The sequence below is a fragment of the Vitis riparia genome, chromosome 19, assembly GCF_004353265.1.
Source record: "Vitis riparia cultivar Riparia Gloire de Montpellier isolate 1030 chromosome 19, EGFV_Vit.rip_1.0, whole genome shotgun sequence".
Taxonomy (NCBI): domain Eukaryota; kingdom Viridiplantae; phylum Streptophyta; class Magnoliopsida; order Vitales; family Vitaceae; genus Vitis; species Vitis riparia.
Window position 1 is genome coordinate 24065596 of NC_048449.1, and position 72089 is coordinate 24137684.

Genomic DNA, 72089 nt, shown 5'->3' on the forward strand with positions numbered 1-72089 from the left:
GACTCAAGTGGCCAAGTCTACATGATGATGAGGGAGGATTTTACCAAATCGGAAAACTCAAACCATTAGGACATGTTTGGCAACATGTTTTGAAATTAAGTTTTTAAAAATTAATTTTTTGATATATGTTGTTAAAAATAATTTGTAATTATTTTCAAAAATAAATTTTTGTTAGGGAAGAATAACATATAGTGTTTTTGGATTTATTCTCTATGAACTATTGTAATCAAAATATTCTAAAAATAATAATTGATAAATATCAAATTTATTCTTAAAAATGGTTTTTTGTTTTTTTTGTTTTTGTCGAAGCTTGTTAAAAATCAATCATTTTCTCCCAAGAAAGTTTCCAAACAAGCCCTAGGATTTCCTATGATAGAAAAAACACGTTAAAAGGCAAATAAAACCAAACCAAACATGCCCCTAAGACCTCTGCCTTGTCTACTAGTTTAATATTTGCAGCATGACTCCATGGTGTTTGAGAATCTGTAGATAATTCGAAGAGCCTCTCACTCCTTTCTACATGGTCTCTGAGCAATGGCAGCAGCCCTTTTCGCCAGAACCCTTTTGGAAATCGCTTGATTCGTTCCTCACTTGCCCTCTATCAGAAGCCTCAAATCTTCACCTCTTTCTTCAATGTGAGTGTCCCCATGCAACCTCATCTTCTTTTCGGGATTTTGCTATGGGTTTGGGCCTTTCCCAGGAATTGCTTCGTGGGTGTTGATTAATTTTGTTTGATTTTTTTTTGCTTGTTTCGACTGTTGTGTTGTTGCAGTGATTGGTTTTTCTGTGTGGGGTTTTGGTATTTGTGGTCTTTTTTTTTGTGTGAATTATCACCTAGTTGTTTTTGTTTCGATTCAATTTTCGCTCTCTCTATTGCAATCCTCACATCTTCACTTCTTTCTTCAATGAAACTCCTCCTCCAGTCAATCGTTCCCGGAATTTTATTCTGAGTAGGTTTCATATCCTGGAAATGATTCATGGGTATTGATCATATTAGTTTGATCTTTTATCTTTTTTCTTGTTTTGATTGTTGGCTGTTCCCATAACTAGTTTGTCGATGTGAATTTTTGGTTTTGTTGGTTGTAGGTGTGAAAAATTACTCCTTTTTTGGTAAGGGGTTGTAATTGAGTGGTTGTTTTGGTTTGAGGAGTAGGGTTTTAGTCTGTTGCTTGTGTTTTTTATGAGGGTTTTTCAGGAATGGTTTGATTTATGGGATGGTGTTTGTGATTCTTGTTGTTAAGAAATTTAAGTCACTCTTGTCATGTTGTACTAACATTAGTTTGTGGATTATTGCAACGTTCTTCATTCCTTTTTTGTATAGATTTATCAATCAAGTATTGTTAGTGCTGTTTATAAATTGGATTGTTTTTTTTCTTCTTTTGTGTTTTATGAAATAAATGTGAGGTTTTGTTTGATCAGTAATTATTGATTGTTTTGAATGAATACAAGGGAGTAAACATATTTACTTGGTTCTTGCTGTGTTTATATTAGTAAAAAATAAAATTTTTTTTGCAGGTGGCTGCAATGGATCTCCTTTGGAGGAAAATTAATGGTACAAAAAAAATGTCTGGTGTATTAACAAGCCCCTAACAAAAGGGGATGCATCTGCATTTGCAAATGTACTGATTTTATTGAACAAATACAAGGGAATAAACATATTTACTTGGTTTGTGTTGTGTTCATATTAGTAAATAAAATAAACTTATGCAGATTGGCTGCAATGGACCTCCTTCTGGAGGAAAATTAACGGTACAAAAATTATTTGCTTTATTGACAAGCCCGAACAAAAGAGGATGCACCCACATTTGCAAATTTAATGATTTTATTGAACAAATACAAGGGAATAAACACATTTACTCGGTTATTGTCGTGTTTATATTAGTAAATAAAGTAAAGTTATACAGATTGGCTGCAATGGAACTCCTTCTGGAGGAAAATTAATGGTTCAAAAACTGTTTGTTTTATTGACAAGCCCCTAACAAAAGGGATGTGCCCGCATTTGCAAATATGCTAACACATCCACACATCCAACATATATCCTATCCAGAGTTTTTTACATTTTCCTTTTCCTCATGCCTTTCCTATATGATTCCACACCAATGAAAAATCCTATCCTGAAAGTTCTCATCCGGAAAGTGACCTTTCTTTTGTCGACTACTTTGTCCAATAATGCCACTGTGGCTTCTCGTGACACCAAAATCCCCTTGGTTTTTCTTCATATTTGGCTTCTTACTTTCTCTAAGCAATGGCATCAGCCCTTTTGCAAGAGCACTCCCTAGCCACTGCTTGATTCGCTTCTCACCTTATGTCTATCATAACCTTGAAATCTTCACCTCTTTTTTCTATGTAAGTCTCTCCATTATGTCAAAATCTCGTTTTTGATAATCTGATAATCCTGTTTGTTTTCTTGGATTATCATTTTGGGCTTGGGTTTCTTTTTTGTTTAATAATGGTTGTAAATTTAGTGGTAATTTTTTTGTTTGAGAAGTGGAATTTGGTGAGTTGTTTAATGATGTTTTTTCATCAACTGAGTGATTTCATTGGTGATGTTTGTGATACTTGTTATATGCTGTACTTATATTATTTGTCAATTATATTTAATTTCTTCATTCTTGAATGGTTTCATCAACCAATAATAGTGGTTATAAATTGTTCTCTTTCCTTGTTGAATGATGAAATTAAAGTGGGGCTTCACAAATGGAAAGGGATAATGATATATAGTTGAGTATCATCATATTTGTATCAGTAAAATAAAGTTGTGCTCCTGCTGTTCTGGTAAATGTATAAAGACTGCCCTTTTTTAAAAAAAAACGACAATTTTTTTTAATAATTTGTTTTTGTATTTCAGTTTAGTTCATTATATTTGTAGCTTATTAGGGAAAGAAATTAGCTTGAGAGTTGAAATCATATTACTCATCTTAGGTACATCTTGGTTACGTCTTGGTTATGTCAAGTCATCTTGCTATTTCTTTTACGTGTTATTATTTCTTGCCCAAAATCTTATGTTCTGTTTTTTTTTAAAAATTTTTTTTGCAGAAGAGACCATTTTACTCACGGCCCAACGCTGTCTATTTGGTGTATAGAAGTTCTGGTTTTTCCACTTGTGCTATGGCTTCTTCAACTTCTGGGACAAGGTCTTCTTTTTCAACACAGTCTGTGTCTCCAAATGAACCTGTTGTTTCCGTTGATTGGCTCCATGCCAACATTAGGGAACCTGACTTGAAGGTACCTGCATCATGCTACTTCTATACTGCTGTGGGCTTGAAATGATCTGGATATGCTTATCATCAAGTGCTTAAATTACTACATTACATCTTCTCCAAAGCACAGAAGTTTCTAATAGTCCAATATTATATTTAAGAAAGAAATTATATCCACATTGCTTGCAGTGGAATCAAGAAACTGGTTTGGTCATCTTGCATGTTACCCAAGTTGGTGCAAATCTTTATCCACAGGCATATACTTTTGATCTGAGAAACATATTATTAGGGCCTTAAGGTTGACTCAATTTTCTCTGAGCTGGTTGCATTTTGACTTAGTTGAGTTGTCATGGTTTGTGGTTGAATTAGTTTGACAAAGTCGTGTAGGCTTATATAGCTTCTACTTGATTTATACCATTTCATGAGTTAGTTATCGACAGTTGACATGGTGTATGGAATTTTTAAGTGACATTTAATTAAAACATCATGGCATTAATGCTTGAGGATGCAAATGGGCTCAATCAATTTGATTTCTTCTCATTTAAGATTAAGTTGAGTTTAGAGTGGGTTCAAGCTAAGCCCAATCTTTGACCAAACTCAATTGGCCTTATTTAGGCTCTGGTATTTTCAGGTAAAAAAGATGAAACAGAAAAAATATTGAAGTCTGTCAAGAAGCAGATTCAGTACAAATCCCAATTACTGGGATCTGTCAGATAATAGTTTCAGAGGGGGTTTTTATTAATTATTTAGTAGATCATTCTTGGATGTGCTTCATTGCATTCTGAATTTTATCTTACAGTTTAGTTTAAACTAATAGGCTGAAACTTCTTCTATTCCTAAAAGCAACAAATAATTCGTTGATTCCTGAAAGAAGATGGAAAAACAGCAACAAGATAAAAACAAAGACAACACATCCTAATGGTTGTATGACAGAACCAAAGTGGCCTAGAGTTACAAAGGTCAAGGAAGCATCTACTCTCCTACAAAAACTTCTAGAATCTTGCTGGGCAATATATCTGTTGATTGGCTAGCCAGATGAGACATCCAAGTAGAGGAGCATCTTAACTTTGTTGATAAGTTGATGATCTTATTCAGCCAGTTGTCCCATCTCCAAGGTCCTTGTTTTTTTTTTTTGTGAGATCAGAATAAAGTTGTGGATGAATGATCTTCCACAAATAAATTGCTGAAGCCCAGAGGTAGCTCGATCTAAAGATTCTAGCAATGCTAGCAAACCTGCCGAGAATTTATGAAGTTTACATGATTGATTTCATATGGCATCTATTCCAATAGTAATAATAAAAAAATCATATGGTACCTATTTTTTCCTTCAATGATAGCTTAAGCCTACTTGCAAGTTTATTGAACTAAAGTACATCATGCTTATATTCTTTTAGATGCTTTATGCTGGTTATCATCACTTAATTTTATTTGTTTATTGTTCTTTTAGGTGTTGGATGCGTCCTGGTACATGCCAGATGAGCAGAGAAATCCACTTCAGGAGTATCAGGTGTACATTTTGATTTTACTTTGAACCAGTAGACCTCTGACACTGTCACTATTTTATAGTTTATTATATTAATTAGTTGGAATTTGGTCATTGTTATTATTTGATAAGGTCTTTAGATTAGTGATTCTTATAAGACATTCGTATTACTTCAATGTCTCAGCTCTAACTTCATTCTATTTGTTTAGTTGGGTTTTTTTTTTTAATCATTCTTTCTCATGGGGGTTGGGGGTTTTCAACAGGTTGCCCACATTCCAGGTGCCCTTTTCTTTGATGTGGATGGCATATCAGATCAAACCACAAATGTGAGATGCTTTTTCCTAATTTTTATATGTGTCTGTTCATTAGCACACTGGATTTCACATTTCTGGATTTTGCATTCCCTTGCATATTAACAGAAGTCTCTACAAGAGAGTTTGTGTTTCCCTTTTAAAGTGAAAAGGAAGGATGTATTTTATTTAAAGTGTTATTAAACTTCAGCATCTGTATCTATCAAAAAAAAAGCTTCAGTGTCTGTGGTTTATATCTTCAAAATATTGTAGAGTTTAAGCAAATCAATTTTATGCTTAAAGATAACTAGTTTTCCTATTGTGGCATATTAGTATGCAAATTTTAACAATGGATTTTTCAGGCAGGCTATAATCCTATACAGCAAGTTATGCTAGACTTTCTCTTTGAAGAAAATTACATTTACCTTCCCTGAAGTTTTGAATTGAAGACACATTCCCAAGCATTTTTCAGAGTAGTACTGATCTTTCCTATAGTTTGCTAACATTATGAAGAACCTTCTTAAATTTAGTTGAAATATTTTTATACCCTCACTTTGAAACACAAGTATTTAATAGTAAACTAGCAAAGGGATGTCCTTGATGATATTAGCAAACCATAAGGGAGTCTATATCTATTTTAGACATGTCCAGGCTCAAATTACAAGAAATCTTCAGGAAGGCTAGTTTAGCTTCCCCTTTTCTTTATTTATAACATTTGAAATCTTACATCCTTAACTGACTTGCATCAGTTGCCACACATGTTGCCATCGGAGGAAGCTTTTGCCGCTGCTGTTTCTGCCCTTGGTATTGAAAATAAAGATGGAGTTGTTGTTTATGACGGAAAGGGAATTTTCAGTGCAGCTCGGGTTTGGTGGTGAGTTGTGGAATTCATGTTAAGTGTTTTAGCATCATATCATGTTCCTTAATTATATTGTATTATTAGCTGATGCCTTTATTTTTGTTACTTGAATGAAAAGGATGTTCCGGGTATTTGGGCATGAGAGAATCTGGGTGTTGGATGGGGGCCTGCCAACATGGCGTGCATCAGGATTTGATGTAGAATCTAGTGCTTCTGGTGATGCTATTTTAAAAGCTAGTGCTGCCAGTGAGGCCATAGAGAAAGTATATCGCAGACAGGCAGTAAGTTCATGCTCTATTTCCTAGATCCTTGTATGAACTTTATTTAAATAAGCAATATTATCATCTTAATGTTCCATGTAGTTTATTTAATACTATGGTATATACCATCTAAAGTAATTTAGTGAGCATTGATAAGAGAATTAAAATTTCCTGTATTCTATATGATGTTAATCTTGCATTTGTAGCCTTGAATATTCATCCTTTGTTACTAATAAAAGAGAACTGATGTTACATTTAATTGAAGAGATATTAAAATTGTATAGGAAGATAGATATGAGCTTGTCTAGTACAAAGATAATGTTGTGGGGGTGCAAGGAAATTGATCTGAGGTTTGCTTGTGCGTGGACAATCCTAATAAGAAATTATTTCAATAACAGAAGCAATTTTGTGGACTTGTTTTCACTGTAAGCCTGCGTTTGCTTGTGTTGGACCAACTTCTGCATTTGGCCAGCTCCCTTTGGATTTCTTTGGTTGACTTCAATATGTAGCAGAAATTTTCTAGTGTTGCACCTTCTACTGGATACGACATATTCTTCTTGGAATTTTCTTACTGATTTCAACTGGTACGGAATATGTCACCAGTTAAGCCTTTTGAAGTTGCTTAAGACATTGTTAGGTTTCATGACTTCTAATGGATGTAGAGAACATTCTTTTCAGTTTGAAAAATGAAAGGGATCAAGGTCTTCAGTAGGATTTCCTAGAGGTCATATAGGTTCTTCTATGAAGGAGGCAAAGGTCTAATTTTCTTTACTCTCCTAATTTGGTGTGAAGGGGGATTACAAGGTTCGGGGCATATTGGGATTGAATTTACTTTGCGGAGACCACAATTATAATTCTTTAGAAATGAAACTCCAAAGCACATAACTTTCAAACTTCGAAAATTTTCAGGGGCATCATTACCCCCCTCAGCTTGCATGTAGCTCTGCTTTGCATTGATATCTGATTGATATCAAACGGTTGTTTTTCTTGTTTACGTTGAAAGTTATTTACCACCAACTACCTATTTAGTCACCAACCTTTTCTACATGAACCAATCTGTTACTCTTTTAAACAATAAAGTGTTTTTTTTCAACTGGTTCCCTTGAATTTTGGAATGACTGATCGTCCAATTGATAATTGATGAACAAGAATGCTTGATTAACATTGTTGGGGACTATACTTAAAATGTGCTTGTTGGACTGCTTCACTTGGATTATGTAAAACCTTTTCTTGTTTTTCACTATTCTTTTGGTGATTCTCTTTTAGTTCTTGGAAAGATTTGTATATGCTGTGTGATGTTTTCCTTATTCTGATGCAATTGACTTAAACCATTAAGAGGCAAAATGTTATTTTAATTAAGATATAGTTAATTCAATTGGAAGTTTGAACCTTGATTATTAAAATAGTCTAAAATGTTATCTTTTGCTGGGGTTAAAACTTCCAAGCCCTATTCAGTTGGATTTTCTTCTCTTTTCTTTTCTTTTTTCTTTTTTCTTTTTTCTTTTTTCTTTTTATATCCATGTTATTTTAGACTATTTTTCTGTTCATATTCTTATGGATTTTCTTTTTTTCCTTTTCCTTTTTCCTTTTTTGTTGTTTGTGTATGCAGGTTGGGCCAATCACATTTCAGACAAGATTCCAGCCACATCTTGTCTGGACTCTTGAACAGGTTAGATTTCTTCAACTTAATTAATCTTGTTTCTTTTGTAAAACCATAAAATTCATATTATTTTCATTCTTGAAAACAGTGCATCAGTTATGATTAAGATTTGTTGGTGGACCTATACATTGATCTTATATATCATTGTTGGTGGTAACATGAGCAATGATTGATAACCTAGGACTAGTTGATCACACTAATTTTTTTTTTCCCCTGACCTTTACAAACTCACACAACAAGATGCATGACCAGACGGATACGGCCAGTGTGCATGAGGATGAGTTTTTGTATCCATTGGAAATCCATGCCTTGATTTGAACTTATTTCTTTTTGGATTCCTTATGTTTTAAGTTTCTATTTTATTTTCATGTTTAAATTTGGTGATGGAGCCAATTGTGGCCAGAACTGCTCTTTTATCATGTTTAGGACTATGAATAAGCATCCGTTTGGTAGTGATTTTAGGAAGTATTTTTAACATTTTTAATACTTAAAGTTTTTTATCATTCAAGTGTTTGAAATGTTAGAAACGTTTTCTAGAATCACTACCTAACGCACTCTAAATCAGGTTTGGTCAGAAAAAGATGCATATACTTTGACATAGTTATGTTTGGAGATTATTGTTGTTATTATATTCTATTTTGGAAAGGAGTAACCAGTGTTATCAAAGGCGATCGCTTAGGTCGCCTAGGCCATTAGGCCAAGCAAGGTAGATAAAAGTCGCCTTTTGAAGACCTAGGCAAGGTGACTTCAAAGAGGCAACGTATAGGCAACGCTTAGGCAATCGCCTTGGGATAAGGCAATAAGGCATAGAGGCAGTTGCCTTTGACCATGAATTAAGATTAAACATACTTAGATTATAATTTCATTTGATATAACATTGGATTAAACAAAGTATAAGATAAAATATTATATTATCATAGAGATAATAGGATGGAGGGTTATCAATCTAGTCTTGATGAAATTAATGACAATTTTAATTTCAATAATGACTATGATGATGATTGCCTAAAGCTTCTCTATAATGTTCAATCTCTTATTTTTTTATTTTATTTGCTTTTTAGATGTTTGAAAAATTAGAATATACATTTAGATAGGATGAATATCTTTAAACAATATGATTTTTTTTATAATATGGGGTATAATATTTAACACTTTCAATAATTATTACTATTTTGTTAATTTTATAAGACATCGTGAGTGATGAAAAATTAATAGTGTTGATTGTTGAAGACAACACTTATATTGGTTGAATATCGAATAGGTAAATATATGTATATTTTTTTATCGCCTTACTATAGTTAGGCTATTGCCTTGTTTTTCGCCTTTCGCCTTAGGCTAAAAGGAGTCTTATTGCCTTGATATTGCCTTTTGCTTTTGACAACATTGGGAGTAATAGTTTTCTATTTCTTATTACCCATTATTTTAGGTATTCTTTGGACTCAATTAGACCTTAGCTGCCCTAATATTATAATAGACTCCATTGAGTTTTCCTTAGATTGACATTACTTCATCTATGGTCGTTGATTTGTGTTGGCATATGACAATAACATGCCCATCAAGTAGGAAGTACTCGTATCAACTACACTGAGAGCCCATTTGGGAGTAATTCTAGTTAAAGCGGTCTTAGTTTGTAGCATTTTTGTTAGTAGTGCTTCCATTAGAAACAAATTTAAGGAGAACCACTAAATGTTTGGATATAAATTTTAAAAAAATGTTTTGATAGTGTTTTTGGTACTATGTTTTATTTTTTTTAAAAAGTGATTTTTTGAGGAATTACCTCAAATGATTCTCCAGAATCACTTCAAACAATTCTGCAAATTTTTAGAAGTTTGTCAAACACTTAGAACACGTTTGGTAGTGATTCTAGGAAGTGTTTTTAATATTTTTAATACTTGAAAATTTTTATCATTCATGTGTTAAAAATGTTAGAAACGCTTTCTAGAATCACTCTCAAACGCACTATTAGAATGCATTTGGTAGTGATTCTAGAAAGTATATTTAGTATTTCTAACACATGAAATTTTTTATCTTTTAGAGTATTAAAAAAGTTAGAAATGTTTCCTAAAATCACTGCCAAACAGTCTTTTAATTTATGTAAAGAAGTACTTCCAATCATTAGGAAGCACTTCTAGCTCTTTCAAAATTACTCCTAAATACGAACCTAAAAAAAAAGACTCCTAATCACGCTTTGAAATTGGCTGTACTTTTGTCAGCATGTCTCATGGATTATTCTTATGAGCAGAATATCAAATTATAGGGTTCCCTTAGTCAAATAAATGGCCCTAAGATTCTTATTTCTTCGAACTCATTCTAATGCTCAAAATGAATCAACCTGGTTTTTTTGTGAGTCATTTTGAAAGTTCTGCTGAAGCTCCGGTTTTAAAATGGAAATGTCTAAATATTATATACTTTGGAGGAGAGAGAATTTGAAAGTGGTTTGTAATGCAACAAAAATGGAGCCATTCTGAGTAAATTTTCAGACATATTTACATATATTGAGGTCATGAATGGGTTTTATGGGATGCACACCCACAGGTGCTTGAGTTAGTGCATATTTGAGAAACCATAGAATTGCCAAATTGTGTTTGATGGTCAATTTCAAATAATTAGCCATGTTGTAAATATTGCCCTGATATCAGTGAATTCTGAAATATTAAATAATAATAATAAAGGAATGATTCAATATTTAAATTCATTACAAAATGGTATAATACATGTCCTCCTACACCCTTTTAAAGTAAATAAAGGTGAACCTGTTTGTGTTTGCCCATGTTGATCTCAGAGAATGCAAGGATTCTTTCTCAGTAGTTGTATGACATTCAGATTATCAATTTGGATAAGTTTCCTACTATAAAGATTCTGCTTTGAATACCACTTGTCAATTCTCTGTTATTAAGTTTACTTCCTCTGCTACATTTTTCAGGTTAATCAAAACATTGAGAACAAAACACACCAACACATAGATGCCAGATCAAAGGCCAGGTATTCTGTATTCCTATTTAATGTTTTGTTGTCTTAAGTGCTGATGTATTTGTTAATGGATGTGATCTTTATGTTGTTGTGAAATACAACTGGAACTTAAATACAAAATGGTATCAATTCTCAAACTTCAGTTTTTTTATTTCTTTGTTTGGTCTACAATATGCCTTTTGTAGTGCTAATCGAGACATGTCAATCTTCAAGGGGAAATTAAGAATATGGGTGTGTTTGGACATGTATGGGAATATATATTTTTTTTAATTAGCATCAGGAGTTAATCATTGCAAAAACTTCAGCATGTCTCAAGAAACGATGATTAAAAGAATATAATTGATTTTTTTTTTCCTTTTTTTCCTTCTTATTTGCCTTTTGAAATTCTAAAAATGATCTTATGCATGATAAGAAGAAACTCATTTCCAGGGCTAGGGTGAGCCGTGTGGTGTGTAAAACAAAATGGGATGATTTTATTCCCACTAGATGTCCAATCTCCAAGTAATAAGTGAAATGTGCTTGTCAATCTTGACTAACAAGGTATATGTGCATACAAGTGTTTTACTAATCTATAGATTATCAAGAGGTCTAATTTATTGGGTGTTTGCTATAGGCTTTGGATCCTGCTCATATCTGACTTCCTAGTACTGTATAAAGTTGATTGTTTGGCTAATTGTTTTGAGGTGAATTATAACTAACTTATTAACTGCTACATGAAAAGGAAAATAATCCCAGACCTATGAATTTTAGAAACAAAACCAAATCCAAGTCCAACTGTTTATGTTTCATCCATAGCATTGTTCCGACTGCCAATATAAGAAACTTATTTGGTGAGATCTGATTTCCAATTATCCTTGGAGACATGCTATAAAATTTGAATGACACATGGCCCTTGTGCAAGGATGACATGCACAAACATAAGATATTATCCCAACTATAGAAAAAAATCTGATGCCTATTTTGTGGTCAATTTTCATGATTAAGGTTGTTTCCATCTATAAGGTTTTCCCTTTCACCAAATTGGTGTTGTTAAGATTCTACTTTACAGCTTTGAACCATTCATCCATAAAATGTTCTTTAGTAGCTGGAAATGGAAATCTGGATTCCTAATGAGGAAATTTTTTATAAAATAAGAATCCTGAAAGAAGATAGATCCATTTATTTTATCAAACTCATCTCCAATTTGAAGGTGGTTTTATCTTCTTGAAGGTTTGATGGGATTGCACCAGAGCCTCGAAAGGGAATAAGAAGTGGACATGTCCCCAGCAGCAAGTGCATTCCCTTTTCCCAGGTAAAAAGATCAACTTCTCATTCAACACCTATTTTACTGTGGAATCTTGAAGTGTTCATATTACTTCCAACTCTTTGGTTGTTGCCCCTTTTATCAAACACTAACTTTTAAACTCAAGGATGCAGTTGAACTCCCATGTGAATTATACTAGTTCCTTTTTGATTTCACATGAAATTTCATTTGAGACAAATTCCTGAGCTCCTTGGTTCTTTTTCCTTTGAATTGTTCTGGGGTTTTCTTCTCACTTCCATTGGTGGATCAATATCCATTTTCTTTAGGACTCACCATCAAATTTAAAGGTTTTTAATTATTAAACTCACCTATTTGTTAGTTTTCAAACACCCAGAAAGTTTTGTACAAGCAGGATGGATACAGATGGATTCCCTCTCTTTATCCATCTTTCCAGAGTTTGAGAATGTATTCAGTGAACAGATACAGAATAAATGGAATTATGTCAGCTGTTACAATCTGTTAAATGATTGAAGGAAAATGTAGGCTAGGGCATGAATGAGGTTTGAACATCTTTAAAGTTGGGACGAAATGTTGCTTGATTTCATTGTGTGGCTCAAAGTCGGATGTTGAGTCATTTGAAATGTTAGTCTGTTTTGCAGTGTTGTGGGAAGTGGAAACTTACCCACTACCGACTGAAAAGAAGCAGAAAGGGAAAAAAAGAAAAAGAAAAATGAAGGCACTTACCAATTACCATTATGGATTTCAAACCTGTGAAAAATGGGTTTGAATTAGGTTGCAGTATGTATACGCATGTGTGTGTGTTTTTGTGTTTTCTAATTACACTGTTCTAAATATATAACACAGTAATTGTTGAATTGCAGATGTTGGATTCTTCACAAAAACTCTTACCTGCAGATGAGCTTAAGAAACGATTTGATCAAGAAGGCAAGAATTCCTCTCTCTCTCTCTCTCATTTGCTACCTTATGGAGTAACCAAAAAGTCTGTCCTTTTGGGCACTGACTCAGCTGCAGTGGCCCTATATGGACTTGGGGATATGGCATGGAAATTCTCAAACATATGACAATGGGAACACACCTTTACGTGCTTGCTAGTGAACGTTTTATTTGGACGCATAGTTATCTTTGTGGTTGAGTTTGTGCATGTAAAGGAGAAACTATGTAAAGCAACATTCCAAGACATCTTCCTTGTTCCAACTTATTAAATATTTAAAAAACCTCACCATCCATAGTGATCATGAAAAGATTAGGGAACCACGAACCCATCCACCCCTCCCGAAACACCCCAGGTTCAGCTTCTTTTTTCAGACTTTGAATGGTACTTATCTGTTCATAATCGCCTTCTAGAGATCCAAACCAGAGCTTTCATTAACCTTGGGGATCCATTCACCACCTCTTTTTGCATATCTCAGTAGTAAATCTTCATAACTATTTGTACATTAGGGTTATATTATTTTTCAAAGGAAATCTTATACCCAAACCGTCTGTGGTTTTGGGTATAGGCACCTTACTCCAGTCCTATGAACTCTTGGCTTGTACCCACCCAAAGAAAATCCCTTAAAAATTTTCCAACCTTGAACAAACTGAGAGGACACTAAAATGAGAAATCAGCTGACTGGCGACTTTCTAGCATGATGGATTGAAGTTGTCTCACTTCATTTGAGAGTCAGGTGCTTTTCCACCAGGGTCTCCTCTCTGTGTTCTTATTTGCTTCTCCTAAATCACTGTTGTGTTATAGGCCCCAAAGTGAAACCAAGAGAAGTAGAAGCTTACCTACCAACACCAAATATTTGACACGAGGTTATCCACTTGTTTCCTTCCTCCCAAGGGGATCAATTTGTTCTTGCACATACTATTTATCTTTAAATCCAAAACAACTTCAAAACCAAACAAAATGCCTATAAGATTCGAAATTTGCATTTTACATCACCATGGATTATAGATAGGACTAAGGACTACTCCCTGCTTTCTTCATTTTCACACCACCATCAATGGCCATTTGATAATCCCATTCAAATTTTCCATAACCAAATAAAAGGTATAGCAGGTAGATAAGCCATCTAGAATGTTCTGAAACCTGTAACATGTCCCATTAACCAACAACGAAAATGATGCTGCAAAGAATTCAAAACTGCGACTACCTTCTCTGCTACTCCTCTAAGCTCACCTTCTAACTGAAGCACAAGTGCTGAATAAGCACATTCATGGTCCTTTTACACAGCCAATTAACAAAGCGAACCTGGTACTCCGCTTTGCAGCCTAGAATCAAAATGCTAGTTGGCTGTAAGCCTGAATCCCAACATTTGCATCTCTTCCCTTAAGCCGAACAACCTCGACTACCTTCATCAGCCTTCCAACTCCTCTTTCAAAATGGAATTCAACTTGCATTTGCAATAGTGGAAAGAGCATTTTATCCCATTTTACTGCCTTCCCTTTGCACCACCATCATTCTTACTGGATCAGGTTGGTGCTAAAAAAGGACATCTTTGGTTTATGATCCAAGAATGCTCTTGTTCTTTACCTATCAAAAAAAAAAAAAAAAAAAAGATCCAAGAATGCTCTTGAATGCATCTAGATTTTTTATTCATTTAGTATTTACTTGACAGAAATACAAAAAACCTAACCATATATTCTTCTGCAGGCATCTCTTTGGACAGCCCCGTTGTGACTTCTTGTGGCACTGGTGTAACTGCTTGTATTCTCGCATTGGTAATGCTCTCTTCTTTCTTTTTCTGACATTTACACCAGTTCATTTTCTCCGAGAAGTTGATTCCAACCAACAGTTTTTACATTTGTTGCTCCCTGTGTTCTAACATTACACCGCAATAGATTTCTGAAAAACGATGGCATAATTTGTCAAAAATTTCTGTATCTATATGTACACTCACATTGCTGTATCTAAACTATATCTATGAGTAAGAAATCTTTGGTGGCTAATGGTTCGCCTGGAACAGACTGACCTTGGGAAAAAATGAGTCTCATGCTGATTCTTCTTTCAGGGTCTGCATCGTCTTGGGAAATCTGATGTTACTGTCTATGATGGCTCATGGACTGAATGGGGAGCTCACCCTGACACACCCGTCTTAACTTCTTCAGCTTCATCTTAAATATTAATGCAATACCATCAAGAAGCTTGCTGGGTAGCTGCTCAGCATGAGGTTTGGCTTGTCAGTACTCCCAGATTGTGATGAAAAAGGATGTATTTAAGACTGTTGAACCATTTCTCTCAGTTATTTTTGGTTTTCTAATTACAGTTGCTGGAAATTGTGATTGAAAGAATAATAATTTTGAATTTGGAGCATAGAAGCTATTTATCTGGGTTTTTTTCTTCTCACTATTTTACCTGGGCATTAGTACTGAATGTTGTGATGATAGTGATGAAAATGGGTGAAACTCTTAATTGGTTTTCCCTCAAGAAAATTACAGAAGAAAAGAAGAGAAAATTTGGTGCTGTTTGGATTTTTTCTTGGTATTTGGACTGAATGTTGTGATGATTGTGATAAAAAAATGGGTGAAACTCGTAATTGGTTTTCCCCCAAGAAAATTACAGGAGAAAAGAGGAGGAAATTTGGTGCTGTTTGGATTCTCTGTTTGGATTTGGATGAGTGGAAAGGAAAGAAAATGTGAGAGAGAAATAAAAAGGTAAATTTAAATTCAATAAATTCGTTCTTTTATAAAACTTGTTTCAAAAACTTAAATTTTAAGAAAATATCATATCTTCTTTTATGTAAAATTAAGAAAACATAAATAATGAAATTGTAAGTGTGATTCTTCTTTGAGCTTTTGGGGTTTTTATTTACCAATATAGCAAAGTTTCAAACAAAATTTTAAAAATAATAATTTTTAAAACTATTTCTAGTTGATGTCACTTGGAAGTCTTTATTTACTTGGGTTTAATTTAATTGAAATAAATTCGTATCTTAAAACCATGATTTTAAGCTTACAATTTTGTCTACGAGACATGATTTTCATATATCTATATAATAATTTTATATTTATGATGAATTATAAAAAAAATCAATATATTTATATATGATAGTACAGTCGACTTTATTTGGGGATCTAACTACTATGCAAACTATTATTTTTTAGTTTTATTATTTATAAAAAAAAAATGCAAAATGGTCATAATTATTTTTTTAGATTTTTCTTTATATTTTTAATGTTGGTACATGACCAATAACGTCTTTTTCAATTAACTTCCTCTAAACAAACGATGAGTATACTTGCAAGTTACAATAAAGTGTGTCTAGATGGTTTTTTCGAACACACCCCTCTGAATCTTCAATTAATTTCTAGAAGAGACGGGTAATAGTTTTTTTAGGGAGTTTTTAAAATATCTAAATTTGATATCGGATGACTTTTTATTTTGACAGCGTTGTATCGTTTTATATGTTTCTTTAATTTCTTAAATGTTAATAATTGGTCTTGTAAATAATGACTTTTGGACTTAAAGTGAGATGTTTATGTTCATAATTATTTTTGACATAATAGTTTGGTACATTTATCACTTGCATAATGAATATGTAACACTTTACCTATCTAATACTTGAACGAGAGAGAAGCTCACATATAGCCGGAGAGACTCTAATATTTTGTAAAAGGGTAAAAGAGTTATTTGATTAAAAGGATTTTTGAAAACCCAATTTTTGAAATTTGACCTTCCATACTTTATTAGTCTTATTTGGACAAAAATATTCTCATTATTTTATTATAAAAATAGTCATCACTTTTAAAATTTATATGTAAATATTTGACATAATAAATAATATTTATGTCAAAAATAGGTTATTTAACAAGAAAAAAAAATGAGAATGGTTAAATTCATAATTTGAGAATTTTTTAATCCCTTTTAATCAAATATTTTTTTGTAAAATCTAATTTTCATAATTTTCTTCGATATTTTGGTAAAATCAAATCATCTATTACATGAATTTTCGATCTTTACATCCAAATTATCCTATCAGTTTGGATGAGTGATTACTCAATGAACAGGAAAACGGTGCGTTTTGGGGAGGCTCAAAAGAGAACGACGTCGTTTCAGGAAATCGTGTTGTTTATACCAGTCTCAGCCCCTTTGACCGCAGGGTCAGCATAGTGGAGGAACCAAATCGAAGGAAGAGCCCTAGGGTTTTACAGACGTACGCTCACAACCCTTTCCTTCTTCGATTTACCCCTATTTGGTTGCTGAGAATGTCGGAAAATGAGAAGAATATCGAAAAGTCAAAAATTTTTATTTCAGATTTTTTCTCTGCTTGCCAGAATGGCATAAATATGCGATTTTCAATTCTATTTCATTTTTTTTTTCTTTTGCTTCAGTTTTCTCGGCATCCAAACAAAGCTCTAGAGCTTTGATTTAGCTGATTCACTAAAGCATAAAATAGGAGCGTAGTTATGTACGATCACTGGAACATTGCAATTAGGTTTTTTTTTTTTTTTTTTTTTTTTTTCTTCCTTTTGGTTTTTCTTGTGATTGGAAGATTATCTAACGGTTTGGCTCTATGGTTGTTTTTGCAAATTGAAGGCAATGGCGGGATCAGGGAGTTCAATGTTGTATTCCTTTCTTCTATTTGTTGTGATTCTTTCGCTTCAAGAGATGTACAGAGGAAAATTGGCGTCGTCCGAGTTGTTTACCATACTCGGAGGCTTCATCAGCTCTCTCATATTTCTTGTTTTGCTAACTGTGAGTTCCAGAAAGCTCTACATGGATATCATATTTCTCTTATGATGTGTTAGAAGAACAATTTCATTTACTTACGATAAAAGTTAATTCGTGTTTATTTCATATGTCTTTAAGCTTTCATAATGTACTCATGGAAGTTCGGAAGATCGGGTTATAGAGCAAAATGTGCATGTTTTCTACATAATAATTATTTTCCGTTGTAATCATTTGTTGTTTTCAAAAGTCTTGCTCAAAATTTGTAGCATCTTCAAATTATTCTGTTCTTTGTGAGAAAGTCGTCGGAATGAATTTTGTATAAAATTACATGTAGCAGTGGCATTTGAATCCCTTTTCAAGTGATGGGCATGAGTGTTATTTTTTTATCTCTGTTTCGATACTATATGTAAAGCAATGTGTTAGAGTGTTAAGGATTTAAAAACACGTGTGACTCTTTATCATGGTGGTTGTGATACATAAATATAGGTCGCAAATATAGATCGTGTGTACTTTGGTGCACCCTATTTCAAGCACTTATATATTCTCTCTTTATGCCTACTACATACTACATACATACATGCATACATAAGAATTTTCAGAACATGTTGCAATCTTGCTTTCTGCAAGCAGAATTTCCGTTTCTTTGCTTTCTTCGTTTTGTTGCTCAAGTGGTTATCTTATCAGTTTGCATTGGTGAACAATAGTTCTTGATGCTTGGCACTTATTGTTTTGTTTTTGGATGTTACATGATCATAAGTTATAACTCCTTTGTTGCACTTTGTAACATTTTTTAGTTGTCTGCCAAGACCTACTAATTCATCTTTTTTTAGTGTATGATTAGCAATGATTAGATTAAGCATGATAATTTGCTTTCATTTGGTTTCTCCCTTGCAGTTTATTGGGAATATCCAGGAAACTTGTGGCATGAGGACAGGGTGGGGTGCTGGTAAGTACACCTTGGTTTTACATATTTTGCTTGTTTATTTTGTTTATTGTTATCTAAGGATATGGCATTATTTAAGTCCAGTACAACAGATAAAGAAGGGGAAAGCAATGCCCAAATTGAATATGCAAGTTCTGCTTTGATTTGTTTTGTAGTGCTCTTATAAGCCTTATGATTATTGAGGGTGGACCTTTTCCCCTTTCTTTTGGGTCACATGTGCAAACTTGTAGTATGAGATTTGACTGTTGTGGGGAGCATATCTTAGGCTTCTAACTAATTTTTGTGTTTTTTAAGTTTAAAGATGTCAGGATCAACTCCTGTTAATTCGATTCTCTTGTTTACTTGAATATTAGGTCCGCTTTGCATATGGTCTATTTGAACTCTTTTCTATGCCTCCATCTTTTGTGCACTCCATCTGTTCCTCAACTTGATCTTCCAGGAGAGTTGGAATGAGTAGCTTCTATCCATGATTGGGAAGAATTCAATTTCGTTTATTAAGTTGTGAAGATCATTGATCATTGATTCATAGCCATAGCCTCCTAGTGGATTTGGAGATTTTTTCAAAGCTATGGCACATTGCTCTGTTGCAATGTTGGTGATCATTGATTCATAGCTGTAGCCTCCTAGTGGATTTGGAGATTCATTCAAAGCTATGGCACATTGCCCTGTTGCAATGTTGGTTGTTACTGGTTGCAATACCAGGTTTCAGGACTGGGGAATCATTTGGTGAGCATGTGTAACATAATAAGCGAAATAAATGTTGGCCAGTAGATTCAAGAAGCGTCCATATAATGTTCTCATTCACTGTCTTGATGTTCGTTTTATGAAAGATCTTTGTAGCTATTCTATTTATTGCATATTGGCATTTGTTATTTGATTGGAGTGCCTGGTCAAAACGGTTCTTTAAATGATTTTATACACATGCATTATCTTCCATGCCTGAATTACTTCTTCACATTCTTTTTTGCTACCGGGACCCGATAAACTAATGATTGTTTGAAGATCTAATGCATATAGGAACTCTAGATCTATTAATTAGTGCCCCACCAGGTCAGCAGCTTTATGGCACACAGATTATTACTGCTTTGCAGTATAAAGCAAATTGATCTAATTTTTCCTCTTTGCAGTTATATTAGCGGAAGCAGTTGCTCTCATTGCTGCCAGCACTGTCCACCGAGTTTGTATTACGACATGGTAACACTAATGCTTGGTCATGATTTCAGTTTTTCTTGTATATAAATTCATGCTTCATAGAATTCTATGAATTTATTACTGGTAACAAGTAGTTTTGTTGGTTGGTTAATGGGTCACATTTTATTCATGAAATAGGTTGGATTGATACCTTTATAAAATCTGTTCCTGTTTAGGTTGAGAAACATTGGTGGGCAAGTGCTCGATAATGATTATTAAATAGCTTGAACTGAAAGAAGCAGCATGGGTATCCAACTTTTAGGAGTGGTAATCTGAACATATTCACCCGCAATGGTGCCTGACAAGCAACTCAGGCAGTGAGCTGCTTTCTTTTGAACTGGACTTGTTACCTTGGGATTTGGTAAAATGATTGCCTTTTAGTTCAATCCAGTTAAGCATCCAGTTACCATTGAACTGGCAAAGGGTTAGTTAATGTTAATTCATACAATCAAAGATAAAAGGAAATTTGAGGAGCTCAGACTAGGGAGTTTGGACATTGGGCGAAAGTAAATTCATTTTATCTTGTTTTTTAAGATTCAAGAGACTCAATTGCATCCCTTTATTGTATCACTCTGGGGGAAACTTTGTCAAGGAAGTGTCATTCTAGTTAATGTATCTAAAAAAAGGGCTGGGGAAAGAAGCTGGTTTCAATATCTAATGCTGGATAGGGAAATGCATCAGGTTTTTTTTTTGCTCTTGCATTTCTTGGGCATCTCATAGGCTCATGTATATATATATATATATACACACACACACATGAGCTTTTTAGAAAAATTGGTGTCTAACATGTTATCAGAGACTCGTTTGATAGGAGATCATGTGTTCGAGCCTCACCACATGATATTTGTTTCCCCGATTTACTAAGTCCATTTGTAAGCTCAAAAGAGAATGATTATAGTTGTTTGCCTATGGCTTGTGCGTCTCTCCATGTGTGGGTGTGGAGTCGCACGTGAGGGAGGATGTTAAAAGAGCTGTTTCCTGTGCTAAAACGCATTAGGAATGTTAGAGCATACTTCAACAATCTTAATCTTAAATTTTTCATGGCTCTCCTTCCCCTTTAAGCTCTTTCTTCTCTCTTCTTTCCCTCTCACCATGTAAGCCTTCAAACCAAAGCTTTCTTCAAAGCTTTTCTTCTCTTCATTGTAAGATATTTCGTTTCCCTGTTTCTCCTTATTATAAGTATGTTTTTCAAGTTGTGTGATTTTCAAGTTATGTAATATAAAGTTTGATGTTCCTTTCCTTTAAATTTCTTTATTAAATATCTTTGTGTATTTTCCGATTTCTCTTATTTGATTTTGAGTTTGACATAATTTATGTTTTCATTGCATATTATTTTGTCCTGGGTGTCTATGGTATCAGAGCCACGAGAAGGGAAGTCGGGGTTTATTTTGAGTTTTTAATCTATCCTAAGATAAGTAGCAGTCTGCCTAAGTGCGATCCTTGCCGGGTTGAGCCCGTGTTAGGTGTTTTTAGGGTTGTAAAAGGGTTAGGGTGATTACTCACTAGGTTTTTCAATCTGCTATTAGGCTCTAGATTAAGACCTTAAAATGAGTTCGATTTTTAGAACTATGTCTAAGAAATCCACAGATTCTCAAGATGCTGTAGTAAACAGTGAAAAAATCAATTATCCTAAAACCCAAAATGATTTAGATGATTAGAAGTTACCCAAGGCGTCTAATCAAGAAATTTATAAGAAAGGAACCTTTACGTTCTTTACAGACTACACCATTAATTTGAGCGTGACTACAACTGAGGAGCTTGCCTCAATAAATAGCTGAAAAAAGGAATCTTAAACAGTACAAAGCAGTGGATAGAGTACTGTTTGCTTTTTGACTTTTGTTGTGAATAGTGAATTAATAGTGAACAGTAAAACAAACTTTTTACTATAGCATTATAGACTTTTTGACAAACGAATCTCACGTTCGGCGGAGTATTGATGGCTAACAGACTGCTTTTGAACTGTGGAATCACATGCTGGAGACAATTATGCTTTTGGTGCTGAAACTGCTTAAAGCTTGTCGGTGGAGTCATGAGAAGGCTTGAATGAGTGCTTAATGTCCATATGACTAAAAGAGCTTTATTTTGCTTTCCTTACCGGAGGGAGAACACTCTCGCAATCGTCACCATTATCCTGGAGGTAGTTTGTAGTAGAATCATCTGATTCAACATAAGAGTCATCTTGGGAAAATCTTGAGCTGCTTTTGTCAAGAATTCTCTGAAATTCTTGAGGTGTTTTTGCTACTGCGGGCATGGCTTGGAGTTGTTGCTTCTTAAGAAGAAACTAAGACATATCATCAAAGGTTGAAGCTTGTGTAGGGTGCTTAAGAAAATATTGGTTTACTGCTTGCAATGAGGCATCATTTTTTAGAGCGTCCCACTATTTAGTCTAGAAAGTCCTTCCAAGGGCTGGAAAGGCTGTAGATTCATCCACAATAATTATATAGTCCCATTAGACTATCCAAGCAAGGCCAAATTCACTGAAAAAGAACAGTAAAGGGGGAAAAGCTGAAAGTTCTTTGAAGGTAACAAAAGAATTTTGAGTTTGTTTTGAGTTTTGGGAGAATCAATAAGTCCACCAATTGTGGAACCAAAATGGAAAAGAAGGGAGCTGATGCTTGGATGGAAAATAGCAGTCGGGGTTTGTTTTGAGTTTTTAATCTATCCTAGTGATTATATATATATATATATATATTGTTGACCCGAATCCTATGAGTTAAAACTTTTAGGAAAATTGGTTGTCTTTTTCTCTCTCTGTTTATAATCAAGTCAAATAAAATGAAGTATTTTTTTATGTTCATTGTTAGAAATGATTCAGTCGTCTTGTTTATTGTGGCAACTACATTCACATAAGAAATGTACACATGTCAATAACATACTGATGTTCTTGTCTTCTTATGCAGTTTCCTGTTCTCAGCTGGACTACTGTACGAGCTTAACAAGCTTTCAGGAATGATGCTTTCCAAAAGCGAATCCAAATCGAGAAGGTATTGACTGGAATACAATGCTTTTACATAATAGGATGAGAATCCTTTCAGAGTTTGTCATTTATACTCTTCAAGTACCATTTCATGATGACATAGATATTGTCTATGAGCGGGAAAGTTAGCGAATTTTTTGATATGGATGTTTACGATTTAATATTATTCGACAGAAGTTTCTTTCATTTTCTTGTTGAGGTAAGAAGATTCTCTTGAAGATGGATATGAATTTATGTTTTCATGTGTTTCGATTTTGATCTACTTAATGAGTATCATCTGCAGACTTGAGTCCATGAAATGAGAAGTGACTTACAAGAAAGTAATCAACCATTGATTTCAATATCTTTCTTGTTATAAGCTATCTACCAAGTCTATAACACTCAAAAGTTTGATGGAGGCTATAGCGAAATCAAAGCTTGATAGGCTTTGTTTTTAATTAAAATTAAAATTATGTTATTATGTTCATTGGTATAAGTTACCAAGCGGCCTAGGCTGCAACTTGGGCTGGATGAACGAATTGGGTTTGGAGCTGGGGTGAGCAAGATTTGAATATCGATTAAAAAAGTATTTGGGGTTAGTGCGTTGAATGTGATCCTGGCCTCCCGGGTCGTTTGCTTTTCCCGGTCATTTGTTGAATGTTAGGCCTGAATGATGAGCACATTTATTGCCTCTCGAAAATACACGATTCCTAGGAATGTGAAAATGATACAACAACTTAAAAAAAATATTTATTAAATAAAATATGACACTTTTTAAAACTATTTCCTTATCTATCACTTTTTTAACAAGTAATTTAGTTGAATTTTGAAGTTATCATTTAAAAAGATAATTTTTATATTTAACTGAAGTTAGAACTTTTAGAAAATTAAAAGTTGTTTTTCAAGAGATAATTTAGTTGAATTTTGAAGTTATAAAAAGTTTTAATAATTGAATGTTAGATTTTAATAACTGTTTTTTAAAACTATTATTTTTTTTAAAAAAAAACTAAATCCCACAATTCCCTTTTATTTCCTTTTAAGTTTAAGTTTTCAACAACACATGAGGTATAAATAATTAATTTTTTATTTAAAATTTTTTTACACTTTTATTTAGAATATAAAATTTTACAATTTTATTTAGAAGCTTTTATATTTTATTATCATATAAAAATTTAAAAAGAGTTATCGAGATATAATGAATTTTATATATTTAATAATAAATTAAATTGAATTTGAAAATAAAATAATTGAATTAAATTTATTAATTAAAGTTTCATTATTTTTACTTTTAAAAATAAATAATAAATAATAATTTTTTATTCGGTATATTGATGGTTACAGAAAAAAAATCAATATTCTTTATGTATATCTATCCGTAAAGAACAGAAGATAAATATTTTTTATACATATTTATATAAACATGCCGAATTTTGATTTTTAAACTGAGAAATTATCTCTATTTTGTATCAATCAGAAAAATGCTAATCTAGTAGACTTTCCCTGGCTTTTTCACCTTTTAAAATTTTGCTAAAATTTTAAAAATAATTTATTCATATACTCATAAACTACATTGAAAATTTGAAATTTTCTAATCCATAACTATGTAGAAATCCCTAAAAATCAATAAAAAATTTCCTTTCATCAGTAAATTTTAATAATCAATATTTTATGAATATGAAGAAGGGTGTTATCCAAGTTACCGATAAAAGTTTAAAACACAGTCTTTCGTTATGGTTTTCTCCAATATCCCAAGCTTTCTTAACCTTTTCTCTCGTATCTTAAATATATTTGATATTTTTATCATTTTTTTTCTAGGTGGATTTATATTCAAAAATTTAATTACAAAGAAGACAAGAATGAAAATTGAATGATTTATATATCATAAAATTTTTACTTATTTCCGCCTTAGAAGGTAGAAATGAGAATGAAATGATTTATTTATTTATTTATTTATTTTATCTATCACAAATTTTTTTAGTTATATGGAAATTCTCGGTACTCATTTTGAGGATTTATTTAAAAAACAAAAACTAAAAATTGAATTAGATTCTTCTAATATACATTTAAAAATTAAATCACCAAGCTACTCTTCAATTCAATTATTTATTTATTATTTACAATTTAATTTTACTAAATAAAAACCCTCAAATCTCAATATTTTTTTTATCGCTTATTACTTAATTTAACTGAATAAAAACCCTCACAGCTCACTTTATCCATCCCCCACCTAATCTCTTCACTACCAATGATCATTGGGTTGTTTTCTCCCCATTTTCCATAATCTTTTATCTTTTTCAATAAATCAATCAATAAGAAGTAAATATTAATAAACTGATAGTAATTCTAGAATTTTTGTATAAAAAAATTGATTTATCTTATTATGGTCCCCGCATTTCGACTCAATGCGTTTCCACTCGAATGACAAGCTCGATTTTTGATTTGAAAAAATTGATTTTATTTATAAAATAAAAAATGACTTGGAGTCGCCACTTATTTTTGTTTTATTTTTAAAGGGTAAACAAAATAAGAAAAAAAAAACCTTAAGTGTGACTCCTTGTTTTAGAAAAGACGGTCTGCGAAAAACCGGGTTGGGTTCAGGGATCAGGTTACTCATCGAGAAGGTACGGTAGAGACCGTAGCACCCCTCTAAGCCCCTAAAATGAGTCTCTACTAATAAAATGAAGCAATCATGACAATTAATTAGGAAATCAATGAATGCCCGGAACTATCATGCACATATGAGAATCAGAATATGCATAGACAACAACCAAAGTAGAAGTGGAGGCGTACCTGATCAGCAAACGGCAGCGCGCTATCACAAAATAGGGTTAGTGCACAAACACGGGTTGATTACATGCATATCATGGAACATAGCAAATCAATCAATTAGTCATGAATTCTCATATGTAGGGCCCTCACCAAAGCCCATTTTATCTTGCTTGAATCAATTCCGATAACTCCATTGTTCGGAATTACGGAAATTGATTCATTGCTTACTTCAAAACATTTTAAAAAACAGAGGAAGTATGAAAGTGGCTTGCCAAAAATAGAAGTGGTAGCAAAGCTTTGTTGAAAATGTGATTTTGGAACTTAAAGAAACTCTAAGGAAGAAGCGTGAGACAATTGGGACTATTTGAATACCAGGATTTAAAAGAACTTTACAAAACGGGATTCCGGATGTGAGGTATCCGGGGAAGGCGGAACGTCGGTCAGGTAGAATTTCGGATGCGATATGTCCGGGTATAATGGCGGCGGAGGGAGTTTTCCGGATGCAATATGTTCGGGTGGAATGTAGGTGGGAGGAAATCCGGATGTGAGATGTCCGGGTAGAATGTTGGCGGAAGAGATTTTTCGGATGGGGGGGATGTCCGGATGGAATGGCGGTGGAGGAATTCCGGACGTGATGGGCGTCCGGGGGAAAATGGCGGCGGAAGGAATTCCGGGTACAATGGGCGTCCGGAGGAAGTGGCGGCGGGGAGATTTCCGGATACGATATGTCCGGGTGGAATGTAGGTGGGAGGAAATTCGGATGTGAGATGTCCGAATGGAGTGTTGGCGGAGAGTATGAGATACGTAGGGGTTCACACAGGATGAGGATAAATGGGAATAGGAGTGGAATGATGGATGGGGACATAGGCACGTTGGATGAAACGATGAATAATAAGCGGAAATGGGTATGGGGATGCTGATGAGGTGAGCTTTGCCGCCATGACATCTACCTCAGATTTTCTAGGATCTCCTTCAAGCAAGGATGAGAGAAATGGATGCGCGCCTCGGAAGGATATCGAGAAACGGGGGAAGTAGAGAAATAGAGCGTAAAAGAAAATAAGCGAACGAAGGAAAATCTCAGAAAATCCATTCCATGAATTATCCACGAATCTTCTGAGCAGGTGGGCAAACCATATCAGAAGCAACCATTCCTCATGGTTCTATTTCACAACCACAACAGGAGCATATCAAATTAAGAGATGGACAAATCTACACAAATGCAGGCATGCATATCAACAAACAGACTGGTGGCCTTCATTATCCACCCCAAACAACATTATGTTGTGGAAAAATCAATGAATAATGAGAGACAAGGAGAAAACTGTGTACGTACCTGGTTCTTCCAGCAAAAAAGAAATCAAGCCTCAACTCTCTCAATCGCTCACTCTTGGCAATGGAAGACCTCCCAGAGAAAATCTCCTCTCCCCCCTAAAAAAAAAAACTCCCTCTAGCAACCTTCCTCTAGCAACCTTTCTCTAGCAACCTTTTTCTAGCAAGCTTTTTCTTTTTCCTGTGAATCTCTTCTCTCCTCAAAAACCTTCCCCTTTGCGTCAATGCCCCCCTACCCCCCAAAAACTTCCTTTTCCTTTTTTTTTCTTTCTTCCTCCTGGTATCTTCCTTTGCAAGCCACTCTCTGCAATGCTGTCACCTCAAACGATCTCTGCCGCAACCACCTTTTCTCTGCTGAACTCCTTCTGCAGCCACCTTTTTGTTTGTCCTACTCCTCCTACTGCAGCCACCTTTCTTTCTCTCTCATCTGCGCCTCCTGACGGCCTGCGGGAACCCCTTTCAGAAAGTCCCTCCACGTGCCAAAGTCCTATTACAACTTCAAAAAGCGAGGTTGATTCCTTATGACTACTAAGGATGTGGCACGTGGCCCGCTGGGATAGTGGCACCTGGCTAAAAATGTGATCTGCAAAAAACAAACAGAGAAAAGTAACCCATGCCTAAATGGGGGTCTACACTTATATCTTTAAAAATTATTTTTAGAAAAAAATTAGAATTTGGGGAAATGATTTTTTTATATACTTTTAAGTTTTTTTTTAAATATTTTAAAAAATCATTATCATACCTAAAAGTTTTGATATCTTATATAAAAGTTACTAGTAGGTATGACAATGACACTAAGTTTTTTTCTGGTACCAAAAATAAAATTTGTAAAATCTTATTTAATTTTGAGTTTTGAAATGGTCGAACAAAATAATGTTAGAGATATATTATTAATAATGATAATGTTATTATATGTTACTAAAATATATTAATATACAAACAAAAAAATATTTTATAATGTTATATTTTACCTTACTATTATATTGCATTTATTCATTATTTTTTTTTTTTATATTGTCATTCTAAAATGGTTTAATAATATTTTAATATATAATTAATAAAATATATTATTTTAATATAAAATATCCTCCCCGCTATCCAATACTTTTACTTTGGAGGTTTCATAATGTAAGATTTTTCTAATCTTATCAATTATTAGAATGTTTTTTTCCTCCATTCATCTAAAACCTACTTGAATCAAATCTATAATAATAATAATTTAATAAATCAAAATTGTTTGATAACCAATGGGAACTCGTGGTAACCATGGGAACCCAAATTGCCGACTGGCTTATTATGAGTTTGGAATTTCCAACCTCACCTTGGGTGAGGTTTGACATAGAACATATTGATAGGAGAGTTTGGACGGGTTAACCTTGACAAATCAGAAATCTCAGCCAAAAAGAAAAAGAATCTTTTGCTTGGTTGCTGAGAAAACCTAAAGATCTTTTGTTGTGTCGAACCCACAAATTTTAGGTCATATTTGGTTTCGAAAAGTAAAAAGGAAAGAAAAAAAATGTTAAAAAAAATAATTTTCTCATGTTTGGTTGTTCTATAAAATATTTAAAAAGAAAATTAAATATAATTAAAATTAGTTAAAAACTTATGTATTTTAAAATTATTTAATTTTTATATTGATAAGTTAAAATAAATAAAATGAGTTTAAAGTAGTAAATAAAAATAATTTATTATTTTTAACTCTATTTTTTATTTTCCTTTATTTTTTCTTTTTTTTCACTTTTCCTTTATATTTTTTTTTCTTTGTATTTTCCCTCAAATTTTCTGAGAACCAAACATAACTTAGAGTTTAGCCATCATAACAATGGATTGTTTATTAATCCAACTCTGTTGCATGAGAATCATAAGGATCAAACTACCAACTCATTATTTGGAGGTGATCATGGGACACTAAATGTTGGTATCTCCAAAACAAAAATACTGAAAAGATGTCAATTTGCCTCTTAGTATGAATATGAATTCTCTATAGAAAAATTAAATCAATATCTTACCACTTTAATCCAATCACATCAACCTAAAAGTTATTCTCAAACTTATATCACTTATCAAATTCATCAAGTTTGGCTTTATCATAAAGCATCGACAATATTTCTTTTTGTCTCTTATTATTATTATTATTATTATTTAATTCGTCTCTTAAATTAGTTTATAAAATAATTTTTGATTGAAATTGCATCCTAAAAATCTTTAGACATTCTTTCTTTGTTTTATTTATTTCATTAAATATTTTAAAAAATATTTATCTATATTTTTTTTCTCATTTATTTAAATTAGGGTTTTATTACAAATAATTAATCCTTTTAATTTAAAAAGAAATAAACACACTAAAGTTGATCCTAGAGGATGACAATTCAGAATATTACAAAGTCGTGATAAGAGTTATCATGTATTTAGATTTTAGTATTTTAATTATAATAGAGATTTCTGATCATTAGTCTCTTGATTTAGATTGTTATAGTTCACAACACCATCTTTGGGGTTGATACCAAAGGGATGGTCCCCAACACTTTAGTAATAGAAGTGCTACTTGCACCTAAGTTGACCCATTTCTTACCCTTAGATAAGCCTCATTGGCAGAGTTTTGTCCCAAATTAGAGTGACCTTTATCAAGGTTATAACCAATTTTTGAACCCAGAGGATTGGTCCTCCTCTTTGGTTAGACGTCAATCCAATTTTCCTAACCCTTTCATGAAGCAATCCCTCTTAAAAGGTCAAGGTCTCTCGTTTCCACCTTCTACATCTTTGAAATTTGTATTTTTTTTCTTTCAATTTTGATGTCAATATTTTTCTCCATTTTAGGACATTAATCAAACTTGTGATCACCAAGGCCACAACCAAAGCAGCTCTCTAGAACTCCTCATAATCATTTATGGCAGATTTAATCTCACCCTTCCTATAGTACTTAAATTCATATTTAAGCAATTGACTCAAATCCACCTCTAGAGACACTCGTAGAAACAAACCTTTGACAATATCTTCATTCCTTTGATGAACTCTTAAAACCACCCCAGTTGAAGATATGTTTTTATTTATTTATTTATTCTTATTGTATTGGCCCCCCATAATTCAATAAGAAGGCGAATAATTCGAGCCTAAAGAGTGGTTGACTTAAGGGTCTCACAAAAAGGATCAAATTCCTCTCTCCATTTTTATAGAACAATAACTTGTTTTTGAATGAAAAAAAGGTATTTCTTCCCACACCTTAAAGCAGTTCTCAAAAGTAGAAAATTTAGAAGTTGTTACCTAAATCCATGAAAAAGGACTCACTTGGAAGTTTTTCACTCTACTTTAATTTTGGAAGAAATGAACTTCAAAGGAATTTAATCTCCATGACTTGACCTATGAGGTAAAGCTTGGAGAAGCTCTCATAGTAGGCTAAGTCTTCTTCATCAAAGGAAGATGCCATTCGTTTTATGAGACAAAAGGTAAGTCCTCTAGATTAAAATTTGAAGCAGGCCCGAGAATGGGAACACAAGACATGGAATGGGCTCATGACTCGTGGGTTAGAGCAGCTTGAAATTTATTTTATGGAAAAATCACCCAATAGAATAAGTGAAGACAAACTAGGAAAAGTCCCAATGTTTGGAATCGGTAAAGAATTGAGAGGAAAAGTCCCAATAGAATAAGCACTATAAAGAAGGCCAGCCAACTATGGAGGTTTAAGTAGCTCTTAGTTGTCTTAATCCATTGCTTCCCTTGATAAGCAAGGAAGGAGCATGCCTGATAAAAAAACAAAGGCTGCAAGTGCATTAAATTCAAAAGCTTCCTTAAAAGGCTGCACGTGTTGAATTTCTTTATTGATTGTTATTTGGACTTTCTTAAATTACAAAGAGATAGTTAAATAATTGAAGATATTTAATTTCTGGTTTTAAAAGGGTTTAAACACCCATTCACTTCCCTCTAGTGTTATCTAAATTAAACCTAATAACTTTCGATCTCAAATTATATTAAGCAGTTTTGAGAAGTATAAAAAATTCTTATATTTTATATAATAATTATATATATATATATATTCTTTTTGCTTTTAAAAATAGAAAATAAGATATTTCGGTGGGAGACTTTTCTTGCACAACAACGAAGTGCCTTCTTTGGGAGGTTTTGGAGTTGGTAAAGAAAACTTTGATTCATGGCAAACTCTTTTCATATGTCATTAATGATTCAAGCTTTATGGTTTAAAAAAAATGTTATGATAATGAATAAAGATGGTATTTGAATCAAATGCATGGTTGAATTTAGATTATTGAATTATGGTATAAAGAAATGAATAAAGTTATAAAGAAATCAAATATATGTACAAAACAATTAGGCCATTTGCAAGGTACTACTTGACTTTATGAAAAGCTATTTGTCCAAAGATCATCAATTTTTTTTGTTTGATATTCAATGTCAAACAAGTCTATAATAATAGATTTAATATTATTTTTAGGTTTGAATTATACCATTTTAAACTTAGGCTTGCAAGGTTATTGGCTTCCTGAAAATATACTATTCTTGTATTTTAATTATTATATACAAAATACAAATACACTTATTAAGAAATAATGATTTTTATAAAATAAAATAATTGAATTAAATTTATTAATTAAGGTCTCATTTTGTTTTTAAATTTGAAACTTATTTAAAAAATAAATAATTTTAGATATATAAGGATTATTATATTTTACCTAAAATTTATTATTATTATTATTTATTTTAAAAATGAAAATAAAAACATAATCGCATTAAAATTTTATTTTATAAAATAATTTAAGAGACAAATTAAGAAAAAAAGAAAGGAATAAGAGACAGGAAAGAAATATTCTTTTATTTTTAAAGTCATATTCTTAATATATTTATGCTAAGGCTTTATGTCAAAGCCAAACTTGATGAATTGGATAAGTGAAATGAGATGGTTTTGTTGTATATTTTGTGAACTGTAACATAAATCAGGTCTAAAATATATTAGGAGAGATTGTAGTAGCACTTATTACCTTTTGAAATTTCGTCCAAATTTCCAAAATTTCTCTATTTATCATTGGAAAGTTTGAATTCTTGAATAGAAACAACAAAAAAACTAAAAATTGATAGGCTTTGTAATCCATATTTCTATAAGATTTATAAATATATGGTTTTCTCCAATATCTTAAATATATTTTTATATTTTTATAAATTTTTTTAACATGAGTAGCATTTGAAGATTTAATTCTCTACCTTCTTTATCTTAAAGAAGATAAAAATGAATATCGAATGACCTATCATAAAATTTTTACTTATAAAATGAAAATGGAATGGTTTCTTTGTTTTAACTATCATATATTTTTTAGTTATCTCCATACAACATTCATTAGAATTCTAAGTAATCATTTGGGATATATTAAACAAAAATTGAAAATTAAATTAGACTATTCCAATGAACGTTTTAAAATTAAATTAGTAAGTTTGCTCTTTAATTGAATTATTTTTTTCTTACTTTAATTAAATAAAACACCTCACATGTCACTTCTTAACTTCTTTCTTAATTACTTATTTCTTAATTTACCGTCATAAAACCCCCACATTTCACTTCGACAACATTTTATATATAAAAAAAATAAATTTATTTTATATCTTTACAAATTTAAAAATTTGTGATAATAAAAATTATTTGAAGTCTTAATTTTTTTTAAAAACATTTTAAAAAACCATTACTTTTCTACTGCAGACATCTAAAATGTCATGCCCCAAGACCCACCTCTAAGGGCGTGACGGTCATTTCACACCTCAAACTTGAAAGCTTAAAGTGTAACCTAATCCAAATAATTATTTTATAACTGGAAGTTACCAATTGCTAAATACCTGTTCAGAGTAGTAGAACAAAATTCTAAAATCTTCAAAACTTAACTTTAAAACTAAGCATTCATCAACCAAAATCCATTATCTAAATAGATTGCAAACTCAAACAATTCAAGTGCTAACAAAATTTTCATAATCTTCAAATCTCAATTTCAAACTATCATAAAAAAAAAAAACATTAAAAGTTCAATATCTAAATAGCTTCAAAAAACCAAATAATCCAAATGAACATAAATTTATAAGCTAACAATGTCCAAAATAACATCCTAAGCAAAATCCTAATGATGACCATTCCCCGACCTAGCCATCACTCCTCGCCTGAACTAAGGGTACCTAAAAAGTAATAAACAAATAGGAATGAGCTCAAAGCCCAATAAGGAACATTAATGGAGTCCATAAATCAAATATTTGAAGTTCACTTGCAAAATAGGAGATACTATAACTAATTATTTTCATAAACCTTTGAGTCAGTTTTACCAATACATTCAAAACTTTTAACTGTACACTTTCATTTCTTATTCAAACATTTTTATATCAAATTCAGTCAAAACATTCAAATCATTTATTTACTCTGGTCATAAAACATCAAATGGTGCCCAGTTAGGTGGGACTTTTCAAATAGGTGGTTAGTCTCAAATTGTTCCTTTAAGGTGGATAGAACAAACACTATTAGTACTAATAACCTCTAACCAAATCCCTAGAGGCTGAGGTCCAAATCAATTAAATTCCCTACTAAGAAATGTAAAGGTCAACTATTATATCCCATTGACAAAGACCAAACAAACCAGAGTCAAACACTTATTTCAATTATTCAAATTTGCAAAACATAATATCTCCACATTTTTTATTGTAAACAAAATATAAGATTCTAACATACTTTTCATGCAAAACATATTTAATCCATGCATAAAACAAATAATAACTCAAAATGTTTCCAATTGATCTATATAAAAATTTGTTTCTAAAAAAAAAAATATTGCATTAATTTCCTTTGTCTTGAAAGCACTTAGAAACCTTGAAGAGTTTAGCCCTAAGAATCTAACTCCCACCTAACATAATGAAAAGATACTATTATCACAAAATTATTTTCCAACTTCTTAACCAATAACAATTTAATTAATTAGTTTCCCTTTATTTATTTTATTATATTTTATTATTTATTAATTACTTTTTTTTTTCAAAAATTTATCCTCAGTAATTTGTGTGAAACCAAGGTTTGGTCAATCTTGATTTTGATGATAACAAAATAAGGTTTAGAACTAATGATCATATTTCAAGTGTGATTAGACAAGACGACTTCTAAAGTGGCAATCCAAAGACAAATCAAGCCAAGGAGAAATCATGAAGAAGAAGACCACCTCAAAGAAAAGAGTTTTTCAAAACCAAAGCTTCTTAAGATCTCTTTGTAAGGTTGTTGGTGCACTAGGACTTTCATGCATTTCATTCTTTATTTATGCACCAAAATCATCCAAGAGTAATATTGTTTTAAATATCTTAAGAATTGGATGATTTCATGTTTTCAACTAAAACCTTGTGTTAAATGATTTTCAAACTTGTGTTAAAAGGTTTTAAGTTGAAAAAGGTTGAGTGTTGAGCCGAAAAAATGGCTCAATCGGTTCAACCGGTGGACTGGTTGTGCTCGTCCGGTCGAGGACCGGTTGAGGGAGGCCAAAAAGTTTCTCTCTCTCCCAGTGGCCTTCTCTTCCCGGTCAAGGTTGAACCTCAACCGGCTGAGGTCCGGTCGAGATCCGGTTGAGGTCCGGTTGAAGCCCAACGCTCACTTTCCCTAACGGTTAGTCAACCGGTCGACCCCTAACTCGACCGGTCAAACCCCCAATGGCTAGTTTGACTTTTTTCTTCTATATAAAAAGGCTCCAAACTTCATTGTTTCAATAGCTTAACCTTCCCAAAATCATTCTTGAATATATTTGAGCCTTGGAATAGTGTTTTTGAGTGCACCATTGTTTCATAACTTGCATATCTTTAGTGCACCATTCAATCCTAGTTTTTCTTGTATATTTGAGCCTAAAGTTCTATTACTAGAATTTTTGTGAGATCATTATTTGTATATCTTTGTGAGGAATTTTCTCAAGTGAAGTGTATCACTTGAGAGGTTGCTCAAGAGAGGGATAACTCTTGAGAAGTGTAAAGGGTGCTTGGAGCCAAAAGTCCAAGAGGGTGAATTGGAACCATAATCTAATTGTAAAAAGATTGGAAGCTTGGTTGAAGCTTCAAGATAGTGGAACCCTCACTCAGGAGGTTGAGGAAAGTGGACGTAGGAAAGGAAGTGTCGAACCACTATAAACTCTCGTGTTTGCACTCTCTCTTCCCTAACTCTTTTAAATTATATGCAATTGTCTTTATTTTTTTAATTATATACATGCATATAATTGTTTCTTATTTTTGCATAGTTTAAATTTGTGAAAAAGATACCATCCCCCCTCTAAGGTGATTACCATAAGTTGGATTAGCCTCAAATTCCTAACAATTTGTTTATAATTCCTAAACTAAATTGAATTTCTTAGAAATATTTATTTGAAATCATTTCTCTCGTCACTTTATGCAAGAATTTATTTATTTAATCCAAACCCATCATTATGTAGGTTTCCTAGACCTACTTCTTCTTTTAATAATATTAACCTATATATATATTTCCCATCCCAAATTCTACATGTCATTTAACTTTTCAAAGTACACACACCAATTCTACATATCATTTGACTTTCCAAATCACACACACCAAACGACACCATTTTTAGAATTTTTTCAATTTTTTTATTATATATATATATACCCAGTCACCTCTCAATTCCTCTATCAAAGACTTCTTCCACATTATTATTATTATTATTATTATTTAAAAAAAAACCCTAATATAGATTGGGGTTTTTTTCAAAAATTACCTAAAGTTTTCACAAAAAGCGACGGATCTAAGAAAATAAAATTGAAGAATTAGAAGAAAAAAAATCTTACTTATAGAGATTTGTTCTTCAAATCCTGAATTCCGACTCCAACCTTACGTTCTCTGGAATTCTGTGAACAAGAACGTTATTAAAAAAAGAACAGGAAGAATAGTAATTTCTAATTTATACTTAGGGTATTTATTCAAAAAATTACATTTTTACCCCTTTTTCCTTTTATTAAATTAATTAATTAATTAATTTAATTATTATTATTATTTTCCTAACTTATCCCTAAAAAAAATAATTGGGCATTACATCTTCCCCTCCTTAACAAAAGTTTAGTCCCCTAAACTTGACATACCTGAGTCTTGAAATAACTGAGGATGCTTTTCTCTCATTTCTTTTTCTAACTCCCAAGTGGCCTCTTGGATATTATGATTGCTCCATTGGACCTTTACCAACTTGACAATAGGATGTCGTAGTACCTTATCCATCACATCCACAATTTGAATGAACACCTCTTCATAGGTCAAGTCCTCAGAAATTTGAATAGGCTCCAACTCCACAACATGAGAGGGATCATACATATATTTCCTCAAAGTCAAAACATGGAATATATTATGAATCTTAAATAGACTTGGGGGGCAAGGCCACTTTATAAGCCAAAGTGTCTACTCTTTCTAATACCTCAAATGGTCCCACAAAATGAGGATTGAGTTTCATTTTTCTTTCAAATCTCATTATAGACTTCATAAGTGAAACCTTCAAGAAAACATGATCACCCACCTCAAACTCCAAATCTCGTCTGCGATTATCAACATAACTCTTCTGTCTACTTTGTGCTGCTTTCAATCTTTCTTTAATTAAAGAGACCTTTTCAACAGTCAATTGCACAAGTTTATGCCCCAAAAATTTCTTCTCTCCAACATCATCCCAACAAACAGGAGATCGACATATCCTACCATATAACGCTTCAAAAGGTGCCATCCCAATGCTAGCTTGAAAGCTATTATTATAGGCAAACTCCACTAAGGGCAAATAATCATCTCAATTACCTTTTAGGTCCAAAGCATAAGCTTTCAACAAATTTTCCAATATCTGAATTACCCTCTCTGATTGACCATCAATCTGCGGATGAAAAGTAGTACTAAAACTCAACTTAGTACCTAATGCTTTTTGTAAACTATGCCAAGATCTAAAAGTGAAACAAGGATCTCTATTAGATACTATAGAAATAGGTACACCATGCATTCTCAAAATCTTCTTAATATAAAGAGAAGTCAAACGATCCATAGAAAAATTGACTTTCATAAGCAAAAAATGAGCAGACTTTGTCAACCGATCCACAATGACCCAAATAGCATTATTATCCTCTAAGGTTTTTGGTAACCCTATCACAAAGTCCATGGTAATATGTTCCCATTTCTATTCACGAATAGAAAGTGGTTGTAATGATCCTGCTGGTCGCTGATGCTCAGCTTTCACCTGTTGGCACACCAAACACTAAGCCACAAATCTTGAAATATCCCGCTTCATGCCTGGCCACCAATAATTTTGCTTCAAATCTTTATACATCTTCGTCCCTCCTGGGTGGATCGCAAACTTAGAACAATGAGCTTCCTCCAATAGCTCTCTCCTTAGATCTCCATTATTTGGGACACAAAGTCTAGTCCCAAATCTTAAAATCTCATCATCTGATAAGACAAAGTCAGACTTACTACCCCTCTTAACTTCCTCCATAAGTTGCACTAATTGCATATCATTTTTTGGTAAGGTTTTAATTCTCCCAACCAAGTCTGGTTGTACTCTAAAGTTTGACACAAGAGCTCCCAAGTCCAAAACTCTTATATGGACTTGCAAACTCCTCAAATATTCTAATAATTGCATATGACAACCTCTAATAGCTGCTAAGGAACCAACAGATTTCTTGCTCAAGGCGTCAGCCACAACATTCGCCTTCCTTGGGTGATACTGAATAATGCAGTCATAGTCTTTAAGTAGTTCAATCGACCTCCTCTGTCTCATGTTCAATTCCTTTTGGGAAAATAAATACTTCAAACTCTTATGATCTGTGAATATCTCACAAGTTTCACAAAAGATATGTCTCCGAATCTTAAGTGCAAAAACCACTACAGCTAACTTCAATTCATGAGCAGGATAATTTCGTTCATAAGGCTTCAACTGTCTAGAAGCATAAGCTACAACTTTCCCATGTTGCATAAGAACACAACCCAAACCCTAACGAGAGGCATCACTTAACACCACAAACCCTCCTAAGCTTGAAGGGATAGTCAAAATAGGAGCTGTCACCAATTTGTTTTTTAACTCTTGGAAACTACGTTCACAATCATTAGACCACTCAAACTTAACCCCTTTCTGAGTCAACCTGGTCAGAGGTAGGGGGTTCCTAGAGAACCCCTCAATAAACTGCTTATAATAACCAGTTAGTCCTAAGAAACTTCGAATCTTGATCACACTATTAAGTCTCCTCCAATTTGACACATCTACCTTTCCAGGGTTAATAGAGATGTCATCCTTGGTCACCACATGCCCAAGGAAAGAGACTTTGTCTAACCAGAACTCACACTTCTTTAGTTTAGCATACAAATTGCTTATCTTTGAAAGTTTGCAATACAATACTCAAATGACGCTTATGTTCCTCCCTACTCTTTGAGTACACCAAAATATCATCCATAAAAACCACCACAAACTGATCTAGATAGGGCTTGAATACTCTATTTATTAAGTCCATAAAAATAGCAAGTGCATTAGTCAAACTAAAAGGCATAACCAAAAACTCATAATGTTCATATCTAGTTCGAAAAGCAATCTTAGGTACATCTTCACTTCTAACCCTTAACTGATGATAACCAGATTGAGGATCAATCTTAGAGAACACACATGCATCCTGAAGTTGATCAAACAAATATTCAATCCGAGGAAGGGGATACTTGTTCCTCACCGTCACCTTATTCAACTCTCTATAATCAATGTAGAGTCTCATAGATCCATTTTTCTTCTTTATAAATAAAACAGGAGCTCCCCAAGGTGAAACACTAGGCCTAATGAAGCCCTTATCTAACAACTCCTGAAGTTGAATCTTCAACTCCTTAAGCTTCATAGGTGCCATCCTGTAAGGAGTCTTAGATATGGAAGCTGTCCCTAGTGCCAAATCAATGGTGAACTCCATTTCCCTCTTTGGTGACAAGCCAGGTAGATGCTCTGGAAAGACATCAAGATAGTTCCTTACAATGATATGTCTTCCAACTTTAAATCATTTTCCTCATTCACAACATAAGCCAAAAAGCCTTGGCAACATTTCCTGATCAAAGAACTAGCTCACAAGGTTGAGATCATACGTAGTGGTTTGTCCACATGCTTCCCCTCAAAACTAAAAATCAGGTTGACCAAGAATGCTAAACGTCACTCTTTTCCCAAAACAATCAACAGGTGCATGGTATGAAATTAACCAATCCATCCCCAAAATCACATCAAAATCTTGGAGGTTAAGAAGTACTAAGTCAACAATCATCTCTCTATACCCAATCATCACACAACAATTTCTAAGTATTTTATTAACCATAACAGAATCTCCCAAAGGAGCAGCAACAAATAAATCAAAGTCCATGCTATCAATCGGTATACCCAACAGACCAACAAAAAATACAGAAACAAAAGAGTGCGTTGAACCAAAATCAGTTAAGGCTCTAACAAATAAGGTGTGAATTCGAAGAGTACCTGCCACCACATCAAAAGTAGCCTGAGCATCTCTATGAGTCATAGCAAATACCCGCCCTTGAGCCTTGGGTTTTTGTCTATCCTATTTATTCTCCTCCTTAGGCTTCCCAAATACAAACTTCTTATTCTCTAGACAATCTCGAACCATATGTCCCTGTTTTCCACAACCAAAGCAAGCTCCTATCTCTCTATAACATGACCTACCTCCATGCTTCTTACCACAAGTAGGACAAATCTCATCTAAATTTTGTGCTACTTTTCCTTTATTCTGATTTATACTTGGAGTAGACTTTTTCTATGCTTGGTTACCATGAGCACCATCATTTCTATTCCTCTTCCTTTGTTGTTTCCTATACTGGTGAAGCTCTTCATTATCTTTCTTTGCAATAAGGGCTTTGTCTACTGCCTCTGAATAAACACTAAGTTTCAGAATTGATATCTTATTCTTTAGATAAGGCTTCAGTCCATCTTGAAACTTTAATGTTTTTTCCTCCTTTGTAGCAATCAACTGTGGGACAAAACATGATAGTTCGGTAAACTTAGCCTCATATTGGGCCACAGTCAAATTCCCCTGTTCCAAACCGACAAACTCTCCCACCTTTTGTCGTCGAACACTGTTTGGAAAGTACTTCTTATACAAAGCCTCCCTAAACTGACTCCAAACAATAGGCCCCTGATCCTCCAAAAGCCTCTTAGTCATGCGCCACCAATGGTTTGCTTCTTTGTCTAACATAAATGCCGCATAAAAGGCTTTTTGCTCCTCAGAACAATCAATGACCTCAAAGAATTTCTCTATCTTCATAATCCAAGTCTCTGCCTCTGTTGGATCTAAAGCACTAGAAAAGTAAGGGGGGCCCAACTTCTTAAAGTCGTCAAAGGAGCTACCCCCGAGTAGATGAGGATTATCCTTGACCATTACTTCCACTAGCTCTAACCTGATGCTCAACCAAGCCAGCCAAAGTCCCTAAATATCTATAAAGCCCTTCAGTACTCACAGTGGGCAAAGCCTCAGGTGAATGAGGTATATCATCATTAACCTAACTGTTTTGGGAAGATGCAGATTTCCTTGGTGGCATGGTGTCCTATAAAGCAACGGGTATAACTAAATTAGTCACTAAGAAGGCAAATAAGCAAATCAAAATTGTAAGAAATAAAAGGAATCCGACTAGATGAAGTTGAAACTTAAACTAATACATCACTCATCTATTCCCAAAGGTAAACTAAACAAGTTCCCATCAAGATCACAACTTGGTGCTTTGATACCACTCTGTCATGCCCCAAGACCCACTCCAAGGGCGTGACGGTCATTTCACACCTCGAACCCGAAGGCTTAAAGTGTAATCTGACCCAAACAATTATCTTGTAATTGGAAGTTACCAATTACCAAATACATGTTCAAAGTAGCGGAACAAAATTCTAAAATCTTCAAAACTTAACTTTAAAACTAAGCATCCATCAACCAAAATCCATTATTCAAATAGATTGCAAACTCAAACAATTCAAGTGCTAACAAAATTTTCATAATCTCCAAATCTCAACTTCAAACTATCATAAAAAAAAAAATTAAAAGTTCAATATCTAAATAGCTTCCAAAAACCAAATAATCCAAATGAACATAAACTTATAAGCTAGCAATGTCCAAAATAACATCCTAAGCAAAATGCTAATGAGGATCATTCCCCGACCTAGCCATCACTTCTCGCCCGAACTAAGGGTACCTGAAAAGTAATCAACAAATAGGAATGAACTCAAAGCTCAATAAGGAACATTAATGCAGTCCATGGATCAAATATTTAAAGTTCACTTACAAAATAGGAGATATTATAACTAATTATTTTCATAAACCTTTGAGTCAGTTTTGCTAATACATTCAAAACTTTTAATTGTACACTTTCATTTTTGATTCAAGCATTTTCATATCAAATTTAGTCAAAACATTCAAATCATTTATTTACTCTACTCATCAAACATCAAATGGTGCCCAGTTAGGTGGGACTTTTTAAATAGGTGGCTAGTCTCAAATTGTTCCCTTAAGGTGGACAGAACCAAACACTACTAGTAGTAGTAACCTCTAACCAAACCCCTAGAGGCTAGAGTCCAATTCAATTACATTCCCCACCAAGAAATGTAAAGGTCAATTATTATATCCCGTTGACAAGGGTAAAAACATCAGAGTCAAACACTTATTTCAATTATTCAAATTTGCAAAACATAATATCTCCATATTTCTCTATTGTAAACAAAATATAAGGTTCTAACATACTTTTCATGCAAAACATATTTGATTCATGCATAAAACGAATAATAACTCAAAACGTTTCCAATTGATGTATATAAAAATTTGTTCCTAAAAAAAAAAAAACTGCATTAATTTCCCTTGCCTTAAAAGCACTTAGAAACCTTGAAGAGTTTAGCCCTAAGAATCTAACTCCCACCTAACATAACAAAAAGATACTATTATCACAAAATTATTTTCCAACTTCTTAACCAATAACAATTTAATTAATTAGTTTCCTTTTATTTATTTTATTATATTTTATTATTTATTAATTACTTTTTTTTTTCAAAAATTTATCATCAATAATTAGTTTCTAATTCCTAAACTAAATTGAATTTCTTAGAAATATTTATTTGAAATAATTTCTCTCATCACTTTATACAATAATTTATTTATTTAATCCAAATACATCATTATATAGATTTCCTAGACCTACTTCTTCTTTTAATAATATTAACCTATATATATATTATTTTCTTTTCTTTCCCATCCTAGATTCTACATGTCATTTGACTTTCCAAATCACATACACCAAATGACACCATTTTCAGAATTTCTTTTTTTTTTTTATATACCCAATCACATCTCAAGTCCTCCCTCAAAGACTTCTTCCACGTTATTTTTTTATTTTTTATTTTTTTTTAAATGAACCCTAATCTAGATTGGGGTTTCTTCAAAAATTACCTAAAGTTTTCACAAAAAGTGACGGATCTAAGAAAATAAAATTGAAGAATTAGAAGAAATAAAAAAATCTTACCATAGAGATCTGTTCTTCAAACCCTAAATTCCGATTCCAACCTTAGGTTCTCTAAAATTTTGTAAACATGAACGCTATTAAGAAAAGAACAGGAAGAACAATAATTTCTAATTTATATTTAGGGTATTTATTCAAAAAATTATATTTTTACTCTCTTTCATTTTATTAAATTAATTAATTAATTAATTTAATTGTTATTATTATTATTATTTTCCTGACTTATCCCTAAAAAAAAATTTGGTCGTTACATAAAAGCTTTAATGTCTTATAAAAGTTAGTATTATTTTCTTATTTTAACTTTTAAGAATAGAAAATGCATTGAAATGGATATTAGAATACTCATTTTGTTATGATTTTAATTTGGGTTTAATGTTATTTTTGGTTTTGTGATTGAATTTTAAACTTAATATTGGTAGATTTGGAAGATATATAATGTGTTACAAATGGTTTTATAATGATATTTTATTTTTTTTGTTGGAATTGGGTTTACGTGTTCAAGTGGTCTTGACCCAACCCGACCCAATAATTTAAAAAGTAGGAAAATTTTATATTAAAAATAATAATAATAAAAATAAAAATTTCTCTCTATAGTAAAAATAGAGAACAATTCCGTTTTAAAAAAAAAAATAGAAAAAATTAGAGAACAACGGCCTCTTTGCAAAAGAATAGAATTTCATCTTTGAAAAAATGTCTATCTCAAGGTTTTTGGTCTTTTATGTGACAGCAAATTTAAAACTGTTATGCTATGAAAATTAAACTAGTTGTGCTTGTGCACTCAGATTATTATTATTATTTATTTCTTTTTTTCTTTATTTATTTAATTAATCCTATGTTGTTTTAAATTAAATTAATTTTTTTATTTAAATAATTAAATAATTGCTTTAAAAAATGAAGCCATGGCTTAATTTAAATAATTTTATATATTTTTATTTAAATTATTTAATTGATATGATGATTATTTTAAATTAATGTTTGTTGGTTAGTTTGTGTGTTTATAAATAGGTAATTCATTAGTTTAAAAAATAAATCCTTCCATGGTTTACTATATGCAATTTTAAGACAGCCTCCTCTTTAATGATTCTAATCATTAACATAAATAATAATTATTATTATATTTACAACCTGTTATATAAGAAATAAGAAAGGTTTTATTAAGACATAACGAATTTTATATTTTAACAATAATTTAAATTAAATTTAATGATATAATAATTAAATTAAATTTATTATCAAGATTTTTATTTGTTTTTGTTTTAAAAAATGGATGAAAGTAAGTTTGAAATTTGCTTTAAATGTAAAATTTTTTTTAAATAAACTAGAAAATTTTAAAGTAATTTTTAAAGATACACAAAACTTGTTATATTAATTATTGTAATTTATATAATGCATTAAATTTTTACTTAAAAAAATTAATACATAGAAAATAAATATTTTTCAAGTATATGTAAAGTTTGATAACTTCCATAAGTTGAAGGCTAGATCAGATTTGGTTTTCCAATATTTATTACCTTTCAAACCTTTGTTGAAATTAATTTCCTAAAATATTTCAAAATTCCTACAATTTCCTAAAATTTCTCATTCTTCGAAGCTGTCTCTCTCATTAATCATGAAATTTTAATCCATATTTTTATACTTAAAACCCTAAAGAAGCAAAAGTTTACCACAAGCTTTTCTCCCAAATTCTTATACCAAACCCTAAATTAATAAAAATTTACTCCAAGTTTTTTTCCAATACCTTGGTTTTGATTTTCTCCAACATCTTAAATATATTTTTCATTTTTGCAAATCTTTTCATTCTTTTTTTCATCTTCCCTATTCCAATAAGATAAAAATGAAATCATTCGTTTTTAATTCTCGATCTTCTTTATTTAAAGAAGAAGAAAACAAAAAAATTTTATTTTCTCCAACATCTTAAATATATTTTGCATTTTTGCAAATCTTTTCATTTTTTTTCATCTTCCCTATTCCAATAAGATAAAAATGAAATCATTAATTTCTAATTCTCGAGAAGAAGAAAACAAAAATCAAATGATATCCATCATAATTTTTTTAGATATTATAAAAATGAAAATGGAATGATTTTTTAATCTATCATGAAAATTTTCCTTTTATCTCCACACAAAACTAATGGTTGGGATATGCATTCTTTTTTAATGCTCGATCTTCTTTGTTTAAAGAATAAAACAAAAATCAAAATGTTATCTTCTCCACACAAAACTAATGGTCGGACATTTATTAAGAAAAGAAATCATAAGAGAAATCTTGAAAATACACTTTCCTCTCATTTATTACCTTCCAAAACTCACCAATTTCCAGAAATTCTTCTTTATCAGCTTCCAAACTTAATTAAAATCTAAATCTAAAATTTTCAGAAATTTTGATAGATGAATACGAATCTTCCAAACTTAATTAAAATCTAAAATTTCCAGAAATTTTGATAGATGAATACGAATAAAATCCATTAGACCCAATAGAGATTCATTGATCTACAATATACAGGTGAAAGTTTACCCTGAGCTTATATCCCAATAGTAGGTTCCCTACACTTCTATTCTTAGTTTGTTTAATTTATAGAAAATTGATTTATTTTTATTTGATTATATTTTAAATCAATGTTTGTTTGTTTTTCCAGATAGTCATGTGAGATTGGTTGTTTGTGGATGTTTGTTGCAATTTGAGTAAGACTAGACATGAACATGGTTTCTGGAAAGTACACAATGGGGTGAATAAGTAATCCTCTTTATTATAACTCAATTTTTATTCTTATATTTCTCTTAAGAAGTATAGAAAGTAAAAAGAAATTCAATCTTCCACAAAGACATAATGTATATGAAAAACCACTAGATCAAGAGACCACAAAACTTAAATTTATTATATAAAAAAAATGTACATAAAATTACTTTACGAAAACTATCCCTAAATACTTATACCCCAAAACCCATATTAGTTCTTATATCCACGATGCAACACTAAACATGCTGTGGACTTTTCAAAAAAGAAATTTTAAGATTCTTTCTTTTCTCTTGGATTACCATAAATGGATTTAAAAAATTGAATTTTTTTGCAATAATAAAAATCATTATGCTCTATAATAGAGCTTTCAACATCTATTGAAAAATAAAAATAAAAAATTACAAAAAAAAAAACTCTTATAAGATGTACAACCTAATCTAGTAAATAAAAAAGTTAGAGATCATATTCATTAATTCAATTGAATTAATAAAAGCATTTCCGTTCATTCGAGGGTCATGGGATGAATAAAACAACCCTACAAAACAAATGTGAGCATACCTTATAATAGATCTAACACACAAGAACTTACCTTATGGCTTTGATACCAACTATTGAAACCTTAGATTACTCTGTTCACATATCTTGAATCTCATAGTGCAGTAGAATAAAGTGGCTTCAAAACTATTTTAGAATAAAGATCTAAAAACTTTAAACTCATACTTAGATTTGGATATTCCCAAATCAATATCCATGCAATGAAGATGGAGCTTGAAGAGTTTGGAGGTCAGGTCTCGTACACCTAAGATCTTTCGTTCAATGACTCGAACCACAATCTTGGCACTCCAAAGTGTCGAACCATAACCTTGGCACTCCAAAGTGTGATATTTGGAAGGAGCAAGTTATGACTCTCTCTCTAGAGGTGGAAATAACTCTCACCAAAACATGATAAAAACCCTAACCCCTAAGGGGTATTTATAGGGTTCTCCTACTAGGCTTAAGTAACTTCAACCCATCAAGGCTTTGGTCACTTAATCTAACCAAAAACAGGTTATAATTGATTAATTAACCATATAAAAATTATTTTAGTTGATTTTTTTTTCATTTTTCAACTTTTTTAATATAAATAAAATATTACTTTTCATAAAAATAAATTATAAATATTTCTAATATTTTTTATTTATAAATCATATTTATTGTTAATAAAATTTAAATTTAAAAAAAAATTGAAAAAAAATACACAAGGTGAGACGGGTAGGTATGAGAGTTTCCTATGTCTGCCCTACTCCACCCACCCTACTTATTATTATTATTTTGAACTTAGATGAAAATAAATATAAATAAACAAGATGAGGTTAGGGTACAAGTGACCTGTCTTGAATCCTCCTTGACGTCATCCCTAATATAGGTGTTGCGCAATAGGACTTAGGAATATTATCCATCGGATAAACAAATAAATTTGTGTTATGTCTTTTTGAATAATAGATTTGTGATTAGAGATCTCTAAACCCATGGGTTTTACATCTGTGTATATTATACGAGTGGTTTTCCAGGTAAAAAATATGTATCTTTTGTATTGATTATTCTTTTGATTTTCTTAAATCATAAAGAGATGGTTAAATAACCGAAAATATTTAAAGGGCTTAAACACTTATTCACTTCTAGTGTTACTTAAATTAGACTTAATAACTTTTAATCTCAATTTTTATTAAACAGTTTTTAGTAGTATAATTTTTTATATATATTTTATATAAAAATTATTATTATTATTATTATTATTATTATTATTATTATTTTGCTTTTAACAATAGCAATTAAGATATAAGACACCAAAGTGGGAGGCTTTTCTTCCACGATTACAAAGTGCCTTCTTTGGGAGGATTAGTTGGGAAAGAAAACTTTGATACATGGCAAACGATTTTCATATGTCATTAACAATTCAAGCTTTATGGTTTAGAAAAATGTGATGGGAATGAATAAGGATGGTATTTGACTCAAATGCATGGTTAAGTGTAGATTATTGAATTATGATATAAAGAAATGAATAAAGTAATAAAGAAATCAAATATACGTACAAACCAAGTAGACCATTTGCAAGGCACTACCTGACTTTATGAAAAGCTATTTATCCAAGATCATACCTAATCAATTTTTTATTTGATATTCAATGTCAAACACGTCTACAATAATAGATTTAATATCATTTTTAGGTTTGAATTATACCATTTTAAACTTAGGCTTGTGCGGTTATTGGCTTCCTGAAAATACACCTTGCACTTTAATTATTATATACAAAATACAAATATACTTATTAAGAAATAATGATTTTTATAAAATAAAATAATTGAATTAAATTTATTAATTAAGGTTTCATTTTCGTTTTAAATTTGAAACTTAATTTAAAAAATAACGGCTTTTAAAAAAATAACATAAATAATCTTAGATATATAATAAAATTTATTATTATTTTTTATTTTAAAAATAAAAATAAAAATATAATCACATTAAAATTGCATTTTATAAAATAATTTAAGAGATAAATTAAGAAAAAAAAAAGAGAGAGAAAAACATCATATTCTTAATATATATTTATGTTAAAGCTTTTTGCCAAAGCTTGATGAATTGGATAAGTGAAATGAGGTAGTAGCTTGATTGTATTGTATATTTTGTGCACTGTAACATAAATAAATATATTAGGAGGGATTGTCTCAGCCTTTATTACCTTTTAAATTTTCGTCCAATTTCCAAAAATTATTTATTTATCATCATATTTCATAATGTATTGAAATTTTGGAAATTTTGAATTCTTGAACAGGAAAAAGAAAAAGGAAAAAATTCTCATTTTGGAAAGTTAGACTTGTTCAGGTTACAGAAATAACGAAAAATTGAACAGATTTAATTCATATTTCCAACGAGATGTGCTGCACAAGATACAACATAAAGTTTAGTTATATTATGGTTTTCTCCAATATCTTAAATATATTTTATATTTTTATAAAAAAATTTGATGGATAAGTAGGTTTGGATGGTTTACTCATTCAAATTCTCAGTAATCATTTGGGGATATATTAAACAAAAACTGAAAATTGAATTAGACGCTACAACACTCATTCAAATTCTCAATAACGATTTGGGGATATATTACCAAAAACTGAAAATTGAATTAGACTCTTCCAATACACGTTTTAAAATTAAATTAGCAAGATTTCTCTTCAATTGAATTATTATTATTTTTTTCATACTTTAACTAAATAAAAGACCTCACACGTCACTTCTTAGCTTCTTTGTTTATTACTTATTTCTTAATTTACTGTGATAAAATCCCCCACATTTCACTTCAACCCACCCGATAAAAATAACATACTAATGAATTCGGCAACCTTTTATATATATATATATATATATATATATATAATTGAATTTATTTTATATCTTTACGAATTTTAAAATTTGAGAAAATAAAAATTGTTTGAATTCTTTATTTTTAAAAACCATTACCTTCCTACCACAACATCTAAAAGCTTTAATGTCTTATAAAAGGTAGTATTATTTTCTTATTTTAACTTTTAAGAGTAGAAAATGTATTGAAATGGATATTAAAATACTCATTTTTTTGTAATTTTAGTTTGGGTTTTATGTTATTTTCGGTCTTGTGATTGAATTTTGAACTTAATATTGGTAGATTTGGAAGATATGTAATGTGTTATAAATGGTTTGTAATGACATTTCTTTTTTGTTGGAAATGGGTTTGGGAGTCCAAGTGGACTTCCCAACCCGATCCAATAATTCAAAAAACAGGAAAAATTTATATTAAAAATAATAATAAAAAAGAATAAAATCTCTTTCTATATAGAGAACAATATCCTTTTTAAAAAGGTGGAAAAAAAAATAGAGAACAACGGCCCTTTACAAAAAAATGAAACTTCATATTTGAAAAGAAGTTTATCTCTACAGGTTTTTGGTCTTTTTATGTGAAAGCTAATTCAAGACTCTTATAATGTTGTGAAAATTAGAATGATTATCTTATTTGTAGTTCCATTCATAATATGAGATAGAAAATTTGTAAATAATCAAATTAAGATTCTTTCTATATTAGAGAATGACCCAAAAAATTTTCCTACATGTTTTATTTAAAGAATTTTCGGTATGAAAATGGAGGAGGTTTCATGGCCAAGAAAACGTTGGATGGGAAAATAAGTATATTTATTGAAAACTATTTAAAATATTGTAATATACTAATATTGGATAAAAATATGAATAAATGGAAATAGGGAAATGAGTTTGTGATTTTTTTTTTAAAGATAGACTTGGGAAGCCTATCAATAGACTGAACCATTCTAAACTACTTGCCCATGTGCACTCAAATTATTATTTATTTATTTATTTATTTATTGCTTTATTTATTTAATTAATCCTATGTTATTTTAAACTAAATTAATATTTTTTTTATTTAAATAGGTAAATAATTGCTTTAGAAAATGATTCCATGTATGGTTTAATTTATTTCAGTATGCTTAAAATTTAATGCATGCCAAAAAATGCAACTATCTCATAAATATATAAAGTATGATAAATTACAAATATGAATTTTTTTTAAATAGTTTTATTAATGAGATGTGTGCAAATCATAGCAAAGGAGTTAAAAATTTTATATTTCTTATCTTTAGAACTACAAATCCTCAACAATTATTTCAAGCTAGCTACTTTCATGCTTTATTTATCTAAAAATCAAAATTTAATGAGGTGTATATGTTAACATAAACTTATAATTTAGATTTCTTTATATAATAATAAAAATATTTTATTAATAAATTTTTATTAGCAAAACCCTTTACTTGGAGTCACAATAATAAGATTATAATAATAAAGTATTAGAAAAAATATATCACTCTACATAATAAAAGAATATATCATTCTAGATTATAGAAGAAATATAAAACCAGTTATTACTACTCAAAAAGTATATATTAATGGTACTGATTGATGTATATTTCACATCTTTTGAGTAATAATTATGTCTTAAACACTCAATTAATATACTTGCACTCTTGCAATGCTACTAACAATTTTTTTGAATTTAAAAGTATTCTTAAGGTGCAATTGATGATAATTTATATAGTAAGAGAGATAAGGTCATGAGAAGAATGAGAGTCAAGTTCATGGTGAAAGAAGATAACAAAAGGAGACAATGAAAGGGTTGTAAATGATAATGTTTTATTTACTAATTCAAGGTGGATTATGTTAGCCATGATGCAAGAACATTGTTAAGTGTGGAATTTACAAGGATGAGATGAAAGCTTTATTTGCATGGAAGAGTCAAGTTTGCATAATCATGAACTATCTAGCAATGGCGCATTTCTTGTGAGTTTTGGAAGCTAAATTTGCATGCTATATGAAGTTTCGCATAGCATGCCAATCACACAATGAAAGACATACTTAAAGTGAGTGAAAAGACATTTTTGCACGGAAAAGTTCAATTTCGCATATCCATGCAAACTTGACTAGATTGATATGCTTTAATTGTTATTCAACTTATAAAGTCGTCAAAGAGAAGTGAAGTTGGCATGCCCATTCGAAAATGGACAGCAAGGTCTAAAATGGTGTTGAGACTCCTCTTTTAACTTCGCATGTTCATACAAATTATGAGAAAACCTATACAAGATTAATCACATTGGTGCTAAACTTTGAGGATCTAAATATGAAGCTTTTGAATCACTAATTTGGCAACTTGAAAGATTCCAGAAGATCTTTAAGATAATTCTAAGCGTCTATTTATTTTTTCATTTTCTTACTCGCCAAACATGCCTTGTGAGATTAAATCTCTAAGCATGAGTGGTTAAATCTCATTTTCTCAAAGAAATGAGCATCTAAAGGCAAGATCTATGGTGAATTAAAGAAATGAAGTCTAATTTGTCAAGGTAATTTGATCCAATTGATTAACTAAATTTTGATAAATTTTCTCTTCTAATTGTCTTAAATGACTACTATGATGCAAACTAAGTAAATTCATTAAAATCTTAAAGTTAGATTTAATGAAATTAACTAATTGCATTGTGTGAATTATTATAAGATGATTTAAGACGAATTGAATATATGGTTTAAATTAGTCGTTTGAATTAAAGTACTTAATTTGAAGAAAAATTGGATCTAAACTTAAAGCTAAATCAAAAATCGTTTTAAATAAGAATTTAGATTTTCAATCTAATTTGATGAAGAATATATTTTAACACTTGTTCATCATAGAGATTGTTTTGTAGAAAATCTTAACTTCAAGAATATATGGTAATTTAAAATATTTTTCTTTCAAAATTTGATTGTTTTACATTGAATTGTTCTTCTTAATTTGAAATCATTGTTATTTTCATTTTCATAATGAATTGTCAATCTATTTTCACTTGATTATATTCATTTCTTCTCTTTCCATTCATGCCTTAATTACAAAAAATAACTCATTTTAATAAATGACACCTAGAACTGTTATATTATTATAGTTTTTACTAAAAACCATTTTTGGTTGAATAAAAATTACCTTAGCATGGTTGAAATAAGTTATAAATTTTGTTTTGATATGATAAACGACAAAAATTTATCAATAAAAAATGTCCTAAATCAAATGAAAATTGAATTAATGATAAAACAAAATATTATCTCATTAAATTTTGCGAGTCTAAATTAGTTTAAGATGAATATTATTTTAAATTTATAATATCAATTTAAATAATTCTTGTTAGAAATATATCATCTTAATATATAAAAATTATCATATGTTATGAAATAGGACTTATGAAATATTAGAAAGATATATATTATTGACATATCCGATATAACTAAAATTGAAAATTTGACAACTCTCCTTGAATAATATTACTTTTAAAATTGACAATTTTTCCTCTTTCTTTTTGAAACATTAACAAAATTATATTAGAAAATATAATACATTTTTGTTATTTATTGCTCTCATAGGCATTGATGGAGGCATATAGCAGAATTTTTGTATAATTAAGATTCATAATTACTTAAATATATGAATATCTTATACTATATGGATGTTGATATTATTATAAGAGGCTTCTAATTCACTTCTTAAAAAATAAATTTTAAATAGTAAATTTTTTAATTGTATTTTATTCTCTTTCATTAAATTATTTGCAAACAATGGAGTAGGAGGTAATGTCGTATCCTCAAGCAAAAGAAATTAAATCTAAAAGAGTTTAATTAAAATTAAATTCCTTCTATAAAATGATGATATGGTAGAATTTAAAAACTTTACCAATATCATTCAAGCCCTTCTCTTTCATTATGTTTACATTAAATAATTTATCCTCTTATTATTTTATTAATATATAAAATTAGAAGTAATATAAATAGTAAATAACACAAATAATGTATAAAATTAGTAGAACACCATCTTGAATGGTCCAAAATTCCATGAAATTAAGATAAAAGAATATTTTTAAAATTTTTATTATTTTTTATTTTGAGAATAATGTATCTTTTTTCTAGGGTCCCTACAAGGATTAAAGACAAAATCACAATTTAATCAAATCTTTCTTACAAATGAAAAATATAAAAAAAATATATAAACTATAAATTTGTGAAAACAAATAGATTTTATAATATAATTCAAGAAGTAAACTTGAGGGTGTTTATTTTTTGGGTTTTTTGCTTAAAACAATTTGTTTTCAAATGTTAGGCTGTTTGTTTTTCTATTTTTTCATAACTTATTATAAATTTTTTGCCGAATAGAAAAAACCAAAATATTTGGTTTTTTCTAAATAGAAAAAATAACATATTAGTTTTTCTTTACCTTTCAATGTTTAATAGAAATAAAATACTATCAAAACTAACAACTTAATACTTAACACTATTAAGCATTAAAGTTCTATTTAGAATTTAAGTAAAAAAAAAAAAAAAAACACCACCTAAGAGAAACCTTTTTTCCTTTATCCTTTATCGTTTTTTGTTTTTTTTCTAATAAGAAAAATCCAAATCACAAGCATCATATAGCAAACTTTGGTTAGTACGAAAAATATAAATATTATTGTCTGTATAACTTTTAGTCATGAATAATAATTAATTCCTAGCTATGTATAATTTTAATTTATATAAAAATGTTAATATTGTTATTTTCATAACTTCAAGTTATAAATAATAATTACATAACTTATAAGTATGTATAATTTTAATTTATTACCCTATATGAGTTACAACATTTATTAATTTACTGGCTCTTTTTTCTTTTTTCTTTTTTTACATACTTTCAAACTATAAATAATGAAAAATGGAATAAAATGGTATTTTAATAACATACAAAAAAATTGACTAGTATAGGAAATAAAATAAACTATGCTAGAATATTGGGGATGGCAATGGGGTGGGTTTTTGTCGAGTATCCTCCCCACCTTGCTCCTAATGGGACGAGTTTAAAATTTAAATAAATGGGTTTGGGACGGGTTTGGTAGCTTTTAAAAACTTGAGATAGGTTTGAGGCAGGTTCAGGTATTACTTTGTCTTGCCCGACCCAATCCCACCCCATCCTACCCTACCCCAACCCAATTATATATAAAATTAATTTTTAAAATTAATTTAATTTAATTATTATTTTCCAATGTTTAATATATAGATAATAATAAAAATAATAAAATATTTTTCAATAAAATAAGTTATAACAAAATATAATAATTTAATTATTTATAAAATATATTTAATTTAATATAATTAAAATATTTTAAAAAATTAAACATTTAAAAAAGAAAGTTAAATGGGGTGAGATAGGATGGTTTCTACCCGCCTCATTTATTTTTTTAATGGGACGAAGATGAGAATTATTTTGAATAAACGGGACAAGGTTAGGATGGGGTGACCCGACCCGAATCCACCCATTGTCATCCCTATACAATGTACCTTATCATGAAATTTGATATAGAAGTCCCCATAAATTATGCTACAATGTACCTTACCAGGAAATTTGATATAGAAGTCCTCAAATTGCTTCTCATGAATATTGACCTATATGTATTGGACAGAGACGATAAATCGCTTTCTATTCTAATTGAATTGGGTAAGTGCAAAAACTATTAAAGCCTTCGAAGGTCTTCTCTCTATTCTACTTGAGTCGGGCAAGTGCAAAAACTATAAAATTTTCAAAGATTTGATTGATGCTTATGAAAAACTTTATTAAAATTTTGAAAAACGTTAACCTAGACAAATCTTGAAAAATCAAAGGGAGCCACTTTTTCCTTCAATTTTAATCCAAATATCCCAAGAAATGTGATGTTCAAGTTATGGTTAAAAGTTTAGCCACAAAATTATAGTTTGCTTCAATACCCCAAGCTTTGTTATGGTTTTATCCCTTAAACATATTTTACATTCAAGATTTAATTCTCTATACTCTTTATATTAAAGAAAATAAAAATGAAAATGGAATGATTTATATATATCATAAAATTTTACTTATTTACACATTTGAAGATAAAAATGAAAATGTAATGAATTTTTTCTATCTACCATATAAATTTTTAGTTATCTCCACACTTTGGAATTTTTTTAAAAAATAATTATTTTTATATCTTTTCAAAAATTATTTTTCAAAATTTTTAAAATTTGAGGTGATAAAAACAGTTTGATATACTATTTTTTTTTTAATATTTCAAAAACCATTACATTTCTAGCATAAACATCTAAAAAGCTTTGATGTCTTACATAAAAGTTGATACTATTTTCTTATTTTAAAAACAAATAATGCATTCAAATGGATGTTAAAATTCTAATTTGTTGTGATTTTAGTTTGGGTTTGATGTTATGTTTGGTTTCGTGATTGAATTGTGAACTTAATATTGGTAGCTAGGTTTGGAAGATGTATTGTAAGATTTTTAGGTTTAATGTGTTAATAATGGTTTGTATTTATTTATTTATTTTTGTTGGAAATGGATTTGGGCATCCAAGTGGGTTACCTAACTCAACTCAATAATTTAAAAGTGAGAGAACAATTTAGAGGAGTTTTATTCCTATCTAGAAATTGTCACTAAAAATAATAATAAAAAAATTGAAATCATTGAAAATAATTGTGAGACCTTGAACGACCTCGAGGCCAATGGCACCACGGTCACTTCACATACTAGATCGAAACCAAAACTAAAAATAAAATATCTAACAATGAATTCAATAATTCTCTCAAACACTTAAATAAAAATTCTAAAAATTACAACTAAAATGAGTCTTAAGTAAAAAAATCCTAAATATTAAAATTTAAAGCACTTTCTAATAAAAACACCCTTCCTATCACAATTTGGCCTTACCCATGTCACTTATACCTAAAAAGGGGGAATAATAGAGATAGGTGAGTTTGACAACTCAATAAGGAAAAATAGTATAACAAGAATTAAATCCAGAGAAATATCATTTTTTGTTTTTTACTAAAAGCAATTAATAAATAAGCTTTTTTAATTCAATAATTATTTCACTTTCTTTAAAAAATTTAACACTTTTAATTCAAAGATAAAACAATATAATAAACTTTGCACAATTAGTTCATATTAAAAAAAAATCACAAAGAAACATTTTACTCGGGTCCACTCACAATAACACTATGGTCAAATTCTAGGAGTTGCACTAAGTGGCTAGACTCAATTTGTTCCTCTTAGGGGTGCAACATAGGCTAGTTGGCCTGACCCAATCCGAACCTAACTTATTGTTTAAGCGGGTTTGGGCAAACATTTTCAATACTTAGGTTGAGCTTGGGTTAAGTTTCTCAACTTAAACTCAATTTGGATTGGGTTTAGGCTAAGATTCGGATAACTTGAACTTGACCTAACTCAATTTAATGTTTTTATAATATTTGTTATCCTAAATAATCATCCTTTTCTTTTTAGATCTTTTTTATAATAAAAAAAATCAAATTATATAGCATTGTGTGATTAATTAGATGACCTTATATGGTTAATTAATCAATTAAAATCCATTTTGAGCTAGATTAAGTGACTTAAGTTCATATAGACTCAAGTTACTTAAGTCCAGTAGGAGAACTCTATAAATACCCTTTTAGTGGTTAAGGTCTCTAGTAAGTCGTCTTCCACCTCTATAAAAAGAGAGGCAAAACTCCCTTCCTTCCAAAGTCCACCCTTTGGAGTGCTAAGGTCATGGTTAGAGTTATCGAGCATAAGACTTTAGTTATACATACGAGACCTCTGCAAACTACAAGCTTTTTCTTCATTGCATGAAATTGACCTGGGAACATTTAGATCCAAGTATGAGTCTCTTAATCTCTAGATTTGTATTCTAATATAGTTTTTGAAGCCATTTATTTTCACTATGTTATATTTAGAGATCCCTAGAGATAGATGTATGCACCCTACATAATCCAAGGTTAGGAAATGGAGTAATCCAAAATTCCTAGCATATATTACGTTATTGGTTATTTTTCATTTCACACATTGTTTTTCATGTGTTTTATTTTTTTCACTATGCACTGATCACATGTTCCATATCTTAAGCATTTTCTAGATGTGTTACGAATATTGAATATCAGTCATTACAATGTTTGGTTAAGACATAAGTGAGTATAGTAATTTGGGAGCATTGAGAGGTTTATATAATCATTATTTTAGCCAAAAAAAATGCCAAAAGAGGAAGATTATTATTGTATTAAGTTATTTAGATTAAGTTGGTAATTTTGTTCCACTTATCCTAGTTTAGGAACCACACAGTTTCTTATGACTTAAATTGCTTGTGAAAATCAAGACTATTGTAGAATTAATTAAAAAAAAAATACTAGTATTAGGGGTTAAGAAAATATAATGACAATTAAGAAGGCATAAAGTGGACATTACGAAAATAAAACCAGACATCTAAATTAATTAGGAATAAAATTTTGAATTAAAGCGTTCAAGCGTCCTAAATAACCACTCAAGCACTTTAAGTGCTTAAAAGGACACTCAAGTGCTTGTGTCCTAGGGGATTGTGGAGCCAAAAAGACAAACATTCTATACAAAGCTAAATAAACTCCTACATAATGGTCAAAATCAACTTCTCTTAACTATATAAGCAATGTTTTCAAAACCGGACTGATCAACGAACCGAAAAAGTTACCAGTTCACGATTCACTGGTCGGACCGGCGGTCAAACCGGTGATGTCACTAATATATATTTTTATGTATTATTAATTTTTTTAAAAAATTAATAAATAAAAATAATAAATTATATCTAAATTTTGACAGAATCTATCATTTCACAAAATTTTTTATCCATGGTTGTCAATCAACCCAATATTTTCAATAATTTCAATAAATTAAAATGTAATAAATAAATAAATAAGTAAAATAAATAAATATTAAACATATCACAACAATTATAATCAATAAAAAAAATTAAAAAATTAAATATAAAATTTTAAAAAACTAAAATGGAAGGTAAGACTTTTCCAGTCGTGGGGGGATAAGGGAGGAGAAAGAGAGAAAATTAAATTTTAAAAAACTAAAATGGAAGGCAACTTTTCCAGTCATGGGGAGAGATAGAGAGAGGGGTTTCCAATCGTGGGGGAGGGAGAGAGAGAGAGAGAGAAAAAAAAAAGAGAAAGGAAATTTGCAGTCTGCTGTCGGGGGTGGGGTGACGTGATTTGCGCTTGGTGCTGTCGAGGTTGGGAGGGCTTTTCAGCGCATGACGGGGGAGGTGGGGTGGGGTTCCCAACGCCGAGGGTGCTGCCGGCGGGATGATGCTCCAGGCAACAGTAGAAGTACCGTTGTCGATCGGACGACGCTCCAGGTGACAGTAGGGGTACCAATCGCATAGGCAATGGGGAAGGAAAATGAACTGTTGGGTCCGGAGGGAATTGCCCTGATTCATCCGGTTCGTCGGTCAAACCACCGATTCAAACGGTTGAATTCCAATTCGATTGCTTCCCGCTCCAATTGGCCGGACCGGACAAGAACCGTGACCGATCAACGATCGGACCAGCCGGTCTAGTCCGATTTTTAAAACCATGCATATAACTAATCATTCATACACATTTTAAAATTGAGAACAACAAACAATACCTATGCCTAAAATAATAAAAATAAACAAACAATACCTACATAGGAGGGATGAGGTTGTTACAAATATTAATTAAATATGAGAAGTAACAATATTAAAAATTATGAAACATGTATATCATATAATTATTTTTTTATTTATTAAAACCTTTTATATTTTATTGTTATATAAAAAATAAAAAATAAAAAAGACTTCTTAAGATATAATGATTTTTATATTTTATCAATAATTTAAATTAACTTTGATAATATAATAATTAAATTAAACTTATTATTAAAATATTGATTTTTTTTTAAAAAAAAAAAAGAAAGAAAATGATAATAAGTTTGATATTTGTTTTAAAAAGTAACAATTTTTAAAAATAATTTTAAAAAATAAGGGTTTGTTTGGTAATTGTTTTCAAAAACAATTCTAAAAAATAGTTTTTAAGATCGATTTTTAAAAATTGTTCTCTAATTTTTATAGATTAAAAATTTGTTTGGAAACCTAAATATTTTTAATCAATTTTTAATATTTTTAAATATATTCTAAAATAATTTTATATTTAATATTTTATTTTTAATCATTCTACATGTTTGTATAATTATTTCTTAAAACAACCCTCAGAAAATAAGTGAAAATAATAGAAAACAATTAAAATATGTTCTTTGAAAACACTTTGTTTTCCATGACAGAAAACAAAAAACAGTTTTTGGTTGTTAAATGTGTTTTTTTTTTTTTTTTTTCGTCTTTTGTTTTGGGGAATAGAAAACTATTCTTAAAAAAAATTCCTAAACTCATAAAAAGTAATTTTTAAAATATATAAAAGTGATTATATTAGTTATTATTTTTTTATTTAAATTTTAAAAATTTTAAAAGTAATTTTTAAAGATGTATAAAAGTGGTTATATTAGTTATTATTTTTAAAAATAAAAATAAAAATAAAAACTATAACCAAGCATAAAATTTTATTTAAAAATGTTACTACACAAAGAATAAATATTGTTTACGTATGTGTAGACCCCTTTTGGACCAAAGGTTTTTTTTTTCACCACCCCGGGAGAGTTGGAAACTTGTTGGAGTGTGTGTGTGTGGAGGGGAGAGGAAGGATTTCCAGGCTAACTGAATGTTGGGACATGTGGCAAAAGAGATGGCCACCTTACCATGGTGGTAGTTGAGGATGGAGATTTACTGAAGGGTGAGTAGTGGAGCTGGTAGAAGCTTGGGGAAGAAGAAAACAAGGGCAACTTGAGAGAAAGTGAGGGAAGTAGAAAGCTGCAGAAAATGAGGAAATGAGGAGTTTTTGCGAGATAGGACCAAAGAGAGAAAGAGACAAAGCAGAGAGAGAAACTGGAAGACTTGTCTTATCACAAATTCCATATCCCACATTTTCTACCTCCAGTACCATTCTCTGTTTTTTTTTTTCATGCATGCCTTAATGTTATTTTCAGTGTTAATCTTATCTGAGTTCATGAAATATGTGGTACCCATTTGAGTTTGTGTTGTGATGCTTGCATCTTTCATAATTTTGTCGAATTTAGGCTCTGGTTGTTGCTGAATCAAAACCCCAAACACCAAGAGACGGCCGACCCCATCTTTTCTCTTTTTTCTTCCTATTTTCTTTTTTTTTCTCTTCCCATCATTGCTATACTCTTCCCACATTTACCCCTTCTCTCCTATCCACAATATCCCACTCACAACCACCGACTTCTTCTTCTCTTCATATTTCATTATTTTTATTTTTATTTTTTCTATCTATCATCTCCACCACCAACCACAGTCGTCATCATCTCCCTTGTCCGCCATGTCCCCACTGCTACCATCACCAGTGGCAACTTGCATCTTTGACACACTCATAGTCGTTCCTACACACTTCATGTTGCCTCCATTCTCCATTCTAGGGTTTAACAAATGAGGTATTTTCTCTCCTTGATTTATGGAGTTGTTGTTTATGCTATTGGGCTTCGTTTGGGTTGTTTGAATTGCCCTGCATATGAATTGGATTGTTGATTTGAGTGGGTCATTTTGAGTTATTACATGAGGGCATCAATTCGGGTTTGGCTTAATTAGAACGCTAATACGGATTTCATGTCATTTGAACTTGTTTTGTTAGACTTAATTTCTAATCGGATTTGGGCTTTTGTTTTACATGGGCTTCACTATTAACTGAGGGGCATTCTTTTGAGATAGAAAATGAGGCTGAATGAGCTTCACAAGATGGGCATGTGCTCTAAAAGCCCAACGTTGCCACCAGATGATAGGTAGTGTCCATTTGGGCATAATGTACTCCCCAAATGCCTCTAATCACCAAATAGGTTGCTCCATTTTTCGGATATTTCAATTTTCGGAAAAGCAATTGGATAGTTTGAAGCTATCTTCACTTAGTATCTTACATTCAACTGTCACCGGAGAAACCATGCATTCTAGTTAACCATTCTATTCATCTCCCCCAAGTGACATGCCATCTCTCCATGTGGTTACTTGTAGAACATTTGGAATTGTAAATGGATAGGGTTTGTATATTTTTGGATTGAAAAGTGTAATTTTTAAGAAATCCAATTTTCAAATAATTTTCAAAACTTTCCATTTTCAAATAATTTTTAAAAATTCCAATTTTCAAAACTTTAATCTTCAAACAATTTTTCAAAATTCCAATTCTCAAATTTAATTTTCAAAACTTCCATTTTCAAATAATTTTCCAAAATTCTAATTTTCAAAACTTCCATTTTTAAATACTTTTCCAAAATTCCAATTTTTGAATTTAATTTTCAAAACTCTCATTTTCAAATAATTTTCAAAAATTCCCATTTTCAAATTTAATTCTTAAGAAATTCCATTCTCAAATCATTCTCCAAAATTCCAATTTTCAAAATTTCCATTTTCAAATAATGTTTCAAAATTCCAATTTTCAAAACTTTAATCTTCAAATAATTTTTCAAAATTTCAATTCTCAAATTTAATTTTTAAAATTTCTATTTTCAAATAATTCTTCAAAATTCCAATTTCCAAATGTAATTTTTAAAACTTCCATTTTCAAATAATTCTTCAAAATTCCAATTTTCAAAACTTCCATTTTCAAATAATTTTTCAAAATTCCAATTCTCAAATTTAATTTTTAAAAATTTCATTCTCAAATAATTTTTCAAAATTCCAATTTTCAAATTTAATTTTCAAAACTCTCATTTTCAAATAATTTTTCAAAATTCCAATTTTTAAATTTAATTTTCAAGATTTCAATTTTCAAATAAATTACAAATCTCTAGTTTTCTTTCAAATAATTTTAATTTCACTCGAGTTTTCAAATATTTTTTAATTCTACCACTTTTCATCCTTCATTAGGGTTGTAAGTCACTAAAAATCTCATTTTTAAATACACTTGCTACATTTCCTTTCAGGTAAGCACTTTCACAAATTTTCTTTAATTTTTAAAATAATTTTCCATTTTCCTTGATTTTTAATAACCATGAAGGCAATTTTCATAATTCTAAAATAATTGAATCATGTGGGATTAATTCATGCAAAATAAATTGGGCTTTGATGGGGGCCTACATATGATCTCTTCTGATTGTCAACTGCTATACTTAATGAATATTGTCTGATCTTTGTCTTGCATTTTGATATGCATGCGATATATTTTGTATTCATTATTGTGTACTAATCTCATTTCATGATAGCGCACTATTACTTGCTGCCAAGGTACGATCTCACTCTCACTTTGCTTATTCTCATACATGATTCAATTTATTATTTAATCATTTTTTGTATCCATTGATCTCTTAATTAGTTAATTGTCACATTTGCTTCACCTTTTTTTTAGTAGAGACCCGTTTTTAGGAACTTAGAGGGGTACTACAGTCTTTTTTACCATACCCTCCCAATAAGTAACCTGACCCCCGAACTTGACTTTGGTTTTCCGCAAACTGTCTTTTCCAAATAAGGAGTCACACTTAGGGTTTTCTGAAATGCGAGGTATACAATATGTTTTTATGTATATTTATTATTAAAAACAGAATAATAGAAGTCCATCTTACTCATTTGTGTTTCAAAATTTCAAGGCTCCAATCTAGCTGCCTTAATTTATTGATATTAATTTAAATAAATTAATTTCTCTCCATTTATTACCTTTCAAACTTTTCCTAAAAATGACAAAAAAAAAAAAAATCTTCTTTTATCACCTTCCAAACCTTACTTTCTTGAATTTTCCAAAAAATTTAAGCCATCAATATATAAAATCCCCAAAAATCCAATTGTTTTTCTCCGCATTTATCAGGAAATTTTAATTCATATTTCCTTCATAAATTTTAATCCATATTTCCATCATGATATGTGGTGTCCAGTGTAAAAATTTGTCCGATTTTTAATTATGGTTTTCTCCAATATCCCACCAAGTTTCATCGTGATTTTCTCCATCTTAAGTATATTTTACATTTTTGCAATTTTTTTCAATGGCAATTTTTTTTTACATCATAATTAAAGAAAATAAAGATGAAATCCATTCCCATTTTTAAATATCTATCTTCTTTATCTTAAAGAGTAAAAACAAAAATGAAATGACTAGTATATTTATTAAAGATAAAAACGAAAATGGAATGACCTTTTTATCCATCATAAAATTTTTGCTTGTCTCCATGTAAAACTAATGGTTGGGGTTTTCTTTAAAGAAAAACTAAAAGTTGCATCATGCTACTCCAGGCTTAAATTCAAAAATGTTACTCCATAAGTGGTTTAAGAAAATATAGATTTTCTAATAACTTTTATAAAATCATTTAAGAAACATAAACTCTAACAATAACATTATTAAAATTCTAAGATTTCCCTCCAACTCTTTTCTTCTCCACAAGCCAACTAATCTAATTTTTATTTTTATTTTTAATTTTGACATGACAAGTCAATGACATGCATATAAATTCTTCTTAAGCTTGACACATAATGATCCAACATGCCATATTATTTTTCTTTTCTTTTTTTCCTTTTTTTTTCATTTTACTTATAATGTAACACCATTTTTGACCTTTTTTATTTAATAAGCTTATTACACATTCTCTCATTAAAAATTTTCACTCTTTCATCTTTTTCATATTTATTAATTTTATTTATTTATAAACACTTTAAACATAAAATAACAATAACATATGATAAATAATTATTGAGAAAAAAATAAAATAAATACATAATAAACAAATTTAGAGGTTTAGACATAAGATTTTATATATTCATGTTAAATAAATTATTTATTTATTTGATAAATCTTATCATATATAGATTAAATAAAAATATCTTTTCTCATAATATTGTCTATATTTAAAAAAAAAATTAAATTCTCATGTGAAAATCAAAATCAATGATTATGTAGTTCTAACTTTTTGTTTTTTATTCTAACTTGAATGTAGTTCTAACTTTTTGTTTGATTAAAATGTTTAATTTTTTATTTATATAAAATAAAAACTTAGTTGTGGTTCTAACCATTTGCTTGGTTAAGATTTTAAACTTTTTATATATATCAAATAAAAATAAAATATATATTTTTTATAAAAATTGTATTTAATATTTTATATTAATTTTCTCTTATTAAAAATTTAAATTTTTACATACCGCACCAATTCGACATAGCCCTTGAAAAAGAGTTTAACTAATCTTTTATGAAAGAAGTACCACTCTGGTAGAAAAAAATACCATTTTTATTTAATTTATGGCAAAATATGTTACCACGAACTCAATATCTCATATAATGATGAAATAACATGAATTGATACCTTATCATAAACTAAAAAAGTGGTACATTATTACCTCCCACCACAATGGTACTTAATTTCAACACACTTCAATGTTACTTTTTTCATAAAAGAAAAAAAAATTGGTATCGTTTTTATAAAAGAGTAGCATCCTTTTTTCCAAGTGTTGTGTCAATTGGTGTACAACTTCAATATGTAAATTTTTTATTTTTAATAAAATTAAAGAAAATTAATATAAATAATCAAATAGAATGTTTATTAAAAATATATTTGATTTTTATTTTATATAAATAAAAAATTTAAAATTTTAATAGAGCAAAATGTTATAATCACAACCAAGTTTTTATCTTATATAATTAAAAATATTAAACATTTTATCGAAGAAGAAAGTTAAAACCACTATCAAGTGAGATCTATAGTCAAAAAACTATAACCATGATTATGATTTTTACATGAAAATTTTAAAAATGTAAACAATAAAATAATATGACAATATAATAAGATTTATAAAACAAATAAATATTTTAGTTAATAGGAATATTAGAAAATCTTATGTTTTAAACCTCTAAATTTATTTATTATGTATTTATTTTTATATTAAATTTGTCCTCATTAATTATTTATTATATTATTATTTTGGGTTTGAACGGTATATAAATAATTAAAATCAATAAATATGAAAACAGTGAAAAAAATTAAAATTAAAAATATTTTATGAATCATAAAGACCTATGGAAGAGGAAAAATAGATCGAATAGTGGAAAAAAATTAAAATTAAAATCATTTCAAAGAAAAAATAAAAAATTCATGTGTGTAGACCCCTTTTGGTTGGCCACCCCGATGAGTAATTTTTTTCTATTTTTGGAGGAGTGGGGGGAGACTACCAGCTGCATGTTGAGACGCATGGCGAAGCACGTCACCAACTCACCATGGTGGTGGTAGGGATAAAGACTTGCTGAGTGGATGGGGAGCAGGGAGTCGGTAGAAGCTTGCATGAAAACGCCAATTTTCAACAATTTTCGAGCTTTCCATTTTTGAATAAATTTGAAAACTTTAGTTTTCTTTCAAATAATTTTAATTTCACTCCAGTTTTCAAATATTTCTTTAATTCTATCACTTTTCATCTTTCCTTAAGGTTCAGGGTCACCAAAAATCTCGTGTTTAATAAACTTGTTGCCTTTTTCTTTTAGGCAAGCACTTTCATAAATTTTTTTTGATTTTAAAATAATTTTTTATGTTTCTCTTGATTTTAAATAAGCAAGAATGAATTTTTCATAATTCCAAAATAGTGGAATTTGTGAGACTAATTCATGCAAGATAAATTAAGCTTTGGTTGGGGCCCCACATATGAGTTTTCTCTTCTAATTGTCAATTGTATACTTAATGAATATTGCTCGATTTTTGTCTTACTCTATGATATGCATGTGATATATTTTGTACTCATTATTGCACATTAACTCTGTTTCATGATAGCGCTTTATCATCTGCTACCAAGGTACACTCTCACTCTCACTTTGTTAATTTATCTATTATCATGACTTGCTTTTGATCTATGATCACTTTAGTATCCATTGATCTCCTAGACAATTGTCTTGTTTACTTAACCTTATTTAGTAGAGACCCATTTTTAGGGGCTTAGAGGGGTGCTATGGTTTTTACTGTACCTTCCTAATAAGTAACTTTACCCCAAACCCAGACTCGATTTTTCACAGACCTTTTTTTCCAAATAAGGAGTCACACTTAGGGTATTTCTTTCTTATTTTGTTTTCCCTTTAAAAATAAAACAAAAATAAGTGGCGACTCCAAGTCTTTTCTAAAAATCAATTTTTCACTAAACAAATTAAAAAAATGAGTTTCGCCATCGAGTGGAAACGCATCGAGCGAAATGCGGGGTCCACAATGTGGCATAGTTGGTTGCCACGTGTCAAAGTTTTTTAAAAGAAAAAAAGACAACTATTATACTCTTTGACTTGTAAATTCAAAATAAAAAATAAAAAGAAAATGTTGTTTGCCATAGGAAGACAAGTAGGTAGGGAGGATGGTATAGTTTTAGAACTTTGATGATTTTTCAGTATTAAAGCGCATCTTTCCGTTATTTTTTTTTTACAAATTGCAGGTATTTTGGAAGTGAGAAGTTAAACTAATGTTTTCAGAATCGTACCAGTCATTGAACCAAAAAAGTTATCGATTCACGGTTCACTGGTCGGACCAGTGGTCGAACAGCGGTCGAACCGGTGATGTCATAAATATATAATTTATATTTTATTAAAATTAAAATTAATTTTAAGAAATTTATATAATATTAAAATTATAGCATTTCATTTTTTTGTATTTGATATGTCTATTAAATGATAAACATGAATATAAATGTAAATATATCAAATGTTATTAAGTAAAATATGTATAATATTTACATATGAGAAGAAAATTATAACATTTAATTTTATCTACATATCTATGCATTTTATTATTTTAAAATTTTAAAAATATTATATTAATTAATTTATATTATTTAATTTATTTTCATATTTATTGTTAATAATTATTATAAAAATAAACATGAATATAAATATTTATACTTGTTTAAATGTTTTATACTATAAAAATTTGCAAACAGCATTAATATAAAATATTGTTACCTATATCTAACAAAGGAGCTGTGCCAACCAAAATGGTTGGCATCTTTCTTTTGTAAACCTTTGATCCAAGGTTCAAATCGCACATTGCATTTATTATTCTTTATAACCATATTCCACATCGGAAACTCACAAATATAATGAGTTCCATAAATAACCCACACCTGCTTAAAAAGACAAGCTGCCTGTGGGCTGGTGGGTGGGAAGACTGCAAGCCCAATTCAGAAGACACAAAGCCCACGAATCTTTTGGTAAAACCCACATGTTGATTGGCTCACAAATAACCGAACGGTTCAACCATTATACTTCGATGCCTGTCCAAAGCCCCTTTCAGTTCAAAAGCTAAACCGGACCAAATCAGGGTCCAATTGACGGTTCAACCGATTGAACCAACCGGGTCCGATTTTTAAATCATTGAGTTAAACTACTCAAAAATGTTATTTTTAAAATGGTGCATGATTACATGTGACTCTAGAGTGAGATGTGATTCCTTTTACTATTAGGCCAACTCTATTGTACCTTGATGAACACACATGCAATAATATATATATATATATATATATATATATATATATTAGAATACGTTTTTTATGTGCATATTATAAATTAACTAAAATAAAAATATTTATACATGCATAATAATTTGTTTTATATCCTTCAACATATTCAGATTAAATATATTATAATATTTAATATTAATGTGTTTTCAAATCATGAAAATTATCACAAATGTCACAAAATATTATATATTATTTTAAAACATAATTTATATATATATATATATATATATATAATATATATATATATATATATATATATATATCACATATTATTTCTTATTTTATTATTTCTTGAAATTTTATATCACATTTTTAAGAGTTTTGATCAATTTTTGGTCCATCGATATTTTTTATCAAAGTTTTCATCGATATATCCTAAACTAACCTATACGGTAAAAACCAATATTTATATAACTATATTTAACTAAATAAAACCTCACATCTCACTTCTTGAATTATTTTTTCTATTACCGATTACTTAATTTAACTAAATAAAAACCCTAACATCTCACTTCCTGAATTATTTTTTATTATTTACTACTTAATTTAACTAAATTAAGTAGGTTGTATTTACTACTTATTTTTTATTATATGAAAGGATAATCTACCTAAATTTCATATAAGTATATGATAAAATAAATCTTTTAATTGAAAGTATTTTACATCTAATAAATATATTGAAATTAAGAAAAAGTAAATATTTAATTAAAATTTTAAATACTAATAATAATTATTCAATTTAATAAGTTTATCATTGTATTCAATTGTCTTTATATCTCAAGAATTCATTTAGTGATTTTTATTCAATTATATAATTAATCTATTGTTCTTTTTTCTTTCTTTTTTACTTCTTAATATTTAATAAAAATAAAATATTAAAAAAAATCAAATAACTTAATACTTATCTATGAGGTTTATTCAATGGAGACTTAGCTATGTATAATAAGCCCAATTTAGATTGATTCTTTTAGAAGTAAAGATCTATTTTTTAAAATTTATATGTGTTTTGCTAATTTTTGTTTAATGAGCTTATGATTTAAAAATAATATAATATGAAATAAGTAAAATGTTGTTCTTTATAAAACATATATTTTAACTTATGTAAGAAGTTTTTCCATATTTAATAAAAGTTTTTTTGTATTTTTTTCAATCATTTTCTTTTCATCTTTTTTTCCTTTCATTTTTCTTTCCCTTTTATTTCTTGGAAACCAAACATAGGCTTAATATTTACATTTTTGTACCTTTACACCCTATGTTCATTTAGGGTTAGGGTCTTCACCCATTTGATTTATAGTCGTATTCCAAAATCCAAATATTGTATATTAAAAAAGGAGAAGAAAAAAAATGTGGGGTGCGGCCCTGCGGGAGTGGTGGTGTGGCTGGGGGTATGGGCCTGGGTCATTGGCTGTCCATCGGCCCAATTCATATATGGTTTGAACTCTTCAACGGAGGCTTTTTTTTTTTCTTTTCATAATAACAGTTGATGGAAAATATTAGGACGAGAGTGAACGGAGGAAAGATGTGAGGTCTGTGTGGTTCTCTCTGCTTTTTTTTCTCAGTCAAAATTTTTCTCTCAATTTTCCACTTATTCCCATCTTGAAAACTTCTGTTGGATCCAAAAAAAAGTTTAACCATGGCTGAGGAAACAATACCCAAGGAGATACAGGTAGCCAAAGATGAGGTCCCTCAAAAGCAAGAGCCATCAAAGAAGGACGTTGAGGTTGAAGGGGCTGCAACTGGGGATGTAAAAGATGCAGAGAAAGATGGAGATTCCAAGAAATTCAATGACCCGAAGCCGGGATTGGCAGCATTGGTTGATGATGAGAAGGAAAATGAAGGTGTGTCTAAGGATTCAGTTGTTGATTCTTTGGTTGCTGAGAAGGGAGCTTCATTCCAGGAGGAGAGCAACCTTCCATCCGATCTCAAAGACCTGGAGAAGAAGGCATTGCTTGATCTCAGATCGAAGATCGAAGACGCAATACGCAGTAACACTTTGTTCGAGGAGGAGAAGAAGCAAGCGGAAGAGGCCGAGAAGGCAAGATCGCCGGAGAAAGAAGGAGAAGAGAAGGAAAAATCAGTGGTGAATGAAGGACAAGGAGAAGAAAAAAAACCAGAGGAATTGGCAGTAGAGGAAGGGAAAGAAGAAGAAAAACCCGAAAACTTGGGCTTCAATGGAGAGAAAAATGAGACCAAACAGAAAGAAGAGGAACAACAGAAAATCAATATTGAAATCGGGGAAAAGGCCATTGAAGTTGACGAGGAAATCAAGCTATGGGGAGTACCCTTACTGCCAAGCAAAGGAGACAAGGGAACCGATGTAATCCTCCTCAAATTCTTGCGAGCCCGAGAATTCAAGGTCCAGGAGGCCTTCGAGATGCTGAGAAACACCCTCAAATGGAGAAAAGATAACATCATCGACATCATTCTGGAGGAGGATTTTCCGCCCGAGCTGAGCTCGGTGGCATACATGCAAGGCATGGATAGGAAAGGCCACCCCATCTGCTACAACATCTTCGGCACGTTTCTGAACGATGAAATCTACAACAAGACGTTTGGGACCGAAGAACTTCGCCACAAGTTCTTGAGATGGAGGTTTCAGCTGATGGAGAGGGGGATTAAGAAGCTTGATTTTGGGTCAGGTGGGGCAACGTCAATGCTTCAGGTGAATGACCTGAGGAACAGCCCTGGGCCGACCAAGAAGGAGCTTCGCCAAGCTATGAAACAGGCCGTTGGGCTTCTTCAAGACAATTACCCTGAATTTGTTTCAAGAAATGTAAATAATATTACCCCTTCATTCTCATTTTCTTTCTTGAATTTCTTGCAAGACAATTATTGACCTGAATTTTGTTTGATTTCTGATTCCAGATCTTCATTAATGTGCCCTTCTGGTCTTACGCCTTCTATGCTGTTGTATCGCCTTTCTTCACACAAAGAAGCAAGAACAAATTCGACTTTGCCCGCCCTGCCAGGGTCACTGAAACTCTTCTCAAGTAACAAAACTTCTCCTTGGTTTTTGCATGCTACTTGGAATAGTATGGATTGGTTTCTTCTATCTATACTTTATTTTTCTTCATTTTTTCTTTTCTTTTATTTTATCTTTTTTTTTTTCCCTCTTATTTCCCCATGAAATTATCGAACATAATCTTAATGATAGCATATAAGAATATATAGAAAATATAAGAAGTTACATATATTTTAATAATTCGACCATATCCAATAATAAGAAATATCATTTTATCAAACCATAGAAAATATTATAAAGAGCGTAGAAAAAAAAATACAACTATTGAACTTGGTCATGTTTTCCTACTATTTGTATATAACCCTTCAATCGGAATCACAAACTCCAATTATATCAGTGTCACTCCTTGCATTTCTACTTACTCGTCCTATCATTACTTTTTATCAAAAAACATATTCTTAATATCTTTTGTTATTTTATAAAGAAATTTATTTTTCAATAATATGGCATAGAAAATATTTCATACAATATTCTTCATGAAAAGGAATATCTATGAGTTAGGAATTTAGGAATTTGAAACATTTTTAGACCATTAGCATACTTTCAACAAAACTGAAACTAATCCAAAACTCGAATTTAGGTACATTGATGCTCAGCAAATCCCAGTTGGTTATGGTGGGTTTCACAGGGAGAATGATCCAGACTTCTCCATTGAAGATGGTGTTTCAGAGGTTATTATAAAGGGTGGATCATCAGGAGCCATTGCAATACCTGCACCAGAGGTGAGACTCTAAGACCAAACCTATACTAGTCTCTGTAGATCAATGCATGTCATTGAGAAGGCATTGGAAGACAACTCAACCCCTAACCCCATTTACCCTTTGTCCTTAAAGAAGAAAATTTTCCTACTAATATATACTTGATGACTGAAACTTCAGAAAATTTGATGGCATAACAGTGGTTGTGTTTGGTTATAGATACAGTTGCAGCTAGTAGGTTGATCCAACCTAACCCCAGAATTTGAGTAGAATAGAACAATCATTTCAATACCCAAGTTGGGTTTGAGTTAGATTTTTTCAATTCAAACTCAATTTGGATTAAGCTCAAGTCAAGGTTTGGACAATCTAAGTCTAACCCAATTTAATATTTTTATAATATTCATAATATATATTATCTCACACGATAATATTTTGAAAATTATTTTTTAAAAATATCAAAGATTTAAAAGTTGAAATTTTTGTTCTATTTACTTTAAGTTTTGATATAAATATATAAAAGTTTTAAAAAACCAATATGAATTAATTATAAATTATAGAATCTAATCAACTCAAGTTTAATTCAATTAACTTTAACTTAATCCAAGCTAAAATAAATGAGATTGAATTGGGTTGACCTTGAATTGAGTACCTTGCCTTAGATATTGGGTTGGATTGGGTTCCAAGTTTATTGTTTCTTAATTTGAGTTGGACCCACGATACTCATCGACTCGGGTAACCCTCCGTGGGAAATTAAGGGATGGAGAGTGAACAAGATGATGATTTTTTTGTGTGAATAACGTATATGTAATGTTTCAGGTAGGGACAAAATTCACATGGGAGATAACAGTGTTGGGGTGGGACGTGAACTACAGGGAGGAATTCGTGCCGAAAGATGAAGGGTCGTATACGATGATAGTACAGAAGGAGAGGAAGGTGGGGTGGGAGGAGGGACCTATCAGAAACTCCTTCACCAACAAGGAAGCAGGCATGCTTGTGCTTACCATTGACAACGCTACTTTCAAGAAGAAGAGGGTTTTGTATCGATACAAGCCCAACTCCACCTCCACCTCCACCTCCACCTCCACCACCACCACCCCCTCTTCTTCTATTACTACATGATCTCATCATTCTCCACTTCAACTCACCATGGCCCAGAATAATGTTGACTTGTTTATTTTATTTTTTCCTTTTTTCATAGAAGGATTAATTCTTCGATAATTAATAATTTTGTGTTGGGTAAGTTAAATTCTCTATTTATTTGTTGTTGTAAGTGAAGATTTTGTAATTACTTTTTGATAATTTTAATATTATATGACTTATTCATAATCTAAACAAGGTTTTAAAAGTTATCTTGATTTAAATATTTAT

At 30.7% G+C, this 72089-nt stretch overlaps 3 protein-coding genes across 4 annotated transcripts; all 3 read left to right on the forward strand.

The window, feature by feature from the left end:
* The first annotated feature begins 482 nt into the window (after nt 1-482).
* Nucleotides 483-15320, forward strand: LOC117909424 (thiosulfate/3-mercaptopyruvate sulfurtransferase 1, mitochondrial). The gene is made up of 12 exons (XM_034823469.1): nt 483-635; nt 3037-3225; nt 4648-4707; nt 4947-5009; nt 5723-5847; nt 5951-6113; nt 7702-7761; nt 10676-10734; nt 11932-12013; nt 12847-12910; nt 14625-14692; nt 14983-15320. Exons 2-12 carry the CDS (start codon nt 3109-3111, stop codon nt 15088-15090), a joined length of 969 nt encoding a protein of 322 aa, XP_034679360.1. The 5' UTR covers nt 483-635; nt 3037-3108; the 3' UTR covers nt 15091-15320.
* A 1697-nt stretch (nt 15321-17017) lies between these two features.
* On the forward strand, nt 17018-23001 carry LOC117908427 (keratinocyte-associated protein 2). 2 transcript variants are annotated; one of them, XM_034822006.1, is made up of 5 exons: nt 17018-17124; nt 17508-17666; nt 18537-18588; nt 19713-19779; nt 22677-23001. In XM_034822006.1, exons 2-5 carry the CDS (start codon nt 17511-17513, stop codon nt 22765-22767), a joined length of 366 nt encoding a protein of 121 aa, XP_034677897.1. In that variant the 5' UTR covers nt 17018-17124; nt 17508-17510; the 3' UTR covers nt 22768-23001. The 2 variants fall into 2 exon arrangements, with proteins under 2 accessions (XP_034677897.1, XP_034677898.1); XM_034822007.1 differs by lacking the exon at nt 17018-17124 and adding an exon at nt 17256-17379.
* Nucleotides 23002-68521: 45520 nt separating this feature from the next.
* On the forward strand, nt 68522-72025 carry LOC117908758 (patellin-4-like). Its single transcript, XM_034822464.1, has 4 exons — nt 68522-69774; nt 69867-69991; nt 70604-70745; nt 71538-72025. Exons 1-4 carry the CDS (start codon nt 68635-68637, stop codon nt 71838-71840), a joined length of 1710 nt encoding a protein of 569 aa, XP_034678355.1. The 5' UTR covers nt 68522-68634; the 3' UTR covers nt 71841-72025.
* Nucleotides 72026-72089: the final 64 nt, after the last annotated feature.

Bases quoted from the DNA above. Each gene is read 5' to 3' on its own strand.
- LOC117909424 (XM_034823469.1), top strand. From the start codon at position 3,109: ATGGCTTCTTCAACTTCTGGGACAAGGTCTTCTTTTTCAACACAGTCT. The intron at 4,708-4,946 runs GTGTACATTTTG...GGTTTTCAACAG, and splicing joins ATCCACTTCAGGAGTATCAG to GTTGCCCACATTCCAGGTGC. The intron at 5,848-5,950 runs GTGAGTTGTGGA...TTGAATGAAAAG, and splicing joins AGTGCAGCTCGGGTTTGGTG to GATGTTCCGGGTATTTGGGC.
- LOC117908758 (XM_034822464.1), top strand. From the start codon at position 68,635: ATGGCTGAGGAAACAATACCCAAGGAGATACAGGTAGCCAAAGATGAG. The intron at 69,992-70,603 runs GTAACAAAACTT...ACTCGAATTTAG, and splicing joins GTCACTGAAACTCTTCTCAA to GTACATTGATGCTCAGCAAA. The intron at 70,746-71,537 runs GTGAGACTCTAA...GTAATGTTTCAG, and splicing joins TTGCAATACCTGCACCAGAG to GTAGGGACAAAATTCACATG.
- LOC117908427 (XM_034822006.1), top strand. From the start codon at position 17,511: ATGGCGGGATCAGGGAGTTCAATGTTGTATTCCTTTCTTCTATTTGTT. The intron at 17,667-18,536 runs GTGAGTTCCAGA...TCTCCCTTGCAG, and splicing joins TATTTCTTGTTTTGCTAACT to TTTATTGGGAATATCCAGGA. The intron at 18,589-19,712 runs GTAAGTACACCT...TCCTCTTTGCAG, and splicing joins GAGGACAGGGTGGGGTGCTG to TTATATTAGCGGAAGCAGTT.